We start from the raw sequence: 72,089 nt of genomic DNA on the forward strand, positions 1-72,089 counted from the left end.
CGTCACTGGAGTAGATCCATCATGAGCGTCTAACACATGCACACAAATGAATGCAGTACTGCGTCAAGGAAAAAAAAGGCTCATGCAGATTGATTGGCTCTTTTAAATGAGCGAGAGCGGCATTATGTTGATCGATTCTACGGATAATTGACTGATTCTAGTGTTGTTTGAAGTTGAGTAACAACTGCGCATCAGCGCTGCGAAGGGACACAGCCTGCAGGCATCTTAAGCTCTAAGGAAGACCAGGAAACTGAGACAGGAAGTTGATCAAGTGCAAAGGAGCCTGTCCTGAGCTGCTGCTCTGTTCTGACAGCTTTGGATTCTGTTAAAAGGGTTGAAACTGGGGCAAGATGTTCTAACAATTCACTTATTAAAAGCAATTACGAAGGGGGTAGTAAAAATAAATAGTAACACAAGCTATAAAATTGATATACTTTCATAATAAAATAAGATATTTGAAAGTATGAAGCTGTGCCTAAGATCCACTGTCCATATCAAGTAAAATACCTGTTTTTAGAGTCACTTGGCCTAAAAGTTAATTAGCATTTTTAAGGTTGAGAATTCAGCTAGAAAGGATGGCCTTCTCATCTAATATTCCTATACACCTTCGTCGGCAAGTCACCGTGCTCTTGAGTCTAGACCAATCAATGAATGAACTCGTTACTGAGGCATTAAAGGAAAAGCCATGGAGAAGTAGAAGTCCATTTCTGGAAGTGTTCCCACTTTGTGACACAGCAGTCCACAGCTGTTCAGAACTGACTGTTGACTGGGGGGGAAAAAAGATTTTAAAAAAAAGGAAATGAACTATAAATTCAAAATGAGTTTCCCATGGCAGATCATGGGGAAGATTACGAGACAGGAAAAGGTCTAAAAAACGCCCGATCACCTTTGAGTGAAGGACTCCCCCCCCCCCATGCTTCAGCCAGCTTTATTATGCCAAGAGGTGGCCACTCAGCAGAGGAAAGGACACTGATGCATAGAATGTAAAGCAACTTTTAATTATTCTTGGGAAAAGAGCACAAGCCCTTGGCTTGTTTACTACTTTACTGGAAACTGCTTATGATTGCTTTGTAATTATCTCCTTGATAATGTAAAATTTACCCCCCACCCCTTTCCGTTCACTCCTCTCCATAGAACACCGGTGCAGAAAGTGATCAAGCATTCATCATTTAGTCCAAATGTTTTAACTTTTACTTGGGGGAGGTGGAGGGAGGGCTAATAGATTATGGGTAATGAAGCAGCTCGAGCAGTAACACAAATAGGACTTGTAGTGAAAGACACAGGCTAAGGCACGCCTGTGTTGTGATAATCAGTCTCTCTTTTTGTCTCATGATAAGCCGAGAGCCTAACCTTCACCCAAAGAGCACATAATTTCCCCTCTGTGAGACTTAATGAGACATTAGCCATACTAACAAATGGTGGACGAGAAAGTGAAAGTGACTTTCCAGGTAAGGGCTGTTTGCCTGACCATAATCAGTCCCCAAACGCAGCTAAAGGGTGGAAACAACTCTGAGTCTCCGTCTCGACAGCTTGCTGTGGCTTTTATGACGGGCCTCCCAGGGCCCATTGAATGGCATATAATGTCTTAATATCCCTCAAATAGAACAGGTAATCTGCTTTTGTTGTCGCCTTGTCTGCTCTGGTTCAGACAGCGCAGTTTGTCTGTTTTAGCTTGTAATGTGTAAAGTGTACGATGCAACACAGCAGTCCGAAACTAATGCACGTCACATTGACATTATTCAAACCGGTACTTCAACATGTGCTTCGACTATGTCGACAGAGCAACTGCTATCATTTTCTACAAACTGCGGCTTTGCGATGCATTTCATCCACCTGTAACTCGTATCAATATGAGTCTAGCACTAATCAAACACTGGGTGATGAAGTAAAATCATTCTTGTAAGCAGCACTGAGTGGTTTGGAGGTATGGGACTATAGACGCAAGGGTGGATGGGTAAAGAAAGGAAGTGACGAGCTGGTGTGAGAATGGGCCACGTTCCCCCGCCGGGCCTCCCAGCTCAATTAGCTCAGCTCATCCCGGCTTTCTGCTGATGGGGGAAAAAGGAAAAAAAATCAGCAACACCACACTGTGCCATACAGTCCTCAGAGTCTAGCCTGTTAGTGAGTGAATGAGTGAGTCAGTGTGCACATTATGTGTCTGCTCATGCCTCACATGCAGATTTTTGCATTTGTGCATCCAGAGCGTGGTTATGTGTGGGCTGTCTCCTCTCCTCTTAGACTAGAGCCCCACAGTGCTCTCTGTATCAAACACCTGAACCAATTAGGCTACATTCGCTTAAAAGAAAATCAAAAAAAAATCCCTAAAGCAAAGTACAGTAATGTCATAAACAGTCACGCAAAACTTAAGCTGTAAGAGAAGTTTCTCTGGATGCAGAAAATGATGAACTGGAGGGAGACCAAGACTAAAAAGTCAGTGTTATGGATTAGAGAACTCGAAAGGTTATATTCCAACACTTTTCTGCCAGCATCTTGAGGCTAAAAAAAGAAACTTTCATGTCTATATTTTGACCTATCAAGTCTGTGCTAAAAAGTCAGGAAATAAATCAGCAACAACTGAAAAAAAAAATTGATTAAAGCTTTCTTTCTCCCGTGGCAAACCAACCGCTGGGTCATCCTGAGAACATTTTAGCACAGCGTTGTCCAAACTGTAAAGGTATAGTAGGTGGTCTGCATGCGAGATGAAACGCATTAATCATTGAGAGATGGCCTCTGGACGAGCTTTCAGGATGTCCTAAAGGAAGGGTGGGAGAAAAAAAAAGCAGGCCAAGGTCTGAAGGAGGGAGTTCATTGCTATATGACAGCATTTGGAGGCAAGGGCTGGGACCTTTTCAGAGATGTGATGCACATGCATGTCTCAAAGGCAAAGTGAGATGGAAAAGAGCACTCAGTGTTAGAGGAAAAAAAAGGAACTCAAATTGCTTGGCCAGCACAACTCAAGGCCAAAATCTATTTAATCATAGAATAAGGACAGTTTGGAAATAGAAAAAAAAGACAGTATAATATTCATGCCCTGCCGCTTCACTTGGTCACACACAGACACTTTGTGTTGTCAGGTAAATGTATTGTATGTCATAAACTCCTCTCATCCGGTCCTGTAACTCTTCCCTCAAAAAAAAAAAATATATATATATATATATGAATGCATGTATCACACATGCTCAGCGTGCCATAAAAATGTAGCTAAGAATGCTGCAGTGCACCAAGCCACTAGCTAAACAAACAAAGTAAATACGCCTGATAATGCCGACGATAACATCCGAGGCAAAATGAAAGGATGAAGGTCAGTAATTGGGAGAAGGTGGGGAGGAAGAAGCATGGCGTGGTTTGTTTTTCTCCTGGCAGGGGTCCATCTGGGCGCGTGCGGCAGGCTCTGGGGCGGTGTAGGAGCACGTCTGTGCAGAGGTTAAGAAAAGCAATTAATCGGCAGCAGAGATAATCAAAGGAACCTCCCCCTCCAGACACCTTGGTGGGGGAGAGGGAGAGCAGAGAAACGGAGAGACAGACAGAGGAGAGGAAGATGGGAAAATACTTGTTTACAGGCACTGCTGGTGCGATCAAAAGCGCAGGGGTTCAGCTCTGCCACCGGGGCCCTCCGTTTCAGGTGGAATTGATAACACTTCAGATGTACAATTCAATGTTTGTGAGAGTACTTTTACCTCCCGGTGAGAAGGCAAGGATTTTTCACAGTCTAAGCTGCATTTCCTTTCATCTCAGATTTTGCAAGGTATCAACAGATTGTCAATGGTGAGGAAGACATTTTTCCCACACATAATCAAAGAATGTAGTCTGCACTCACCCCGCTTAGACGTCAATTCAGACGGCGCGGCGCGAGAAAGCTACAAAACAAGATTAATATCACTGGAAACTAATATTTTGATTACATTAAATTAGCTGTGAACCTCAGAGAGACTAGAAGAGCATAAAAGTTGGGTTTTTTTCGCAGCTAACCAATTAACTGTACATATTATGCACTGGTGTAGTTAAAAGGCTTCTCCTGCTGCAAATAATTAGATGTTCTGCATGACAGATTTTATAGTTCCACCAGGAATCAAAGCTTGTTGCTCTCTCTGGTAGTTCACGTTTCTCTCTGGAAATGAAATGAAGTGTCACCTAGCGTAGATTTATGCCTCATAAATAACGACATAAGCTGGTCTGGTGTTTCTTTGCGACTTTAAGCACCAACTTCACTGTTAAATATTAACAAAATGACCACAGATCAACAACTACTGACAACAAGATAACACCCAATAGAGTTGCTGTTTAAGTAATTTAAAGTCCTCTAAATCGATGCCCCTTTTTAGCCTTAAAATATACCAACACTGTCACCAATACTGAAACGTACCCTATGATCATTTAGCAGTATACATCTTGGCAAAAAGGCTCTGGCAGACGGTTAGCAGGTCAGCAGTGAGTAAGGGGTGGCACTTTCACAGTCTTGATTAGATAATTATCCATCCATATCTTGGCAATATGTTGCAAGGGAACAACGCGCTTCTCATTACACCGCTGACAGGCCCTGCATCTGTGGGTTGCTATCAAAAGCAAGGTGTTCAGCAGGCACGCACTTGTTGATTAAAAAAGAAAAAAGAAAAGAAAAAGAAATAAGATGTGCCAATGTGAAAATTAGATATACCCCTTCAGGGTTGGTTGTGAGAGGTGGTAGGTACACGGAGCATATCACGGACTGAAAGCATGACAAACAATAAGTGAGTTCCTGGAATCTGGAACGGGTAATGAGGCTATTTAAAAATTTACCTTTAGCTCCCCTGCTTTTAGCCATTCTCGCTCTATTTGGAATAAGCGCTCCATCTCATATTGTTGTCAGTGACGCATTGCACTGTTAAAGGGACAAGAGGTCTCCACTGATCAGTGCAAATAAGCGTAGGCACTTGAGGACAATTTTGAGGTACTTGTACACTGATATATCCATTTTACAATGTTTTGGCATTCTAGTGCGCTGCCTTAATTCAACAGGCGTAATGAATAGCTCCATTTCAAGTTCACATATAAACATCAAACATATGTACAGCCTGGAAAACATAAGCTTTAGTTTTCTGTAGATACAAATAAAATATTTAAGTAGAGCACTGATTTTTAAGGGTGATGATGTTATCAACATACCAGCCCATATTTTTTTTAGACATCGTACTCAGATTTACACACATGCACTATGTTAGAGTTGTACAGTGTTTCATCTTTCAGCAATTTATTTTACCAGTCGGCACAGCGCCGTCAAATTCTCAGCAGTGATGCGTACCCTGTGCACCTGACACAATTTCTGAATTAAACCCATGTGTTGTTTCAAATGGGAACTTTTATATGAGCTCATCCATAATAACAAACATACCTATCATGATATATCTTTCTACAATATCAATATATCAGATGATTTTTAAAAAAAAGTAAAAACGACCATTGTATAGCTGTATAAAAATCAGCTCTTTTACACACGTGTGTAGTTCTACTTTTAATCATTTAGCCGCTAGCATTTCAGTCCCATGAAAGTTTTGATTGCGTGACTTTTACTACATTATTTTATAGTGTGTTGTTACTTTTACCTGAAGAAATAATCCATAAATTTCCGCTACCACCGTCACATTGCAATTGGTGAAAAATTTCACAAACTACCCTAAATAAATATGGCTTTTATCCCCTTCATGGTAGTTTCCTTGTTCAAGCCCTCATAACTTTGCCTTCCACAGCGAGGGGAAGTGCACCAGATAAGGAGGAGCCTCTCTTTTTTAATTTAACCACAGGACACAAGAGTTCACCATCACCACAGAATAAAGGCCTGAGATATCTGAGAAGAGAACAAATAAGTAGAAAAAAATCTGCACAGTGACAGAATACAAGATTTCTTTGCCATGCCCATACAAACAGCGCTCCGTGCTTGCCCTTTTCACCATATCTGGCCCCCTGCAACCTCCTTCTTTCATCTTTTTTTTAAAATACAGTGACAGAAAAGCCCAAATGCAAGCCAACAAGTCACTGGAACAGAACTTTCAAGGAATAATCCTGATGTAGTACGAGAACTGGAAGTGGTACATGACAGTAGGGGAGACTAGCTTGACTAGTTCTTGTACAGACAGTTGCAGACACTGGATTAACAATGAGGAAATCCTGGCTTAAAAAGGATTCCATCATTTGAAAAAGAGAGAGGCCAAGAGATGTGCAGGACTCCAGCCTGCAAATTTTCTTACCGATTAGTCATTTGAATAATAAAACTGAGAAAATTTGTGAAAGATACTTGGTTTCAATGCTATAAAAACAGAAAAGCTGGAACTGGAAAAAAAAAGCAAATAATGAATTGATTGATACCAAACAGCTGCCAATTACTATTCCATCGACTGACTAATGATGATGAGTTTGTTTCCGCTCTGAATGAGAGCTTTTATTAACCCAAGTGCCACATAGGCATCCTGACAGCTTACAATCAATTTTTCTTATACTTAGCTATGAACACTAAATATATTTGAAATTCTACCCTTTCCCCTGCCAAAAGTGGAGTACAATACTGTAAACTCAAAGAAAGGAACACATTCTCGCTCTCTGCTGAGTCTGTGATCTCTCAAAAGGCTCTCCAAATACAACCCTGTTTAAACAGTTTTTAATTCCTTCCTTGCTGTAAAGTGCCTCCACCCACAAAAAGCAAAACAGTGAAGCTACTGTCTCATTACACGGAAAAAAAGGGACTCACGTGGATCAAATACTGTACATAAGAGCGCACACAAAGGAGGTTTCATTTAACCAAGCCACTGAGTGAGTAGTAACGGAGCTTGAGCCTCGCTGTGATGAAACATGCTGTAGGCAGAAGCAGACACATAAAAAAAACGCATTAGTTCTTACTGCTTCTGAGCGCACGCTGTGTTACCTGCAGCTTTTTTGAAACGTCTTGAATGATAGAGTTCACCCTTTTGAGTCGGACTGCCAAGCGCTGGCACGCTTTTTGTCGAGACAAACTGAATACATTGCTTTTGAAGAGCGACGGAGCCTGGGAAGGGACCGGAGCCTGGAACTCCAAAAAGACATGCACAAAATGTGTGATGAAACTTTCAGCACCACGGACAGCAGCTCTCAAGAAGCCTGATGATTAAGAGGGGGAGGTGTTGGCGAGGGGGTTGTGGAGAGTGGGGAAAAAGAAGGCGATGGAGTGGAGGGAGAGGCAATAAGTTCATTTGATAATTAAGCGAAGACAGCATATTCCCCACCGCTTGCGTTTCAGCTATCCCCCATGTCTGCTCTTTTAAAAGTGGAAGCACTCACCCCAAAGAGCGCACGCACGCACACATACGCACACACTCCTGCGGCAAGACCCAGCTTTTCCACGGTTTTCCCCTGTCTCTGTGTCTTAGGCTGAATAATGCAGGGCCTTTACCCAGCGCTCAAGCATGAGTGGATAATCTGGCCACAAGGACAGGCTGTGTCAACATTTCCCTTTACTGCCTTATTTATTTATTTACCCACCCGCCCTAGGACTTGGGGAGGGCGAGAGAGGATATATGTGCATGGCTAACAACGTGGTGGCTGAGCAGATGACCTGCTTCCAGGAAGATACTTATTAAAGATTTTTCATGGGAAGCATACAGACTGTGCCAGGCTGATTTGGGAAAATATGTGAAAGCATTTGAGGAAGACCATTTTATGTTAACTCTTCATATAGGAACGGGAATGTAGGGCTAATAGTCCAACCTTTTCGCTGTGGATTAAAGCTTCAGTTGTGTTGTCTGTTAATCTAATATCAGCCAGTCTGAAAGGAGAAATATGCTCATTACAGATCTCCATAGTGTAGTGGTTTTCATATTGGCCTAACAAGCAAGACCCCTGGTTTGATCCCAGGAGGAGGCACAAATCCCCCAGGGGTTGCATGAGGCTGGGCATCCAGCGTAAAAATCTGCCAAATCAAATACTCAGCGCTACCCGCTGGATGTCAGATCAATTAAAAACAGAAAATGATGGAGACATTGTTTAACTCATCAACAATATATTTGCCAAATTAGATCTCGAACCATCGTCCGCTCAGCTGTGATGCTACTCTGCTACACATGCTGCCAGGCTGGGAAAATTATGAAATGATTTCTGAAATACCCCAGCACCTTTTCCAGTATTATAGCAGCTCTGCTTTGCAGAGGTTAACACTTTTCCCTTGTGTGCAAAAGATCCCCAGTTCAAGAGTGGGGAGCAGATGCACTGGGGGCACAAGTGTACACCTAGTCCGGATCCCAACCCTGGATAAAACGGGAGGGTCCTGTCAGGAAGGATGGCTGGTGTAAAAACAGCCAAAAGTACTGACTACATCTTGATTTTCTGTAAATATAAAGATTATATTAAAAAAATATAAGCATATACCAATGTACAGGCCACTACTGACCAATAGGATATGCAGACTGATACATGGGTTAGGCTTATATAGTGCTTTTCTACTCTGGTATCAGGAGGAGCTTGGGGTTCAGTATCTTGCCTAAGACAGGAACAGCCAGGGATCAAACCACCAACCATGTGTCTGGTAGATGACCTGCTCTACCTCCTAAGCCACACAGCAGAACCACCCACTCTAGAAAAACAAGAATCCATCCAAGTGAACTTAGATTTCTTATATTTTCAGACCAGATTTCCAAACCCCCAAAGACAGCAAATCTGAAGTGACGTGTAAAAGTAAAAACGATCGACTGAGCGACAGTGTTTGAAAGATGAACTGATTACAAAAAAAGACTTAAAAACTAATTTTCTGCTGATCAGTTCATCAACTGTTCGTTTTAGCAGGTGTAAGAAAAATAAACCTAGGTAATGGCCTTTTTTTCTCTCGATATTTTCAGCTGAACTACCTTCAGTCTGCAGTTTCAGCCTTGAACAACAGCGACGTAAAGTTCTAAACTTTCCAACCCTGAAGACTGATGCAAATGCAGCAGAAGTCTACAACGCTAAGTCAGTTCTCTGCTGTGGATTTCAGTGTCTTAAATTTGTAAATGCGCTTGCACTCGACTGATGTGCCGAAATCCACTTTGCAGCCGAGGCTTAATTGTTGCACATTTAAAATGCCATTCACAGTGACTTTGCACTTCTGAGTCATGTTTTTGGGGTGGCTTTTGTTTCTTGTGCCTAAATAACTGTTACAATATGACTCTCGGCACGGCCAATCAGGAGCTCAGGCTTTAAGAGCCTAATCCTCTTTAATTTGCGATTACTTGTAATTCAAAATGCTAGCCCACTAAACCACAGGAGATTGATTGTTTAAGTGTCCTCCTCTTCTGTATTGCAACCTGGATACTGATAACAGAAAAATAAATTCCCCGCGTATATATCCCGAGCTCTCACGGTGGCATTCAAGTAAATTACCATAAAAATCACTGTACAAATATTTTGGCATCAATCATTGAGCATAAACTGCTAAATAGCTGAGAGCCCTCTTAGCATTCATAGAGAATGATTTCATTGGCATTCTTGTGGCAGATGACTTTAGCCGCACGCATTCCTCCCTCAAATTAGAATGTGAGAATTAAGAGGGATTTCATATAGCACGATAAGTGTGTTTTTAAAAAGCAAAACTGATTGAGCTTGAGGGAAGAGGGAGGATGAATTAGGTAATTATCTCCAAACAGACACCAGTGCTTCTCTGCTGTGTGAGAAACAGGCCCGACACTCCAGGATCAAAGTGCTCAGCATCAGCAACAACAACAACACTCACTCCAATCTCAGTCTGCCTTACCTGATTTCCAGACCCACATGGCAACCCACGGGTCTCAGGTACACAGGTATCTTTAGTAAGAAGCCGGTGTCTTATGATCTCTGTTTGAAAAAGCTTCACTCATAACACCAAAAAGATCGTGTCTCTCAGATACTTCAAAGGAATAATGGCGTGTGTGTGTGTGTTTACCTCTAATTTATTGATAACATTCCCGGCATAAGATTTATTTTGTCTACTAGGTTCATCTATTATTGATTTTAAAGGCAGAATGTTTGAGTAACAGAAAGCTTAAGGGAAGTTGAGGAAAGTATTCGTGTGACCCTGCTGGCAAAACACAAAAACCCCAAGTTTGTGAAGTTGTACCTGCTCTCACCTCACGTGCTGAGTCAGTCATTAAAAACCAGCCCTTTAAACTCCCCCTTTAAACACTTACATATCTCTCTATATATATATTTGTGCCATTTTAAATCACAGCAGCGGAAACAACGACGCTGTTCTCTCCCGCGGAGAGGGACCTGTCCTACCTGCTCGTAGCACGTCTCCCAGGTGAGGTTCACGAGGCAGGAGGAGAACAGCTCATCTTCGGTCCGGCCATAGCCGTCCATGGTGTGCCCGCCGCGTCTGGTGAAGGAGTCAGCAAGACGGAGATTTTGTTCAAGTCTTCCCTCGACGACTGCTTCTTCCTATCTCCCTCTCTTTCTCTCTCTCTCTCTCTCTGTCCCGCTCTCTTCTCCGTCCGGCGCCGTGGATGCTATCAAACGAACAGCGGCGGTGTGCGCGCGGATGCTGCCGTTACCTCGGTCACGTGGCCGTCGTCTCCAAAAAACCAAAGTGGGATGTGTCGGGGTGCATCCCACCGCCTTCAGGTGTCAGGGTCATCGGTGGCTACCGACGAAAGCGATGAAAAATACTTTAAATAACAAGGCAGAGAAACGACTGGATGCCTGGAGTGTGGTCGTTAGCTGTTTCTCTTTCGGTCACGGTGAGCAAAATAAGAAAACTGCTTTTTGTTTTTACGTCTTTTTTTTTTTAAACAAAAATTCCTTTCCCAGCTAATGAAACCCGGGGCATTATGAAAACAGTGACATGAAAACGGTAAACATGCCGGTAGAAAAAACACTTTAGGGAAGTTTGAAGAATTAGAAAACTTTTAAATAGTTTTTATGTCCTCGTGAACACTTAATATGTATGCCAAAAAGCTAGCACCTGTACAAGGGTTTTTCCAGGATTTTTACAAATGGGGTACCAAGAATAAGGGTGGGGTGTATGGCATGTATAAGCAAAGTCATCTGATTTCAAAGGGCTATTTTTGTAGTAACTGACACAGAATCCTGTGTTATATTTAAAATACATTGCTAAATATAAAGTTTTACATATAAAACTTTCATGTGTCCACCTCCAGACCCCACAGGTTTATGTTTATATGATAGTTGCTATCTACCAGCAACCACATCTCATGAACCCCCTATCCGGTTGTTCAGTGATGACGCGACAAATCCTACTTCCGGGCCTAAAGTAGTCTGCGTTTAATTTGACCCCTTTACCACTGGATCCTGCTGTTACTTATATCGGTCAGGTGTGTTTCCCCTCTGTAAGGAGGAAAAACAACCGTGAAATACGAACTCTGTTTCAAAAAGACAGAATTTGTGTCCCAACAGCTGTCGCCTACTGGAATAACTTATACCAGGACCTGGAATGGGAGAAGATTTGGACCTTACCATCGAAATTTCTATTAAATAACAAAGTAAAGGAAATATCTTTTAAAGTTATTCATCGTTTTTACCCAACTAGGTCTTTTCTTGTACGTTATAAAAAGGACATTGATGTTAACTGTACATTTTGTAATTGTGTGAAGGAAGATATTTCTCATTTATTTTGGTCATGCTTATACACGAATCTTTTCTGGCAAGAATTTTGTGTTTTTGTTGTTTCCTTTATCTTTTCTGAGTTCTCTCTTTGTTACGAGAAAATATTGTTTGGTTTCTTTAAGTACCCCATGCACAGGGCAAACGAATTTTATTTGATTAATTTATTGATATTATTGGCTAAATTTCATATACATAAGTCGAAATTTTCTAACGCAAAACCATCCTTTCGGTGCTTTTTAAATGAAACCAAACAATATGTTAAAACCATACAACATTCTCAAAGTCAAAAAGCTGTCAAAACCATAAACCTATGTTCCCTGTTCAATATCATGTGATTCTATAATAGACTGTCTATTTTGCTTTTTTATACGAACCCCCTGACATTGTGTTTGCTATTTTGTATTTGTATATCTGTATTTTGTGCTTTGTCAATAAAACGTATTCCAAAAAAAAAAGTAGTCTGCGTTTAATATGGCTTTTGTGTTGTTAACATGTTTAATGTTATGTATTTTCTTCTATTTGATCTCAAAAAGCTCCTAAAACAGTCAGTGATCCCTGTTGACCTCCCTCGGCTTTTATTGCCGCTAATCATTTATTTAAGCTCAGTTTTTAAAACCTTAGGATGTAACTACAGCCCAGCCCATGCAGCAGTATATGAATGACTAACCTCGTATTGTGGATGGATTATCTCAGTTGTTCTCCTGGCTGAAGTTTGGTCCTTTTACAGCATCCTGCCATGCGATTACATTTGTTCCTGACCACAGAGAACACTCACGTTAACTTTTATCGAGTGGAAAAAAAGGTAGCTTGTTTATATTATGCTAACATAGCTGTGTCGCTAGCGGTCACGTAGCACATCATTTTAAACCAGCTAACCAAACTTCAGTAACCCTACAAACGTCACTGCTTTTTAGTTTTCTGTCTTCATTTATGTTGGAAGTGATAACAAAGCTGTACGTTTTAATTTGTTTCCAAAACCCTGCAGTCAGGACATGCTATATTGTATTTAGATAGAAGCTAGCGAGCTAACTTCCTGCTAACTTCTAACTCCGTTAAATGTCATAAATTCCGTTTTCATGGATGCCTGGATGTTAAACTCAATTGTTACACCTGGTAGAGCAGAACGCTGATCATTTTATTAAAGATGAAAGACTTTAGACAGTTTTTCAACTCTCAGTAATGCCATAGTGATCGTTGGATATATGGACCTGCAGCGGAGTTTAGGCCCAGACACGGCTAGTGACGTCAGACTGAACAACCGGATTCCTGACCATTACCAGTGAACAGCCGTGCAATTCATTGTATTTGTAATTTTATTTGACTGAAAATAAATGTAAATAATGAAAATAAATGCAGAAACTTGTCCACGTCTTGAAATACATTTAAGTGTAAAATACATAGTCACTCCTTGTTGTAACATTGGTATCACCACACTATAAATATCTTGTACATTTAAAAGTATTGATAACTTCTCTTCTCTCCCAGTTTAACTGAGCTGTCTGTGATTTAGTCTCTAATGGGTTTAACAATTTGTAGTCTTATACAGACAATTTGGAAACTTGTAAACACAAAAAGCACATGTGCTGACTATCAGATTTGATTAACTTTGGTAACTTTGTGCCACTCAGGTCAGCACAGTTGTGCAGTGGTTAGCGCTGCTGCCTAATAGCAAGAAGATACTGGGTTTGAATCCACTGTCTGACTGGGCCTTTTCTGTGTGGCGTTTGCATGTTCTCTTCAGATACACTGGCTTCCCCCCACAGTCTAAACATACAGTTAGTGGGATTAAGTTACCGGTAATTGGGGATTCTAAATTGGGTGAGTGATTGGCTGTCTCTGTGTTGGCTTGTCCAGTTACCTGACCTGTCCGGTGTGCACAAACTTACATCCATCCAGCCAGTTTAGGGATGGATGAAACCTTGGAGCACATTCCAGGCTGTGTGGCAGGGGTAGCATGAAGTCCAGTTTTTTGATGAATTTGTTTACTTCTTTCTTAAAATTAGAAGGACTTTTTTTTTTTTGACTGTAACATAGCCTACTGTACTAGCACAACTAGTCCCCCAAACCCAAAGATGAATGTCTGTGTGCAAAATGGATTTTTCTCAGTGTTTCATATACTTTAAATGTATCCAAAAATAGCAGACTTTTTTGCATAAAATATAGGGGGGTGATGTAGGCAGTGCATGAAAGAAACACGTAGAAGTCACTGTCGCCTTTGCTTCTTTTAAAACAGACTCAGTTCTGTCAAAAGGTGCACAAATATTGTAGGACATAATACACGAGTTCAGTACTTAGCCTTGGCCTACATGTATCCTGATCTCTATTTGGGATTTATCTTGACTAAAGATATTTCATCCCACAAAACACCAGCTTACATTCTGTCCAAAATATGTATCCAAAATGGGGCTTTTTCTTTTTCGATTCTGTGTTCTAACTAATGCTAAAATGTAAAAGGCATGCAAACTTTCAAACCCACAGTGCACCCACACAGGTGTTTGAGTGTACCGTGTGTCTCCTCAGATCTGTGTGGGCCTGTGTACTGAGTTGATTGACATCTCTCTCGCTCTCCTGTTAGTTTTCTTGTGCCTGTTAGTGTGAGGCAACCTCCACCTTTACTATTTGTCCTATATATTCACAAAGACTGCTGACAGCACATAGTTCCCATTTTCCGGCGTAGCTTGGCCTAGCTCCAGCCTTGGCAGAGGTTTAATCATTCGGAATAAGCCAAAACAACTGCAGAGGTAAAATGGGCCTTTACTGTAAACAAAAGTAAGTTCTTGCTGAAGCTTTCTGTCAACTCTTGAAAGCATCTGTACACCATATTTGTCTCACAGAACTTATGTACAAAATGTAACAGCACATGGCACCAGATGAACATATAACCGCAGATTAATTCATTTATTCCCAGATCATGAGATAATGAGTGCTTGAATTGCCTTGTAATCAAAATACACATGCAATTACTCCACATATTTAATAATTTGTCAACTTATACAAAAAATATGGCTAAACTACTTACATTTACATACATAATACACATACTTACAAAGCAAAAAATGTAATTTGACATTTTAAAGGAAAATTGTAGGTTTTTACTGAACATCTTAAGATTTATTAACTCACTGTAGTGTTTATACTGTCTTACTAAAGTTTAAAGTGAAATCATGACGTTGCTGCTGGTGTTACTACACCTCAAAATAGTTTATGTTCCTTTGAAAATCCTGGAGGGTTGACTCATAACTCCAGAGCCTCCATGGGGCTACACAATATATCTAGACAATGCAACAAGGGGGCAGTAAGTGTTCCTTTATGTAAACCTGCTAAACAACTCTAGACACATCACTTGTCTTTCATGACTAAGATTAGTGTAGGTGGATTGAGATATTAAAATTTCTGTTTTAAAAACCCTTTTTTTCTGCATTTCAATCTTCACAACCCTGCTCTCCATGTGTTCTTCAATGTGCTTTATCATTTTGTAAGTCACAGATAGAGGCGTCAGACTGAATCAAGCCCATTATGACTGATTAAAGGCCTCCCAATTAAAGTGAAATTACAGCTTTAGACTAAATTCCTAACTGCACATCAAACCATCAGAATAATTGTACAGCATTGTGGGAAAACAAGCCCTTAGAAGCCAAACCAGTACAACATTGTGCCACGGAATAAGTGTTACCCGCGTGCAGCCATGCTGAGCACGGACAATCTCTCATTTTGCTGCTAACAGGGCTCATTTGAAGAACTGTCTTTTAGCACACCATTTATTGTGATATGAGACCCATGCAGTCAGACGGGCCTTTCGAGCGTCAGTCTTCTTCGCCGGCCTCTTCGTTTGATCAAGATGCGTGATCTGCACCCTTTTGAAGTATGGTCAATTGGCACAGTGTTGCATATTCTCTTTCCTATGCAGAAATTGTCAAGAATTCACTGCGGCAGAGAGTGGGAGAAAGACAGCGAATGTTTGCTACAGTGACTGGCCGTAACCCAGCCTTCGCGTTTCATCTAGCTCATTGCCGTGAGGCTTGCGAGTGGTGTCAACATCGTACATTATGATAAAACACATTACAATCCTCTGTGTTCGGGAAAAAAAAACTTAAAATAAAGAATTTAGCAAGATTTTGATCTTTCCGTGACACTTGCGCTGAAGTCGGGGGTTGGAATGGGCGGGATTCTGGCAAACCAACTCGGTGTCTCGAAGGAAAGCAGTCTCTGATCTGGAGGCAAAGAAAAAGAATGATGCAAGCAAAACGAATGGCAGCTTGTTCTTTAGCCTTATCTGTCACCATCAGCCATAATCTGTCCTGTGCTGTAGATTAATTTAAAGATTATGGAGCCCTATACATTCGTATGGTGTGGTGGAGTGCCGCAACACGAGAGAAATCACAAATAGCATCCGGCTTCCCTCTGAGAGTGAGGCGCAGCTCGGTTTGTTCCTATACTTGTGCCTCGATCCTCTGTGTTCTTTCAACTTGTTTCTTCGTCTTGCCCAGTGACACATAAAAGCTTTTCACTGAATCAAATCAGCAGTCTGCGATAATTCAGTGTGACAATGTAACAATTGTGTTGGTGTGATCTTATGTGGGGATACTTCTATCATTCACACATCTCTCACAGAGGCTGCGGCAGCAAAACTGGGTGAAAGTTCAGGGCGGCAACCAGCGTTGTGGGGGAATAAATGAGGTTAAATTTTGTCGCCTCCCCCACTCCCTCTGCCCACAGGTGGCGGCTGCACGTTTCTGCACAGGTGCCTTCGGTAGTTGCGTGAGTGGTCCGAAACTGGCAGGCCATTTTTAAACATGCAGTCTACATGCCACGTCTCCCCTACATAACCAATCTATCAAGCCCTAACCCGGCGGTACGTGCATATACTCCCTGTATCACAGAGAAGGCTTGGAAAGCAACTGTCATAGATGGCGTGATTGAATTGTTCCCTTGCACTGTCACCAGAGGGGCTATTACTTCAAATTAGCATACAAATTCAAACCAGGACAGATGGATTTGTCACATTGCGGTCGCCATCTTCCTGGAAGATTGGCTGTGCTTGTGCTGCGCGATGGAGATAAGACACCTGTCTCGGTGCTGGTGGGGGGAAGGACCGGCGTGGGATGGGAGGACTGGGTGGGCGGATGGATTTCCTGAAACGCTGAGGTGTTCTGCAATAAACTTCCCTACCCACGGACTCAAATGATGATGAGGCACCATCCAGGACTCTGTGGGTGGTAGGAGATTGAGCTGTAGCAAGCTGGTGATTCACACTGTTTGGAAACACAGTGAACAATACCTGTCTGGAATTTGTTTGCGGTTGCTACTTTTTGGTGAGTTACTGTCAAAAAGCCACATAAATGTCCTCCGCCCACTCCACACACGACATCAGCACAAAGTGTAAGGATGGATGCGTAACAGCTGTGGGATTAAATGCAGAGACGACTCTCATGCGGTGCTCCGCAAGCCCTTGGCTTCAACTTTTAATAGCCAAACAAAGGATGAAGCGCATCCCAGCTCGGTCCAGATTTCACTGTTAATAATACAGAGACGCGTATTCATATGTATGAACATCCATCCCCGTGCAGACGCAAGAGTAAGAGCAAGAAAATAAGACCGCTTGCTCTCCTCGTGTAGCCTCACATCAGACACTAACAAAATACAACTTGGAGACGTAATGATTTTCATTTGTAATTATGGCAGGGTGAATCAATGGGAAGTATTGAGCATGAAAAACTGTTCTTACCCCAGGATCAATTCCATATAATTTCCAGATCAGCTCAAACTAATGGGTTTTCTATTGGCTTCACTTCGGAGAAAGACTAATCTCTCTGGTACCATTTTGTGGTTTCTGTGGATGTTTCCAAGCAAAAGGCCATCCACTTAAAAACTCGTCTCCCAAAAGTCCAAAATTATTGAAGCGCGCATGCTAATTTCCTGACTTAGCATATTACACAATCTGCAGGCTTAATTTAAAACTCCCTTAGTAGCAGGTCTACTATCTCTGCCTGCCTACATCCAGACACTACAGAGATTGTGAAAATGCTTACTGGTTCATTTTTTGCCTCTATCTTTAGTTGAGGCTTAAGTATATTTCCTTACAATTGATGTAAAGTTGAGATGCAGAAGAGACAAAAGGAAGGTTATGGTGATACGGTCGACAGTCCACCTGCAGGAGAAGAAAGGTGCAGAGAAGCGGTTAAATACATTGCGTTTGTTTGCACATTCACTCGTTCTGATAACGGATTAATTCTTTTAATCGAGTAAAAAGTATGGTGCCTTCTTTGCCCACAGTGTAATGTCCGTTTGCTTTGCTTACTCCATTGTGAAGTCTTAAAGACATCAGATTTCTTCTTAACACCCATTTGAAGTGTCTTAAAATGATGCATTGTTAATTACAGCCAGGTGGGAGCCAGCAGGAAGCTTCACCTCAGCTACTTTAAGTCGGGGGCGATCGTGGCTCAAGAGTTGGGAGTTCGCCTTGTAATCGGAAGGTTGCCGGTTCGAGCCCCGGCTCAGACAGTCTCGGTCGTTGTGTCCTTGGGCAAGACACTTCACCCGTTGCCTACTGGTGGTGGTCAGAGGGCCCGGTGGCGCCAGTGTCCGGCAGCCTCGCCTCTGTCAGTGCGCCCCAGGGTGGCTGTGGCTACAATGTAGCTTGCCATCACCAGTGTGTGAATGTGTGTGTGAATGGGTGGATGACTGGATATGTAAAGCGCTTTGGGGTCCTTAGGGACTAGAAAAGCGCTATATAAATACAGGCCATTTACCATTTACCATTGAACTGGATCCCTCAATTCCTGCCTTTCAGGCATATTCTAGTATGAATGATTGTAGTATTGTTCATATGTTAACTAAGAATCTATTAGCTTGTACCCGTGTCTGTGTGATGCACACAATCTTTATTTAGAATGGTTCCGTGTAAGTCGTCATCACTGCAGTATGCTGCTGCACAACATTCAAGTTTCTGTTAGATGTTATTCACAAACAGTGTTTCTTAACACGTCTGCTTGTTCTTGACTCGTGTAACTGTGGGATTTTAGATTTATGTATTCATATGTACACACTTCTACACACATTTCATATTACATCATTTATAATGTGTTTGCAGGCCACCACGTGCAATTCTTTCTTCCCTGGTTAAAGTTATCTATCTATGGATGCAGCTCGGTAACCAAGATTATAGTGTGACCAAGTAAGAGTCCACACACACCATATCAAGTAAATAAAGACAGTGACAGCTACGATGTTAAAATCCATCCATCTCTTACATGCTCTCTGTGGCAGGCTATATTAAGCTAACCTAAGTAAGCTAGTTCTGGTTACTCCCTTATTCACAAGGGACCATCACAGCAGGTGGCACCACATATTTGATTTGGCAGGTTTTTACACCAGATGCCCTTCCCAAGATCGTGTATCCCCTCCCTGGATTAAATTGTCTGTTAAGTGTATGTGTATACCACTGCACTACTGAGCCAGTGAAGCTGACTTAAGTGACATTTGAAATATCTTTCGGATTAAAATATACACAAGCACTCCCAATATAATTTGGGAGTGCTTCACTGGAAGCCAGTTTATAGATTAAAGGGTAAAACGAGGAGCTACGTGCTTTCACTCTCCAGCTCAGACAGCACTTTGATTATATGTTAAAAGGACAGAAACTTGTTTTGCACTAAACTGCCACCTGCAAAGCTGTGATGATGAGGCATCAAGGGTGGTACAGCAGAATCTTTTTCCCCTTTAGTCTTGTTCAAGAGTCCTGCTGTTCATACTCCTCGTGGTATTCATGCATCGCCAGCCACACAGAGCTTGTCTAGACTAAGCTGCTGACCCACAGAATGAGAGGGGAAAAGCTTCTCAAGAAAGTTTGTCAGAGCTCAACCAACTTCGTTTATAAGGAATCACTTCTAGTTTCTAAGTTTAATCTAGCAAGGCACACTTCTCCCAACCGCAAGGTTTACCTTCAACATTAGAGAGGCAGTGACACAAAGCAGTACAGCCAGAACAGGCTCCAGCGCAGCAGGGATTTCACACTGATCTTGCTCCGAAACATTTGCAATTAACATCCCCCTCTCCCCAACTGTTTCTGAAGCTATCAATATCCCAGTAAGAAGATTTAACTTCCCTCAAGAGCCGGGAAACGAGCTGGATTTGGCAAGTCAGGACGTGTGCGCACGTGAGGGTGAAGACAGAAAGTTTATGTACAGATTATCCTGTTATTTTAACGCAGACAGAGGAAGAAACATCTTATTACAAAAGCCATTTTATTAAGTTGAACAGATGACAGGAAATGTGACAGGAAATTATCTCCATGACAAGAGAACATTACATTTCACCTGCATCAAAATGCAGTATAAATTACATTTGATCATCATAACAAAGCAAAACAACAGCCAAGAATCCCAAGGTGGGATTTGTTATTTTGGGTGTTTTTTTTTTAAGAGGAATGTTGAAATTCACATGAAACAACATGCTTCAGGTGTAAATGACTAATGACTAAACTCCTGATAACCACTCATCATCTGTAGTCCTTTTTTCTTGTAGTGCTCTAGCCATGTTGGCTTAAAGAAAACAAAGTGGCCGTCGAAGGTCAATTCATCATTGATTTTAAAACCATTACGCATTCAATACACAGGAGCAAAAATAGAGTTCAGAACGATGAAAATAAAACAAATAAAATATACAGAAAACCTAAAAAGCGTCTTCATTTTGTACAGGCGGGCGAGGACGCGGCTCCTGCAGCGGCACATGCAAACCTTCTTAGTACTGAGTGTATTCCTTGGATGAGAGTTTTGCAATGATACGCTCCAACTGTCTCTTAGCTTCACACTGGGGGAAGTTACTCATCTCGTAGTACTGCGGGGCAATTTTCACCAGCCTAGAAAAGAAAGCAAGTAAACATTAGTCACAAAAATTGTCTTCGGTGTTTACTTGTGGGAGAGTGTCGTTCTTCCATATTCACACTCCGACTACTGGTGCGGGTTCGACAATTTGATCCTTAATTGGACGAGGTCACAGGGGGAGGAGGGAAACGTGCATACGAGGTTTGTTGCGGTTTTGCTGCTAGCGCAACGATGCTCATAAGTCGACGCTGGTATGACTGCAATCTTATTTTTATTAGATCCTTGTCATAATTGCTTTTGTCAGCCTTTTTATAACCATAAAAATCACAACATTTCAGTGGCTCCAGCTGGTCGCAAAGAACAAGATATCACAATTAGCTTTGGGAATGTGTGATAGGAGGCCTTTTTTTTAATCATTTGATAACATTTTTATGGAGCAAACAATTAGCTGATTGTGAAAATAATTGCTAGATTAACCGATAGTGGCTGTGTGCTGCAGTGACTCATAGCTGAAATGAAAACTTGAGAATTAAAAACATTTAAAGACTTTCACGTGTAGCAGGGTCATGTTTACGCACAACGTTAGTTCCTCATAACCATCAACGTGATTGCCTGTGCTGGTGAAGAGTCTTGGTAAACATTTAAAGTGCACCAATGTTACTGGCAGGAATTGTGATGTTTATGGCGGACACAATTTGCCTTTGAGAAGCAGGCCACAATTGGGATATGTTTGTGACCAGTAGTTTATCGTGCACCAGCACCACTCATTTGAGGCAGAAATGCACAAAGGTAGTGCAGGTTGATAAATTAAAGTGCCCCTTACTCAGAATGAAACTGCTGAAACTCACCACTCGGGTTTGATGTCTGTGCATGTGCGGATGTAATTCTTGGTGGTGAGCACAAACTCGTTGTAAAGCACCCACTCCGGTTTGTGGTCCAGCACGGTGGAGGGGTGCAGCTGTACGACTTGGTTGTCCTTCACGGTCAGGTAGTGGCCTGTGCGCTCCAGGTGAGCAATCTGTTCAAACCGCAGCAAGACGGAAAACCCCATGAAATCCAGAAAAAGTCAAAACAAGTACACACACACACACACATCTTTTACTGGTGTGTGTGTGTGCGTGTGTGTTAATCATGCAGTCCCATTACAATCTAAGAAGTAAATTATTAATGCTTTGATTAAAAAAAAAGTAGCAAGACATTTGAGGCTAATTCGTAGTGAGTGAGGTTTTTTTGTGTGTGCTGTGGTCGAGCTGCATTGGCGGCTGTGATTAACCAAGGCAATCAGTCTCAATAAAGGCCTTTCCAAACAAAGACATGATCTCAAACAGTGCGAACGCCTGAACACGAGCTGCAAATTTGTCTCTGAGATAAAGGTTAATGTTGACAAATATTTAAATATTAACGCCATAATTCAACTTGTCAGGTTGCTTGTTTCAGGTAGCCCTGAAAATGGCTTTTTGCAAAACTGCCATTTGTTTTCCTGAGCGAGAAACAAATTGATTTCATTTCTTGTTATGTGCTTAAAACAAGCAGCTCGCTGGTGCGTGTGCACGAGTGCGCGTGTGTTTGCTTGGGGTAGAAGAAGAAGAAGGAGAAGAAGAAGAAGAAGAAAAACAGGCAGCTCTCGGCTGCATTTGCAGTTTGTACAAATGTTTGGCACAAAAATACTTCAATGAGCATCAGATTAGCAGAGGAGCTGTATACAGACAGCGTTTGCTCAAATATGAAATGTCACAAAACAACAACAACAAATAAATAAATAAAGGAAAGCAAAATAATGACACTGGCAACACGATGAGAGACTAAACAGCACATCGAACCTTACAAAACTTAAGAAACAAAAAAGTCCCAGATTCACACTGACCTGCATGAAAAAGCCCGTGACCAGTGCTCGGCGGATGTTGATGTAGTAGTCTCTGCTGCTGAACTCAGTGCTCCTTCGCGGTAGGCTGAAGCGGTCCATGATCCTGGACAGCTGCTGCCGTACGTTATCTGCTGACATCAGCGAGCGGTAGTTGACAAAGTTGTCATAGCACCACTGAGTGGACTCGTGGTCTGTGTGGGAAGAGAGCAACTTAGGGTTAAGGAGCATTTAAAAAAGGAAAAAAATGAATCTAATCAGTGAAACGTGTGGGGAAACAGGCCGCTCACTCTGTTTAAAGGCATGGTAGACGTTGAGCAACGTTAGGTGGTCTCCGTCGATGTGGGCGAAGCGCATCTTGGCCTCGTCAGCCACCTTCTTGGCCTCCGTGGGTCGCACAAAGCACTGTGGGACTAAACAAGGTTGGTATAGGCCCCAACACAGCCGCCCATAGGGATAAGTTAAGCAAATCCCACAGAGAGGAACAAGGCCTCAGCTCAAGAGAGGCACAGAGCACTTCACAGGGCACACTGCATTGCCAAGTGATTACGGTGGAAAAAGGAAAGGAGGGTCCAAAGAGAAGGGAAGGAGGATGGGTTTCTCTGTCCTGATCTGCTACACTCTGGCTACAGCCAGTCAAAACAGTTCCTCCCACCCTACACCTGACAGTGATGTGGACTTCCCCCGGACTCTTTGTTCTGCCCTCTCCCCCTGCACGAACTCGCTCTGAATTGCTTAACGCCAAACCTGCTTGATTGTAGCTTTAATGGGTAAAAGCTGTGTTTATTGAGCCTCATGGTTGGTTGCTGTGGCGGCACCGCTCTCAGGTGTACTTTTGCTGCTTACTTTAATGAACTCAGCAAAAACCTGCCATCCTGAAACACCTGCTTTAAGTGCACACCACGTCCGAGCACCTAGTTAAATCCATTTCCCCGCTCTCAAAGACCCTCACGCTCCCTTCAAAGGCGTCAAGATTCATCTCAATGAGCAGCATTCTGCTTTGGCAAGCCCAAAGTGCAATTACTGCTGTAGCATGCTGGTGCTGCTCCAGCTACACCTATACATTTTGTACAGACATGTAGTTTTTTTTCCCCCCTCCCCTTCCTCGCAAATAACAGCTGACACCATTGACTTTATCAACTGCTTTTCCTGTACTGAAGTTCAGTAGGTACACATTACGCCAATACTAAGGAGACCTCAACTTCTGGACTGCTGATATTTTAATAACCGCACACAAAACCTGAAACCAGTCAGGGCTTTGGTATGCATCAAATAGACCCATTTAAATCCTTGTGTCACCACTACTAAACCAACAAGAAGGGTCAAAGAATGAATAAAGGGCTCTTAGAAGATAAAGAAGCTGCTCTGTAAATTTCCTTACAGCTCACTGGTCATTTGGGAGGAATGGCCAATGAGCACAGGAAATGGAAAGAGTAGCAGATCAGACCCAAGCAGCGGGGCCAGCCCTGAGTATTACCTGACAACATGGCAGTGATGGAGAGGATCTCATTGGAACAGTTGAATTCACAGCTGGCGATGACCATCTTGGCCAGCTGGGGGTCCAGGGGGAACTCTGCCATCATGGAGCCCAGCTCGGTCAGGTCACCGTCGTCGTTGAGCGCTGCCAGGTAGTTCAGCAACTCCAGGGCTCGCATCAGGGTCTCTGGAGCTGGAGGAGACAGAGCGGGAGAGATGGGCCATTAAAATGCTCCAAGCCCATGGGCAAAACACACACAGATGGCTGAAACAGACAATTTGCAGAACTGTCATTCTTTCATTGCAGCAACACTTGAGGAGGACAGTTTGGGACTCATTCACACACAATTATGTCAGAATTGATTAATACTGCCGTACTCCATGCTCACATTTAGAAGTGAGATAAGAGGTCAAGTTAACCGTTTAGCTAATTTAGCTAAATGTGCTAGTCGCAGCTTTGTGGGTTTCATATGACAGTGAGCTAAAACATCTGAGACACGGTTCCTGCCAAGAGAAGTCATTTGATCCTGGAGCTGCAACAGGAAGGAGGAGTGTGTGAAGGTTTCATTAATTTTATTAATGTACTGCTGCTATTTCACTGACTGCAAAAGTGTGGCGGCCACAGATTGTCTGATTTAATCAGACAATCTCATGGCAGCAACTTGATGCACTTAGGCACATAGAAACATACACTTGGTAAAGATGGACCACTGAACTTTAAATGAAACAACATAACAAGAGAAAAAAGGTGCAGAAGAGCATCTCTGAACACGCAAAACGCAAAGGAGATGGGCTGCAGCCACAGAAGTCTGGGCCCCACTCCTCTCAGCTAGGAAAGGAAACAGGCGCTACAGTACACAGGCTTATGAAAACTGAGCAACAGAAGATTGTCTGCTCTCATGAGCTTTAATTTCCGCTCCAACATTCAGATGGCAGGCTCAGAGTTTGGGATCGACAATGAAAGCACAGCTCCATCCTGCTTGAGCAATGTAAGATGATGAACACTGTAGGTATACTTCAAGCAGGATAACAAACCATGTCACAAAGCTAAAATCATACAAACAGGTTTCTTAAATACGACAGCCATGATTGGCCTCCACAGACACCTGATCGAAATCCACTAGAGCACCTTTGGGATGTTGGTGGAACAGGAGATTCACATTATGAATGCACAGCTGAAAAATCTGCAGCAACATTTTTTTATTTGTAAAAATAGTTGCTGGTAACATTAGTCTGAAATGATGCATTAACTAATGCAAATCTAGAATATAAAAACAAGTAAAATAAAATCCACTTGGCAATGGCCTGGCAGAAAGCGCCTAATCTGCAGATTCGATTATAGCAAACAATATTAATTAACATCCTATTTTGATTTGCACACCTAATAAATTAATCTACTTAATCAATGCCAACTGGACGAAAATATTCAGAGCAATTGAGGAGCAGTCTGACACGCTAGGGTTTCCTGTTTGTGTCTTCACGGTCAGATTAAATTTACAGCTGTTAATTTAAGTAGTACATAAAGAAAATCAATCACAATCAAGCTACTGCATTTCAAAACTTCACTCTTTAAATGTGGGGAAACAGCTGGGTCACGAGTTAAAATGTACTGACTAAAAGCGATTTCCTTATTCAAGGACTTACTAAGACCTGGAAAAGAGAAGCACAGTCCATGGAATCAGTCATAAATTAGATCAACCAGCACATTAAAAGAAGTTAAAAACCCAAAGAAAAGGAAGAAAAGGTAGCGTTTCCATCACCTGCTGCGCTCTGAAGTTTCACTATGTGACGGCCAGAATTACACCAGACGTAATCATGGCAGAGCTCATTTTTCATCCTCCGCTCAGGCAATCCTAAACAACTAATGCAATTACAGGGGAACTTTCTACTTAATGCTTCAACACAAAAGGCTTCCACTGTTTGGTTAAAAGATTTTTCCTCCAGATGCAATTATTGACCTTTGGCTCCCGAGAGCTGAAGCCTAATGACCAGTTGCATGTTAACTGAAAATTAGCTCAAGCGCGGGCTGCGGCGCTCGCTCTCTTTCGTTTCTCTCAAGTGCTTTCCCCCACCCCCAAAAAAAAAATTCAATTTCAAAAAGCAGGGAGGTGTTTTTTTATGATTAACAAATATTGATTTGGGGCATCAACGCTACTTTTTTCCCTTTCTATACACAAAGTGAGTGCCGGTCACATTACTTAGCAACAACAGTAGCTTGTGTGGGCCTGCACAAAAGGTGAAAATCTGATTTCCAAGTACCGCTAGCGTTAAGAACCCGAGTGGAAATTCAATCTATACCCAACGCGACTCATCAGAAAGTAAGTATTGACTGTCTCAACACACAAGAATCCGATATATTAACCAAGGGCCAAATCAATGAGGCGAAAGGCTAAAGGTACATTAAACCACATTGGCTTTGAAAGGTACTTCTTTGGAAATGTCACGAGGAAAATGAATCCCACCCAGCCAAGTCCTTGTGTAAATCGCTACGGATTTCTTTTTGGATTTTCCATTTGGTTGTCTGGCTCGCACTGTCGCTCCTGTGTTTAGCGAGCAGGAAGCGGGGTGGACAAAGGAAGAAATAACCTACGTACTTGAGCATTTCACGGTAAGGGGGGAGGATTAAGGTTCCAATTCACATTACAGACAAGCAAACACAAAAAACTACTTTGGGTTTGGAGGCTGATCATCACTGGGGAAAAGGCCTGGACTCAAATCCAATATGCGTGGAAATAATAAAAAATGTATGTCGACCTTGTATCCGAACAATAATTACAGTTGCCTCAGAAAGTTGCCAATTTGAAACGAACACCTTTAAGCCAAAAACATGATTAAAGGGGTTCAATGGCCAAAAAAACAAAGAAAAAAAACATTCTATCACGAGACTATTGTCTCACTGTATTTCCCGACTGCCCAGAGACACTACACTGACCTGTATTTTCTCCGAGGCAGGCCTCTGACACGGCATATCACAATTGATCCGCTGTAAATAGCCGTTATAAAACCCTCTCTGGGAACTCCTCAGACTTAAAGCAGACTTCATTTGTTGCACCCAACTAGCTGCAGCTTCCAGCCTGCTCAGGAGCTATTTAGGAGAAACCTTCTGCAGAGAGTGGCTCAAATCAATAAAAAGGTGATCCTCCCCCCTCTCTTTTGCCCGACTGTTCCCGGTTAGACTCGGCCGGTCCTCGTATGTTGATGTATACCCTTGCGTTTTTGCGAGAAACGTGGGAGTGGTGGTGGTGGAGGTCAGTCACGTTTCTCTGGAGGAATATAAAGGGAAGGCAATAGCCAAGGTGATAGCACTGCTATTGATGTAACCAATTTCATTCTCAAAATGGCGTTTGCCACAGTGGACGGGGAGAGATGGGTTTAATCTCAGAGGTGAGATGAAAACTATATTATGGTGAGAAAAAGGGTGGAGGGAAGAGGAGGTGGTTAAGGAGAGGGAAAGGAGGGGTGGTCTCCTCCAGAAGACGTGGGAACACACACACACACACACACACACACACACACACACACTCTCTCTCTCTCCTGGTGAATGCCATAACTTAGCACCTCGAGGGAGAAGAGGTCTGTGTTTTGGCACAGATCGAGCAGGATTCGGATATAATTCAAGCAACAGTGACAGGCGGTGCATAAACTAAGTGATCAGCCAGAATACTAACTGCACACATCAGTCATTTCTCAGTCTGAACAGCAATAATAGAAATTTAGAGCGGATTCCTCATAAAAACTGCAAGATACTAGTGTGTAGTCCATGTCTATCACAACACATATCCTCAGATCTCCAAACAATCACTATGTTTTATTTGATGTCTGCCAAGATCCCTTCTTTGCTTTGTTGTTTTTCCCAAGTGACGCTGCCAACCCAGATTTGATATCGTACATCAAAGCAACTGCAGCTCGACTAAATGTTGCTCGATTTCATAACAGTTTGTAAGTGTATTCATCCTGATTCAGAGAGCGCTAATCAAATTCAAGATCTCAATATTCTTTGATTCTTTGGTTAACTGACACCTGTGGTCGCTGTCAGCTGCAAAGTAATATAAATCTACATGAAATCGAACAATAAAGAAGAGCTATTGTGCTAAACCATGCAAACAGAAGGAGGTAGGCTTAAAGGGGAGCTGAAACTGCTTGTTTCAGACTGTGGATGGACATAGCCCACCGTGAGATAAACAAGGATCATTTCAAACTTTAATCATGCAAAGCTACTTAAGAAAAAAATAACATGGTGTTGGAATTGTTTTAAAAAGCAGAAGCATAAGTGATGTATCCGTTTGCGTTTAGGAATGGTTCCGATATTTGTTTTGGATCCAATATGAAGCCGATCATACCCGGAGGTTTTAGAGTAACATTTGTGTTACACTAACCTGGTGGGTCCATGAAGTCGAAATGCACCAGGTCATCAATGCCCAGTTTCTTGAGCTGCAGCACCACAGAGCCCAGATTAGACCTCAGGATTTCTGGATACGTGTTGTCCTGTGCCAGTAAAGAGGTACAAAAGAAGCCCGAGGAACAATTCAAAATGAATTCGTCAGGCCTGCTTATTATCTACTCATGCATCACTCATATGTCAACTTGAACAGAGACCGGGGGCATTCAAAGGGCTATTTAACTTGTTTAAAAAAATTCCCTTTGCCACTCGGCGTGATGTGAAAGAATTAGCTTGTTAAAGTGGAGAACTGGGCCCCCACGGGTCCATTTGTCACAAGGTGGCCGTGTCATTAACGGGGGTTATGAGGAAGGGTGGAAAAAAGGTGCGTTTTAGCACCGGGCTCCTGGAATGATAATTCGCTTGAACTGGGAATCGAGGAGTTCTAAGAGCAAATATTGCATAATAGAAAGCTTTTCCAGCTAGAAGGCTGCTCTGGGGGAATACAAAGTGCTTGTGGCACTGCAGAATGTGAGATATGAGAATCAATCATGTGTTTACAACTTGTACAATTTTAATGGTTTTCAAACTGCTTTGCTTCTTACCTGCATTTCTGTCTTGTAAGCTTTCTCTGTGTAAAGCCGGAAACACTTTCCCGGGCGTGTACGTCCGGCACGGCCTGCCCTCTGCTGGGCTGAGGCCTTGCTGATGGCTGTGACCAAAAGGGATTCCACTCGGATTCGTGGGTTATACACCTGAGAGGGAAACGAGGTCAATGAGTCATTTCATCTGAATAAAAACTAGGGTAGAGTAAAAAAAAAAAAAAAAAAAAAAAGCTAGTATTTTTTATTCATTTTTTTTAAACCCACCTACAATCTACTATATATACAAGCAGCAAACAAAAAGAAAACGTACAATACACACGCGCGCACAATCCACCTTGGAGCATATATAATCTCTTTTTGTGCCATGTGTATGACTTGGCTCTAGGCTGGTGAAATGTCAGAGGAATAAATAACAGGCTTTTCCATCTTTGCCGCTGTCAGGTGTGCACTGCTGTGTTTATCTGGGGATTCTCAGGCAACAGAAGCAGATGATCGCGGCAGATAAAGAGTGGTGGGAGAAGATGTGGGGTGGGGGTGGGGGGGGGGGGGGGATGGTGGCAGGGAGAAAAGGGAAGCTAACCTTTTGCTTGGCAAATCCGGGATCAATTACAAACACCACCCCATCGATGGTCAGGGACGTCTCGGCGATGTTTGTTGACACGACGACCTGTGAAAACGAGAAGACGCGAGTTAAGAAATGATCCGCCCGGGGACTTTGAAGGGACTGATGAGACCCGAGACTGGTCTGCTACAATTTGATACATAAAACTGCATGAAAATAGTTTGAGCAAACCATTAAGATGCATAAAAAACATAGCATAAATACAAAAACATCATTATACCTATCAGAAAGAAGTTCCTCTGGTAAGAAAGGTTCAGATAACCTCATACAAAGTGCTGAGAAATCAGTGATCCTTAAACATTAGAGAGAAAAACAAACGTGGATATCAGCGTCTGCTCTGATGTGAGCCAGCTCAACGAGTCTGCAGAGATCAATGTTTGCAGGCTGCCGAGCGAGCCCAACAAAGCGACACCACAACAGTTTCTGCAATCTAGTGCTATCAACAGATTTGTGCACAGTGCTGGCTTGGTGCTCGGTGTCTCATCGAATAAAAATTACTCGAGTTTTGTGTGCACGCGTGTGTGTGTGTGGCTGGAGTCTCTATCTCCGGCATGTCGCTGGGTTTGTTGGGATGTCAGCTTCCCTCTTTTGGAAAGCTTTTCAAACCCACAGAGCAGTCTTAATTTAATGGGTTCTGTTAGGTGGCCTGCTTTTTAAAACATGGTGTGCAACAGTGGTTAGCACTTTCATCAAAAACATCTTTTTCCTCCCCTCTAATTGAGGGCTGCTGCAAATCTCTCATGTGAACCGAAAACGCGTCTCTTGATATGTGCGACACCGCTGTCTGCAGACATGCCAACTTACCCCTCAACGCTGCAATGCCGGCTCCTTCAAAGCCACACTTGCAACACAACCAGAGGCAAATAACACTGAAAATATCTCACATTTAATTTAGTTCTAAATATTCTGGAAGACTGTGTCAATCAAAGTTTTGCTACACAATATATGTACACCAATCAGGCGTACCATTATAACCAACTGCCTAACATTGTGTTAGTCTCCCATCAAAGCCACACACGTGCCCATTATTCCTGCTTCAAACATCAACTTTGAGCACAAAATATTCACTTCCTCCCTGATATATCCCACCCACTAACAGGTGCCACGATGAAGAGATAATCAGGGTTATTCACTGCAGTCATAATGTTATCCCCGATCATTGCAAGAGCTGTAAGAAAATAGTAGTTACTTATATCGCTTAATAAAAAAAGCAACTGAATAAATCTGCAGAATTATTTTCATTCCAGGCATTCAGGAGTTATGAGCTGATGGATTAAAAATAGTTTAAGGAAGAGAAAAAACGGGAAAGGAAATAAGAATATAAGTGAAAATTAGCTGCTTGGTTTATGAGATGATGAATGATCCCAAACAGCAAAGATGTCAATGACAAATGACAGCTGAATCGAAGCAAATAAAAAAGATGTGCATTGAATGAGTCACATGAAACTATGGGTCTCTCACTGTCAGCATAAACACAAACAGAGGGAAAGTAGCAGGCAGGCAGATCTACAGCTACACTCACGCAAACCTTGACCGCTGCCAGGCTCAGTTCTGCTTATATAACGCTGGAAACTGACCGGACACAGAAACCTTTTTAACTCATCAAGGCGGTGGGGGCAGTGTCACAGCCCACTCTGCTGGCAGCTGCCAGTTTAAAATTTGAGGGTTTCTGGGGTGAAAAAAAATAAAATAAAGATGCCTCCACACTTAGCCCCCGCCTTCTGGCCAGCTCAACATTTACCAGGTCAGGAACAAGCTGCAGGCTGACCTGAGGAGCAATTTGGTGGTAGCTGTCCGCGCTTCTTGGTTAGTCTTCATAATAAAATGCCAAGCACAAAACCAAACAGGTCTCTGTGGTCTTTGCTGATACAGGTCCACAGAACCAATTTTGCACACTTGACACACTTCCTTTGTAGCTGTGCCTCTTCAGCTGTCTTCAAGCTGTGAGCCTTGGAGACTTTTAAATCCCACCTTTTAAGCGAGGATTTTACTTCAGCCACAGAATGCCTGACTATTTAGTTATTAATGCCAGAGAGGGCTTCTTTTTTCCCTCTTTCAGCCCTTGACCTCGAGTAATTCACCTGTCGAAACCACATTCCCCTTAGCATTCAAGCCCGCAAATAGAGAGATGGCAAATGCTGGTATGAAACTGATCACATGGCACTATCTGCCAAATGGCTGGCTTTTATACAAGGAGTTCCTGGCTATTTTAATTTCGATTTAAATGAAAGTACTAGAGGCTTTATAAATAACAGGCCAAACGGTTCAAAAGCTAAAAGTACAATCATGGCCTACTGCCACAGCAATAGGCTGCGAATCTGTGGTAGTAATATAAAACCACTGTCAAAGATTAAAATGTTTATTCCCAGTGTTTCTCACACACTTTGCAAACAACTTCCTGAAACTAAGTCTGCAAAAAAAATATCAAAGTTTCAGGTAATTTCGGAGGTTTGAAACAAAGAAGACAGAATGAAAAAGGCTTTTCATGTCATTACAATAGAGTATGCTCATATTAATAAAAATCCCCCTGACTCAAACCTTCAGACTGCTCTAAATGCTCAGTTTAAACTTGGGATGAGCCTCGCTCCAGACCAAGATGCTATTCTTCAAGAACCCAAAGCCACGACTAGACCTTAATTCATTACCGCTTCGATTTTACTCTGCACAACTTTGCTCATATTTGCCGTAAGATTACTTTGAATATGCGCCGCCTTTTCCTTTTCCTTCAAGGTAATCAATGTGTGTGCATTGTAATTTATCCCGCATGATGCTTCTCAGCCAATTAAAAGATTTATTCAGAGCGCGTGTGAAAAAGGAAAACTAAGTGAGGAGACACAAGCTGTAAGAGCAGTAAGTCCGGGAATCAGAGAGAAAATAGATTTTAGTTTACATGGAAAATGTAGTTGATGAAAAAAAAGAAGGGGAAACCTGAACTGCTTTTTTTTTTTTTTTTTTTATGAACACAAACCTTATTTTACTTGAAATAAGAAAAGAACATTTATTATTTTATTGTGAAAATGAATAATAAACATTACTGAAATAATGCTGAATTTAACTTCCTTTTACTTGACAGCCAACTGTTGACTGTATATTAATACTTTATGATATTGCAGAGCTTTGTGTGAGGAAATGTTCTCTAACTAGACCTCATTAAATTTTAATTGAACACCCCTGATCTACAGAAACAAGGGTATGGTCATCTCGTGGCACAGAATGGAGATGAAAACGCTCGTAAGAGGTCAACTGTAACAAGGCTGTTTACAGACAGCTGGAGTGAGAATGGCTCCGAACAAAACTGTTCACGTGAAGTCAAAGAAATGGAGGGTGTAGCATACGGCCAAGAAGTGTAGTGAAAAATATTCTGCATAGTTAACAAGACAATATAACCACATAATAAAGAGCGTAATAATAATACCCCATCCAGGTCAGTAATGGCTCATCCTTTCCTTGTGCTAACTACGTTGGGCATTTCTTGCATTTTATCACAGTGGAAAACAAACAAAGTGAAACATACTTGAGTCAATGCATGTAGTGGAAACGTCTTCTTAAAAGGTCTCTAAGCTACTGGAGACAGGTTTTATGTAAATGTAAAAGAAGGATACCTTTTCCTTTTAGGTATATATAAAAAAATACAATCCCAGGCTCTGAACTACAAAGCAAAGAATCACAAGGTACCTAAAAACGATCCCAACGACAGGTAATAGCTTGAAGGGCTGTTGGTGACCTAAAGTTTGAAAACAGCCACATGACTGGGAGACCAATTACCCGCAGCAGCAGTCTGGGATTAAAGTAGCCGGCCAAAAAAAGGGACGAGATCAGGCGATCGGACAGATATGTCAGCGGCCAACATCTCAGCGAGCAATGAAAGGCATGGAAAGCTTCAAAGTCCAGTTAAAAAAAAAAGAAAGCCTAGTGAAGGTTGCCACCCTCCTGCGTGTTGGGATGCAGTCAGTTGCTCTAGCAGATGCCTCACATGACACCCTCTCACATTTCATGATCATATGGGTGAGACCTCATCTTTCACATCCCCTGCTGAGGAACGCGTGCTTGTTGACAAATAAAGCCTTCCCCTGACCGAGGGAAGCAGAACGTGCAGAGTCGCTGCACCCACACTCAAAGCTCATTGAAACAGAATAGAAAAGTGACATTTGGAGGAAATATTTCAAACGTGACAATGCTAAAAAACAATCCTAACACTCATCATAGCACACTTATTAGAGACAATCTGTGAGATGCTGGAAAGCAAAGCGAGATTATGGTCTTTATTGGCAATTATTCAATTTCTGACTTGATTTTAAATGATAAAACTGCTCAGAATGGAAGATCAGTGGCTTTCCTGGAGAAATAGAGCAATGACGAGCTAGTGCTTTATGTTAATTGAGGGGTGCCTAATGCAGTCGTTAGCATGCATAGTGGCAGATGTGGCGAACCTTAATTCTTCTTCACTACTTTCTCTTGGGCTGGCTTAGATGACATCTCTGCATTTTTCACTTGATGAGTCGCTCAGTCAGTCACTGAGGAGAAGCACATTTACTTCAAGCGTGGCAACTTTAGATGCCACCTCCACCAATTCAACAGGCACGTGACAAATGGGGGGTGGGGGGGGGGGGGGACAAACTGCTGCTCTGAAGCTCAAAGTGCTCGCCGGCTCAACAGTGAGGACCAGCAAATTCACTTTATTTCATGTATGAACTGAACACATGGGTATCGTGAAGACATCGACGAAATTTATCCACCAAGAGAAGAGCAAGGTAACAACATCACTGTTATTTAAGTGGTGCAGTCCCAGTGGGGTGAGCTCTAGCACATCAGACAAATGTCCATATACAACCGCAACCAAACGGGGGCCACTGCCAGAGCAAAGTAATATTAAAAGGCTTCCCCTAAGCAACACTGGCCATACTTCACATCAACATCCCCTTGAACAGCAAAAGAAAATACTGGCAATGATATCTGAACTTGTGAAAAAGATCTTATCCAATACTGGGCCACTTAAGCCTCTGCAGCACACATGCAGCTCATTTAAACAGAAAGCCTGAAGAAATTTCAAGGCTCAGGACAGTAATTGGAGGAGGGATTTGTGCCCAAATGTATGATCTACACCACGAGGGGAGGACCTCTGTGTGGGCCTTGCTGGAAGTTAGGCTTGGGCAGTGCGCTGGTACATCAGGGTATTATACATCCCAACAGTATGATTTTCGATAGTGTTTAAAATAAATATCACAGCTTTTCCTCTTTCTGTTAAAATAACACAGATGTTTGGAAGTGAACAAAAACACAAAGCAAAAAGAAGGAAGTATGTGCTCGTGAAGAGCCAGTTGAAATTACAACTGTTTCCCTCCACAGACAGGTGGCTAAAGAGCGTAACTCTTTAAAATGCCAGTTTGACAACACCACTGGTGGATTGTGTCTATTCAGCCCACTTTGTCTGTGCCTGCAGCAGCAGAGTCACAGGACCGTTTGACAAGTATCTAAGGAAAGAGGCAGTTAGCTACTAATCTAATCTAACTCATCTAAACGTGACAAAACACTGCTGTTAAATGCTGCAGAGCTAGCACTAGCAGCTTTCTTTCTACAAGTCATAGTGTCTACAGTATTAACCTGCACTGGACGTGGCTATGCAGTGCTCCAGCTGTATATAGTAACCACTGTTACATAGTATGGCATTCACGTATTATATTCCCCAAAGTCCTGTGCCTCCATAAGAAACAAAACAATATAGATGAAGAATTTAAAGGACTTTTTTTCTAATTTCTTGTTGATTTTAAAACATTTATAAAGTACTGGAATCAGTGTATACAACATAGTCACAGGAAGAAAAAATAATAACCGGGCCACCAGTTATGCATTTCCATTTTTCTTTTTCAGAACTGCTACAAATAAGTGTTTTACACACTCCTCTATAAATCATCTACAGCAGTTTAATTTAGGATCATTTTTTAAATGAGACACATTGAATAAATTGCTTATATGTGGTCGTTTTTCCTGAAGGAAACGTATATCACACCTGGTTAGTTCGAGGATTGTTGGAAAGTTAAAAATCTGTCCTTTTTGTAACGAAAACATGTATCTGCAATTTCTTAGGTTTCTCTTTTTTGTAAGGAAACATGTCATGTAATAAACTGCTCTTCGCCGGAGTGTAATGGCAGTTTTTTTCTTGGTTTTATTCATTATTAAACATAAATACCATCATATGCCATAAACCCTGGCAAAATGTCAGTAAGTTAGGGAAAAAAAAAGATACCACACAAGCCTATAAGAAATACAAACTTGATGGCCGACCTGCTTAATGTGACATATTTAACTTTGACAGCCCATAAATATTTTCGCTGCTCATATGTCAGCCTGATCTGCCTCAATTAGAGGGGTTGTAGCAATGAGTCATTCATCAACACCGTCCCCTATCAGATGTTGGGATGAGTGTTTACTCATTTGCTGGCAGCTATGAGATTCGGATATTCTGTCAGATCCCTAGCCAACAGTGTGACGGTGCAGGTGGTGCTGCTGCTGCTGCTGTGGTTATGAGCCCCTGTGAATAGAAACTGTCACACAAAAGAGAGGAACTCTTTCGTGTCTGTATCAATAGAAGGATCATCCACTCCTCTGCGATCAAGTGACTGAAGGAAGATTGTACGATGTACGGCAAGAAGAGTCCTGTTTTCGGTCATCCCATATAAAGTGCATCTTTTACACGGTTTTATAAAGCAGAGGTCTGAGGCATGGTTTTTTTTCCCCCCAGTACCAGCAGGCTCTGTGTAAATGTAGAGGAAAGATAAAAACGACTGAGAATGCAGTACTTTCCTCAGGCTCGGAGGGCATGAGTAATACCCCAGTTATAATTTAGAGCAGAGAATTGCATGCTGACAAAAGCAGCATATGTTGTGTGAGTCAGTTCTGTGCTAAAGCTGAGAAAGGGAAAAAAGTTTCAGTCCCTTCCTTCCTTCCAGCTCTCTCACTTTACCCACCTTATTCCCCATCTGGCCTTTCTACACCAACCACACTCAATTTCTCTTCACTTAGCCTCCACCCCTCCCGCCCATCTCCCCGTTTCTACCTCCCCCTCTGTGTGTTTTTATAGCAACAGGGCAGCTATACCTTTCTTCCGATGGCGCCATTTGGTTTATTGGGCGGGGGTGGCTCAAAGATCCTCTGCTGCTGCTGTGGAGGCAGCGTCGAGTACAGCGGGATGATTTTGATATCTCCGACTTCGGGCCCCAGGTCGTCAACCTCCCTCTTAATTCGCTTGCAGGCTTCGTCGATTTCCTGAAAGATTGGGAGCACGACAATTAATCCAGGTGCTGCTTGTGTATGCAAACGCCAAAAGAAATAAATAAATTGAGCCGGATGCGAACAACACCTGGATAAACAATGGCGGTGAATCCGGATGACAGAGGGAAGGCAAGAGGAGGAGGAGGAGGAGGCAGCGGCGGCCGGGGGAAAGCGTGATTCCCTGCTACAGTACATTTGTTCTAACTATCGCTCCATCTCACGGAGGAAATTAAACCTGGACTGCAGTATGCTTTGCTGAGCTCCCTGTGGCTCTGTTGTCAAATGCAGCAATCATGGAAAACATGGACGCGCATGCTCTGAAGGCACACGCACAGAGCCAGACAGACTCAAACAGGGTTCATTATTCCACAGTGCAGTATTGTAGAGGGGGAATGTGATATGAGACTGCAGCGCTGATGCATAACCAGCGGCAAATCATGGCAGATCAGTTTAGTGAAGCTGAACGTTCCAGAGCCGGTGGGCTGGCAGACAGACAGCAGGCCTGAGTTGCACTAGGAATGAGGAAAGCACCATAGTGAACACTGGGTTAGGGCCTGTTCTCCAAAGAATATGACAACATCATTTTAAATCTACTAAATATGCTTAAATATTCCAGAGCCCTGGAATATGATTATCACTATCACTCTTCCCACAGATATACTTTCATGTCTTTAACATCTCTGAAAGTTTTAAGAAGTTTCTTGCATGGCCCCAAAGAACATTTCTGAATAGCTCCCACCGTTGAGAACCATTCTCTTACTTCCTTTAACACCAATCGTTTAATCTCATGAAGCCGCAGTATTATTAGTGCTACGGGTGTCACTTTACTGCTGATGCTGTTGCACCACCTGCAGGCCCGTGGGAGCAATGCAGCAGCGGAGGCACTGACGAGCATGCCCTTTGATTCCAAACTTATTCTAGTGGCGCTCACAGAGATAAAAATGGGCCACATCAGAGGTCTCTACACACCCTTTTCATCCCCAAGTCCGTAAATAAAATATGCATTCTGAACTTCTCGGGGATTTTTCATCCTCCTTTAAAACATACTGTGCTTTTGTTGAGTTTAAGCGTGACTAAAACTGACTTCATTTGGCCCCGCCGTGTGAAGCCACACTCGCCTTGATATGAGAAAAGACCACTGTGAAGCCCCTCCCTCCCTGTTTTTCTTCTGGACTGCGAATGTGTTACTAGCTCTGTTTGTCCCCTTGTTCATCGCATTAAGTCAAACCCCGCTGATGGCCATGTGCTTCTTAATCAACACAGTGACAAGTGGAAAACGGTAAATCTGAATGGATTGGTAAAATTAGCCTCAGTATTAATAGCCTATCAAGCCTCTGGAAGCAGCAGCTGCCATGGAGGGGAAAAAAAGTGGACCTCTTTGCCAAAATGCTGGAAGCAAGCTGGCTGTCTAGTCCCTTAGGGACATGGAGACAAAGTATGTGTGTTCGTGTCCCCCTGCGTGTGTCTGTACACACACAGGGGCACTTGGCCAGTGTCGGGAACCTGTCCACCAGCTCTCCCTGTGACCCCAGAAGCAACAATCTAATAACCGACACATTTAGGAACTCCTCTTGACTAGCAAACAACCCCCGCCGCCAATCATGTTTTGATGTTAGCTGCTGAGGGGGAAGCTTAAATATTAGGACTTATCTTTGCTCGACAGCTGTGATAAGTTTCGACTTTCTTGTTTGGAGTTGGTGCTTCAGTTCTATTTGTTTATGGAAGCTAAATATCTCAGAGAAGAAAAATAAACTGCGGAAGAGAGAGGATGGGAGTTGTGTGCATTTCCTCTCCGTCTGTTATAAATTAAACAGTCAGATAAAAAGAGTCTATGGCTTTGCTGTGGATCTGCCTCCCAATCATTAGTCTACATCAAAGTTGCTGGGAGACTGAAGAGGTTAAGAAGCGCTTGAGGGGCGTGCTGCTGCACCCTTTGAACAACCATCTCTGCCAGACCTAACACACATTAACTTCTTTAACCCAATTAGGGGAGGGTGATAATGAACTCACCATGGGAGTGCGGTCAGTAATACCTTAGCTTGACACAGCGTGTGGGTGTGTGGGGGGCTGGACTTTAAATCAACAAATTACATCTAAACTTAAAAAACAAAGGAGAAAAAAAAAAAAAAAAGCACTGCCTCTCAATATCCCAGACCTTTCTTCTCATTCATCGGAGCAGCTGGGATGCCACTAAATCTAAAAATCAATTAGCGCTCCTCAAAGGAGACCACTTCAAACACCATGCCACCCCAATGACTTTATCCTGTTTGTAACAAGCTGCATATTGATCCTGCTTTGACAAATGAAACCGACGTAGGTGTACTACAACAGCCAAGTAGGTGTCGACTGACAAATAATTACTGCTAATAAACACCTCACTGTCCCATGGAAATGAGAAACCCACAACAACCAAACTAGTACGTTGCAGGAAAGATGGGGACGCGTCATTGTAAACTTACATCCTCCTTTACATCCACCACTAATCACATGATCTCAGCACCATTTTGTCAAAATGCTGAGAGGATATTCACACCAGCACGGCCGCTGCTGGATCTGTCAGGCTTCTCCTGTCTAGTGATCAGGAGATTGAAACATTTGTTGCTGCTTTTCTGTGTGTGTGTGTCTGCGTGTGTGTGTGTGTTCACCCAGCTGTGACCAAATTCATCACTTTGGGCATGGACCCTGCCCTCCATTACACATCAGTGGACAACATTTGCAGGGAGGGGAAAAAAAAAATAATAAATGACTTAATTTTTGAGATTTGTGGAAAGGGCAGAATCTGGGTCACTTCTCGCTTTTCTTTTTTTTGGTTTTATTTTTTCCTCCTCCCTCCAGCCGCTGTACAAATCCTGGAGGTTTCCAAAAACGCATCTATCAATCTGAGAATTATTAATTTCCTGTGCAGAGAGTACGCGCCTGTGTGTGCGTGTGAGTGCGCTCCAAACTGTTTATGCGAGCGACTGATCTATGTAATTAGATTAATATGATTAATTAATATGCAGATGCTTAACTTAAAGATGAAATTGATTTAATGGTTTCAATTTCTATGAAGCACAGATAGCACACAGTCACGAGTTCCAGCTGCTTAAACCTTTTATTTCATAGCAGATTAACCATATTTGTGTTTAGGACTGTTAGTCTGAAAATTAAATGAATAAATAAATAAACTGGGATTGGCCATATGACATAAAATTATAAATTAATAAACTCAGTTCTACTGTTTAGAACATGACACCAGTAACATCTGGAGAATCTGCAAGGCAGTTTACCTCTTGTCCAGTGAGGAAGAGCAAAGCGTCCCCCTCATCCTCCTCACACATGTGGATCTGCATCACGGTGCGGATGGCCGCCTCCAGATAGTCCCGCTCTGGCTCCGGTGTGTAGAAAATCTCCACGGGGTGCGTGCGTCCCGGGATGGTTAGCAGTGGGCAGTTGTCAAAGTACACCTGGAACTTACCGGCGTCGAGTGTGGCGCTCATGACGATGACCTGAACCGAGAAGGACACGGGAAATCGAGAGAGCGACGTGTTAACGCGTCTGTGAGGCTCAACGTGCTCGTGAAAGCAGTTAAAGAAAACGTAAAGACAGCAGAGTGTACATCACCATGGCAGCGAGCACTCGAATGAGGAATCATTTAACATTTTAAATAGCTTGATGATGATTGGAGGATGAGGACATATATTAAGTAGACACACGTGTGAGCAATTAAAGGATAGATGAGGACGGGATGGATAACGCTGTGAATTTAGGTTGAAGCACAAACTCAAGATGGCGTCTATAATGTGGTACTTGGCATTACAATCCAAGTCAGTGACCTACACAGAGCTATGACAGTCCTTGTTCCTGATGTTGGATACACAATGTTCTCTCCAGATCCATTAGATAGAGTGCATTAGGATTCTGATGGGAAACGCGTCTCCCATTTTCAATCTCAAACATTTTCAGGGGCCAGCGTCTCTGCATTTCGCTTTACGCTCTGCGAGACATCATAATTGCTCTTAATCAAGGCAAATTAAACTTTCAAATTCGGTAGGCGATAGGGATGAAGGAGATAGAGGGGTGTGGGTGGATGATCATTCCCAATAACCTAGACCTCATTTAACAGTCTGCGAACAACAATCTAACCTTTGATTCCACGCTGACAAACAACCAGTCATTATCCATCTGCTTTATGAGAATTATGCCTGGCACGCTCTACCCTATAAAACTCCTGCCTGCTTCTGTGCTCCCATCCACACCGACACGTTTGCTGTTCTGCTACTGGTTAGCTGGTGTAAAAACAGCCCTACGTCTCTGAGAGGCAATCTCCACCGTTGCTGCAGTGCAGAACACATTTCTGCATTTCTGAAGCTAACAGGATTGTTTCCTCCCCCCGTTCCCTCAGCAGATACACAGCTGTCAGGCATGAGGACACTGTCAACAAATGTGACAAAAGAGACGAGTGACAGAAGAGGGACATAAACACCGGCTGCGAGCGAATGTATCCTTAGGGCAAGTATTATGTACGTCTCCAGCAGCGTTTTAGAAACCGTAAGAGGAACACATTTTTGCAAATAATGCAAAACAACGATTGACAGATAAAACCAGAACATGTGGAAGCTCGCTCCTTAAAATCAATGTATCAGCTGCCCAAAAGCACTGCAGTAACTAATGATGAAATTAAGGCAATAGGAACAAAAACATTGAGTGAACTGAGTGTATTTCTGAAAGCTGTTTTTTTACCTTTAGGTCAGGCCTCTGGCGGACCACCTCCTTGAGGACCCCCATGAGGATGTCTGTAGCTAATGTGCGTTCGTGGGCCTCGTCCAGAATGATGACACCATAGCGCTCCAGCAGGGGATCGTTCATGGCCTCCCGCAGCAGCATTCCATCTGTCATGTACCTGGGAGAACAGCATCCATGCAGTAAACACGGTTTGTGAAGCCTGATCATATATTCACCCTCTATCATTACGTAAAACCGCATTATCTGAATAAAACCTGCTTCAAATAGAAGCAAGTGGGGATCCCAAAGGGACATCCTCCCCTTTGAAAGTGCTCTGGGCAGAACTGTGTTAATACATTATACCTGACTACTTTATTACAGCTTATTTATTTACTCGGGCTACTGAATGAAACTGCAACCAGCAAACTGCTATTGTTATTCTTGCCAGTTTTCTGCAATTATCAGTTTCAATACAGCTGTAGGCTTTAATTTGAAAAACATCCTTCTTACTTGAGGACGGTCTTGGCAGAGCTGCAGTCCTCAAACCTGATGGAGTAGCCCACCTCCTGGCCCAGCATGACATCCATCTCATCTGCAACCCTCTGGGCAACGCTCATGGCCGCTACCCTCCTGGGCTGGGTGCAGGCTACGGCTCTCTTTGGTCCCGGCAATGACCGGACCATGTCTACGCACCACTGGGGGATCTGGAACACAGCGGACAAGTCGGCTTTTGTTTGAACCAAAGAGTGTTTATAGATGTGCGAGAAACAAGAGCAGGACTGCAGGTCAGATAAAAGCAGGGCGCTGGATGTGAAGGTCAAATGCAGATGTCTGATTAAAACCACAGAGAGCAATACTGCGTTCATTAATACAACCTGCTGGGTCCTGCAAAGCCTTTACTGATTAAAGTCAAAACATTTACTGCAGCTATGCTGCTAAAAACAAAAGGAGCTACATAAGATATTTTTTAGAGTCATCCATTCTCTCCCAGTTCACTGTCTTCTTCAGCAGGAACTGACTTGCTATCCGCAACATCAAGCTTGCCGAGGCTGCAAAGCAGAACAAGGACCGCTGTCGCACAAGTATAAGATGCTGGAGTTCATGTGCAGGACAAGAAACTCACTTAAGACGCAGCAGAATCATTCAATAGTCACAGAGTACATTGCAAATAAAAGATCTGCAGTGAGCTATAGTGTTACAGCAGCTAGTACTGCAGCCTCACAGCAAGAGGGTTCCTTCAAACGGCAGCCAAGGCCTTTCTGTGTGGGTTCTCTGGGTACTCCAGCTTCCTCCCACAGTTCAAAGGTATGCATGTTAGCTTCAACTGTTGGATTTGTGACAGACTGGCAACCGGTTCAGGATGCATCTTGCCTTCTGCCTTATGACAGTTGTGATGGCCTCCACTTCCTCTGCAACCTTGAGCTGGACAATCATGTCCACACATACCCACTAACAATGATTTAATTGAATGATTTATCACTATTAAAGTGATAAGATGACAATCATTTAGCGCACATTAAAAACAACTTTTACTTTGGTGGTCCTTTACTATGGTTGCATCTATATGAGACCGCTTTTCTGCTAGGTTTTAAAATTCACAGTGACTGTGAGGAACACATATTTTATACCATTGCCAAAGCAGAAAGCACTGACAAGATTACACGTTTTCATTTTAACAAGTGTTTGGAAGATACTTTATATTCACCTCAGGAGGAGGCCACAGCTCAGCCAGTGATTTACTCTAATTTTCTCTCATGTTAGTATAAAAAACAGACAACCCAGCTCTTTCAAGAACTTAAAATAAACTTAACAACCGCAAACTGGGAATCAGCTCAGCAACGGAACTGTTTAAAATGCATCATCTGTTCATTCCACCCTGTTTTTAAAGATATAATTATACCAATTTTAGTCGCAGAATTTCTAGCTTTCATTTAATGTGACACAGTTTCATCAAAAGATTAAAAAATATATATATATATTGGAGGAGGCTAATGGAAAATTATAGAAATAAAACTGCTGCATATTTTGCTTTTCTACCTGTGTAGTCTTTCCAGAGCCTGTCTCTCCCACCAGCACAAAAGACTGGTTCCGCATCAGGATCTCAGTGAAGCGCTCTCTGTACTCCCACACGGGAAGCTGCAGCCGCTTGTTGAGGATCTCATAGTAGCGTGGCGTGTGGGGCAGGTTAGTGAAGGGGTTGATCTGCTGCTGTATACCGGGTTGCTTAAGGAAGCCGGCGATGCCTGCAGCTGGGTTCGTAGGCACCCCGGACGGCTTCACATCTCTGTCCTTGTCACGGTCTCGATCGCGGTCCCGCGACCTCTCGTCACGGTCTCTGTCACGCCTGTGAGGGCGAGATGCATGAGTTTAAGATTTCATGAAGCACTGCCACACGAACCAACAGATTTTTTTGCGACACAACAACACATCATTAAACAAAGATACGCACATAATTAGACACAAGAGGCCCAACTCGGGACAAACATTGCTCAAATGTTAGGCCACGTCAAGAGCTTTTCTTTAAAAAAAAAAAAAATCCCATGAAAAGGTTACTGCACATTCTTATTCACGGTGGCTTACCCACTGCAAAAAGCAATCTAATCAAGTGTAGCATGCAAAGGTCACAGATAAACTAATCATCCACGGTATTTTTGCTTCTTTTGCAAAAGGATATATTAAATGCCTTAAGATCACACGAGAACCATAAACACTGTCGCATCAGCTGCAAAAAGCTTTGAGGTGTCATAACTAGACATTATTAGACAGTGATGCTGGGTACACACACAGGCCAGATGCATCAGATGCTGTGCTTATATAACACGTGACACATTAGTACCTCTGATACACAAGGTGGTGCCCAGTATGGCAGGGCAGCCTTAAACGCTCAGCTGCGAATTTAATCAAATATGTAATACAAATGCAACTAAATTTTAACTACTAAAAACTTCTCAGCTCTACACAACTCTAGAGATTCACTGACAACGAGGCCAAACATGACTGTCAGAAGAGGGGGTGGCAAGACTTTTTGTGTGTGCTAGTAAGCATCTCTTAGCATTCACGTCCTTGACTGTGGGAGTGCTGCAATATACACGCATAGCTCCTTCATGTTCATTTACACTTATTTACGTTAGTAATGGCACTGAACTTCTTATAGGTCACATAACGGGTTGTTTTATCTCAACGCCTCCTGCCGTGTGTTTGTTTTATTTCTCTGTCGCCTAAGGTCAAACGCGATGGGAGATGCACAGCAATGACCCTGAGGCTGAATCTGCAAGAGTCCTCCTCAACTTGCTCCAGGCCCGGCAGGTGCCTATCCACACTGCGGACCCTTGCAGACAAGGTACCAAAGCAGCCCGGGGTATGACAGCGACTGTCAGGGGTCTTCTTTTGTACGCTGACCCAGCCAGCATGGTGTCCCGTGTACAACTCATAAGAAACTTTCCTTGTGCGATTTTTACTAAGCGCTGCACGCCATACCAGCCGAGAACTCAACATCACCTGCTGAGTTTGTGTGACGAAAATTTTGACCTTAGCACTAAAGAAACACTTAGCACCGGTTAGCATGGGACGTTAGCCACGTGCAGAAAGGACCAGGCCGATGGCTGAACGACTGTGTGCTAAGTGCTTTGGTGGAGAACCATTGCTAAATTTCACCTCCATATGTGACCCCATCAGTAGAATAACTGAACACTTTGTTACCTGCTGGAGTTAAATTGTTAGCTGACCGTGTTTAGCATACGTGCTAGCATAGCTAGTTAGCGTCAGAGCAACAACAATCAGGCTGCAGAGGTTTAAAAACGGCTTAACGCTAAAATATGAGGACTACCGTCACATACCCATCGGAGGACCTCTTTTTACTCGACGAATGATCGTCACCCAGATCTAAACGATGTCGCTTAGACATCTCCCACTGGTATCAGTCCAAACAGCGGCTAATTATTCCATTCAGATTCTGCCCAAACCGTTACACACCGGCAAAATGGCGACCGGAAGCTCTTACCTCATCATCATTATCCTTGACAAAAATGACTCGAAAGCCGCGATTTTACTGTGAGACCCGCTAAGCACGCTGTAAAAAGAAAAAACCCAAACAAAATCGTCCCGACTTTACTGACTCGTGCGCATAATGCGGTCCATGAAGGTTATCGCGGTGCCCGCAGATACAGTGCAGCGGGTTTGGGATGTGGGGGAGGATGCAGGAGGTCCGCTGCTTCTCTCGAGGAGAGTCGGGATGATGTGCCCGCCAAACAACATCATACGCACACATACAGACACGGGCACTACTTCAGGCTCGCCCCCTTCAGTTCAGAGCTTTGTGTCAACAAAAGATCAAATCATCTGGAAATATTTTTAATGTGCATACATTTAAAAAATCTATATGAACACATCAGAATGCAAACATTTGTTCTGGGGAGTAAAACTGGTGGGGACCCTTAAAGCCTCTGCGGGGACTCAAGGCTGTATTTTAACCTTTAAATTTACATATTTGTATCTACTTAATATTTTTCACATAACCAGAGCAGAGCTGCCGGTTCACATGCCACTGCAAAGTTGCTTTTCTACGTGCCTAATAAACTTCAAAAGCCTCTGTTTGTGCATGTTCATATATTCTGTTATTTTCAGTTAACTTAAGGCAAACACTGACTTCACAAATAACAAATAACACATGCAAAACAATTTGCAGTTTGATTTAAGTAATGAGCTTATATCCATCGGTTAATTTCAATTTTATTTATATAGCGCCAAATCACAACAACAGTCACCTCAAGCCACTTTTTATTGTAAGTTAAAGACAATAAAAACAAAGTAAACAAGCACTTGGCGGCAGCGGGAAGGAAAAACTCCCTTTTAACAGGAAGAACCCTCCAGCAGGACCAGGCTCAGGGAAGGGCAGCCATCTGCCCTGACTAGTTGGAGGTGAGGGGAAGGAGACAGGACAAACGACTCAATGTGGAAGAGTTCCAGAAGTTAATAATAACTAATGACTAAATTTAGAGTGGTGTATAAACACATCTAGATTGAAAAGAGGTGAGTGGATCAATTCATTCATCCATCCACCCTTCACAGGTCGCCGGTCCGTCGCAGGGTCCTCGTATCCATTTAAAGCCCTCTTAATTAACACTCTTTGAAAACCCTTTTTTGGCTGCCTCCATCAGGATATGTATTGTCATGCACTCAGTTTTTCATTAATGGGTGCATTAGCCTAATTATTATCTTCAGTTTCATACACATGTACCACTTGTCTAAAACTAACCCAATAAGTTTGAGGGCTCTTATCAATAATTCATGCTGTATGTGTGTGTCTGTGTGAATTAAGCAGACAACTGTGGAAAATACTCGCAGGCTCTGTTAGAATGACTTCAAAATCCCTCTTTCAGTCTCTGCAGTTATAAAGTGATGAATAATCCGTCGCAGAAGACAATCATCGCTTTTGACACAGGTAATTACTCAGCCTGGACTTTGCTAACAAGCTGTATAATAGCAGATGGTTCATTGCTTATAGCTGATGGATTGATGGTGATGGTTAAAGAGAAGTCAACGCTACAGCTATAAAGTAATATTGGTATAAAAGTTAAGGATAATTTAAAATACTGGGCAATTTTCTACCTTGCTGTCTGCCTCTCTTTCACAGGCTATTAAATATCAGTGCAATTGTGTATGAAATAGCTCTGGCAAACATATCTGGCAGTGAGAGCATGGATGGGGGGCAAATCAACATAGCCAGGCAGTATCTTAAATCTGTCTAGGATAGAACATATGGAGAAAGGATGGCCAGCGCCAGGGATCACAGGGGTCATGAGGTCCTCATCAGCCTTTGTTTTAAGTGAATGCTAACATATCTCGCTTCAATCCAAATCAAATCCAGGACTTTTGTTGAAACTTTCCTTTATATCACCTAAAGTAACATTTCAGAACCTGAAGCACAGAATGACCACAAAGAGACTCAAAGCTAAAGCAGCTACAAAGAGGTGGATGCACAACTGTACTACAAAAGAAATACACAGTGGGAAGCCCAACCTGAAGAGACAGTGCAGCTAAAAAGAGACAGAAAATGACAACAAAAGACTACAAAGTTATGCAAAGCCAGCACAAAGAGATGGCAAATTATCACAGACACACAAAACAAAACTACAGAGAGATGCAAAATGACATTGTAGTTGTTTTATGATTCCTTTTTTTAGTTTGAGAGAGGGGCACAGTGAATTAGCCTGAGTAATTTGTAGTATAAGTAATAATTCTGTAATATTTAAGTTAACTTGAACTTGCTGTGCTACTTAGGTTATGTATTTCCATCTTATCAGCGTGTATCCATGTTAGCTACACATACTTCAAAGCAGTTTGTGGCTTTGCATAATAAACCAATACCGTATTAACAAGAAGTTTTAACAAGCCTTGTGGCAACCAATGAAATATCATAAGGATCAGGCGTTTTGAAATACTGAACAACGGTAAATTCAGTGTGCTTAGCACGTAGGCAGCTGGCGTTGCAGGGAAATATGCTAATCATTTCCCAAACGTTCAGAATGCTGTATATAGAATTAGCTTAACTGCGAAAGTCACTTATTTAGGCAATTACAAACTGAAAAAATGATTCGGGTTTTGATGTCTACAAATGAGCAGGAATCTATGTAAGCACGCTGCAGGTTGTGGGAATGAGGAGGATGTAACGAAGTAGTGAGGATGCATGACGGAGAAGTGGAGTGGGAAAACAAGTCCAGCTCATTCGAAAGTGAAAAGTTAAGACAAACTTGAAGGAAGCTGCTGGTTGTTCCGTCTTTTTTAAACCACAGGGCTTACAATACAGAAGGAGCTGTTATATCATTGTCATGCAGGACTCGGTGAAGAGACTCTTAGGTCTATGCAGGCTTTGTACACCTCGATTTGGGCAGGCTATCTCATTCTTCCTGGAAGATGCTGTCAAGCTTCATCACACTGGATGCCATTTTGTATGGAGGATTAAGTCTGGGCTTTAAGGACAGTCAGACGCTTGTCCTGATGCCAAGGACAAGTGTCTTGGCTTCACGACTCCAACCCAGTGTTGTCTTGGCTGCAAGCTTTGGCAGCATTCACTCTCCCTTCAGCGTAGACTGGCCCCCCCTTGTCCCCGCTGCTGAGAAGCACCCCCTTACCCCCCCCCCCCCCCCCCTCCCCTCAGTAGAATGACAACTATGTCTGGCAAATATTAGGCATTGCTCCTCATTTCACTTTTAAAATGGCCACACTGTGGTAAACTCCAAGCAGACTATCAGAAGTCCTTCATGCAAGTTTCCTTCTTTCGGTCTAGCTTCATAAAAACCTGACTGATGGAGTGCTGCTGCGATGGTTCTCCTTCTGGCACATTCTGCCATCTCTGCAGGGGCCCTTCTTGCTTGGTTACTCAGTTTGGCCAGATGGTCATATCCCAGGATTCTTGGTGGATCCAAACCTCCCCAGTTTTGCGATTAATGAGGCCATTGTGCTCCAGGGAGTGTAAAGCTTTAAAAACAGTCCTATAGCCTTGTTTCTGATTTGGCTGCTGTAGTGAGCGTACCCTGTCAGTCCACTATTTAACTCTGCTGTTAATATGTGTCTATGTCCATTTACTGTGGAGGAAGCTATAAAACCTTGTGAGAGGAACCCAACAGAAGTCGATGAGTCACTTCTGACCAATGACAGCGATACAGAGGTGAGTTGTTTAATATATCCTTAACTTTTATGTTGTTTTTGAGTGTTAAGAGGCTTGAGATAAGGAAGCAAAAATAATCAATACAGCATTATTTTTCTCTCTCTTTTAAATGTACTAAAAAAATGACCCACTGTACCATTAAATATGAAAATGTTTCCGCATTAGCAGTATCCTGTAATTACCAAAGTTCTATGAAATCTGAGCATAATTGAAGACTACCTCGCTCTCATCCAGAAAAAGTTCAGTCCAATTCCCCTGTTGGTTAGGGACAGTGACATCTGCAGCTGGTGCCCCATCACTGTTATCACATCAGCAGGTCCTGTCAGCTCTTATCACACTGGCCCACCATCTCCTATCTTAATAGAGATCTGACTGTATGGTGTGACTACGTGCTGACCCTCCGTGTGGCCTTTTTGCTTATCGGCTGTCCACAAGTTCTCGTGCCTCCAACATTCAGAGTTTGCTTTCCTTGCTTCCCAGCAGGGTCCCGGGAGCCATGTTGTTGTTAGTGTTGTCAGTTTCAGTCTTTCCACTAAGACATTTGGAAACTGAATACATTGCAGGTTGCAAAGAACTTTCAGGAGTTGGGCAGACAGTACTTTGTGATGAAACTTCTCTATTACTATGACTGATGCCATTTTTGGTAATTGGTACTGGCCTTTGCCTGGGCTCTAAGGTCAGAAGTTCAGATGGCAGCATAAGGCTTGAAGGAATGCCTAAGTTGTCTTGCGAGGATGTATCTTTATTTTTCTTTATTATATAGGTTTATATATTTTATATTTCATCTTACATATTCAATAAACTCTGTTAGCCTCCTTTTTATGTTGCAGCTTAAGCGCTGGGTGATAATGACCTTCATAGGTACAAGGGTCCAGCCTGCTCAAGTTAGCTTAGCTTTAGACTTTATTTTAATATATGGTCACTTGACTGTATGTTTGGGGTTGTTGTCCTGCTGCAGAATACATTTGGGGCCAATAAACAATCATTTATATTTCTGAAAGCATTCTTTGTTTACAGCATTTTTTCCACACCTACCTAAAACTTTTGCACAGTACCGTACACTGCTCAGATAAATTACAGGAACACTGGATATCTATACTGATGCAGACTGGTTAATGTGTTAGAAATGCAGGGATGCCACATCGTTTGATGGAAAGGAAAATGATCAACCTGCAAAGACAGCCCAAAAATCAAAATGAAGCAGGAGGTTAGTCTGTTTTCCTGGAATGTCATTGCAGAGCATTGCATACTCTCACCTCATCACGCCTGCACTGTTGTGCAACAGGAGGAACCCAGGACCCACTGCACCAGCGTAGAGTGACAATGGCTCCAAGAATTTCATCATTCTACTGCCTAGTCTGTAGTGAACTGTACATCCCTCCATGGATATGCGTCCCGAGACCATCACTGACCCACCACCAAACTTGTCATGTCGGACACTGCACTAACATCTGGCAGGACAAACCAGATGTCAGGAAGTAAGTCCACTGTCAGAGGCCATAAGAAGATCATTTGTGACCTTCACTAATGTTGTTTCTGTACTGCGATGAATTCTGAATCCCGACTATAAGTCTTCAAATAAACCTTTCCTCTGCAGATGATCAACCAGCTGTTTTACAACTAATCTTTCAAGCACTACATCTCTTCTTTTTGGCATCATATAGCTTAAACAGTAGCAAAAACCAGGGCTGTGACCCATCGGGATTACATGCACATATGCTGACATCATTATATCAAACTTTGGCAATATTTAATGTGGGCATCATAATAAGAATTCAGCCAGTATAGCTGTAACACAGATGGTAAAGAAAAGGATAAACAGTCCACTTTAACAAATACAAAATAAACACACTCATTGCAGCAACAGCTTATATAAAAGGGGCAATTATGCAGAGTGCATCGTTGATACTTTAGAAACTCCATCCTAACAAGTACAGAAAAGATGACTGACACATGTATCTTGTGTTTCTTCTTCTTCTATTGTCTCAGATATTAACAGCCTTGTCAGCAACAGAGCAGAAAGTCCTCAAATTGCAGCACCCCGAGAGCAAACCTGCATGGCTCTGTGAACTCTAGTGTCTCAAAGGGACTACATGATATAAAACTCAGGTAAGCGTAAAAAAGCAAGGTGAGTGAATGGTGAATGGATCGTAAGGGCGCTGATCATTACTGGTAGGGGGCACCTGGTTGGTATAGTAATTAACCCTGCTGAATGGTTGGCCTGGAAACTGCTGACTTCAAACGCCCCCATCCCTCGAAGTTGCAGAAGACCCACAGATGATGGGGTGTCAAAATCTCCTACATCCACCTGGCACCCTGCTCACACTTATTAGAGCCAGTGAGCACTGCTGTGACCTGGCCAGTGTCTCCCACTTTTCATGCTCCAGAGTGCGATAAATGGGCGGCCAGGGAACAGAACAAAGCGAGTTAATACTGACAAGCCTATATATAATATATACAATACTACACAAGGCATTTGAACATCTTAAACATGTAAGGGTATCAGATGAGCACAAAGAGACAGAAATCACAGAATGGCCATACGCACACAGAGGAATTATTCTTGTCTTGATATCTTTTAACACAAATATACAGATGCAAACGCACACCTACGTGATTTCAGCACATTTTTTACTCGCAATACAGTGAGGGATGTCGCTGTCAAAGATAAGGGGCTAAGATTACTTTTTGGCATGGGCTACTTCTGTAGCCTCATTTTTATCTGTCGTGGTGATGATTGGCTACAACAGCTCTCAGCAATTTTCTTTTGCTCTCTGGGGGGGGGGGCTTAATCTTTCAGCTTGGTGACAAGACCAAACACCCACCAATGAAATTCTGACGGGTAACAGTTAAAGAGGCAGCGTCTCTGCTGAATCCTAAGCAAGTATAAACTCATATTATAACATCATACAAGGTTAATCTTAGTGATAAGTATTTTATCTTCAATAGCAGATCCCGACACTTAACTCATCTTCACTGAGAAAACATTTTGGAGTATTTCTGGCATAACATGGTTAATGCAGGATTTCTGGAGGATGTACTGACCTCAGTGTTTGGTAGATTACTGTAAAACAAAAAAATCAAGTATTAAACAGTTTCTTTATATAAAGCTAGGAAATGGGAAATAGGTGCAGCGATGAAACATTTGCAAACATACATAGAAAAGAAGCGTATAAAGCATAAATAGAGTTTGTAGAATCTAATGAGCTTCAAAATCACAATCTTTGACAATCTTTAGTCTTCAACACAGCCTGAACTCTCTGAGATAAGCTTTCTTGTCATGTCTTTTAGTAATATTCAGGAATAGTTCCTGAGGGTTCCTGGAGGACATTCAAAGCTCTTCTTTGGACGTTGGTTACGTTTTGTTCTGTTCTCTGTGAAGATGATCCCACACCGCTCCAATAATGTTGAGGTAGGAACTCTTGGGAGGCCAATCCATGACTGAAAGTGTTCAATTGTGTGTTTTTACTATCCAGTTATGCTTCTACTGGACTTAGCAACATGTTTGTCATGCTGATTTTATGGCATGGTGAATCAAAAAAAACCTATGCTCCTTTTCTGCACTCATAATTCCATCCGTTTTGACAAGACTTGGATTCAGCTAAAGAAAGGGGAACAAATGGCAGGTGCTGGTCACAAAATGCTTGAACATACAATTCAAAATTGGTTCTTTGTTGTTTGACCGTTCTCGCCCCTTTCCACTTCACCCTCAACACAGAGACCTGCCATCTTCAGAAGTTTCCTGATGACTCTGCGATGGTTGAATGCACCAGCTAGGGTGATGAGATGGAGTAGCGGGCTGTGGTGGACTCCTTTGTCTCATGGTGCGAGCAGAATCATCAGCAGCTCAGCGTGACAAAGACCAAGGAATTGATTGTGGACTTTAGGAGGACCAGGAAACCAGCGACCCCTGCTTTAATCCAAGGGGTCGATGTGGACATAGTGGAGGACTATAAATACCTCAGAGTACACACTGACAATAAAGTGGACTGGGTTAAAAACACCACTGCACTCTACAGGAAGGGCCAAAGTCGTCTGTATTTTCTGAGGCGGCTGAGATCTTTTAACATCTGTGAGTACTCGTGATTTTCTATGAGGCCAACAGACTCAGTAAACTTACTGTATGTGCAAGGCCAGTAATGTCATGGGAATGGAGTTGGACTCTCTAAAGGTGGTGTTGGAGAGGTGGATATTCTTTTAATTCTCTAATGGACCTTATTTTTGATTAGTGGCCCATAATTTATACCAGTATAGACATATAGTAAACAAATGTATGGCAGATGTATGGGCCTGGTTTCTGATAATACTTCAGAATCTTGTTTTAAGTTCATGGTTAGAAATATGACAAAACCTCCCCCAAAAAACACGCAACATGGAGTCAGCCCACAAGAGCACCCGATGTGGCTCATTCTTCCACAGTCACCCGCCTCTCCCAACACATTACTTCTTCTCTAACATATGCAAAGCTGACTAATTTCCTTAAGCGATTCACACGCTTGCACACAATCAAAAACTGGTCAATGACTTTATGAGGAAAGGAATCGCAAGCTGGTATCATCTTGCAAACTGATTAGTTCAGTTTCCATCTGGTTTATAAACTTAAACCTGCTGCAGTGTGCCAAATCAGCTGCCTGGCATGGGGCCGACGCTGGGTGCGCACCACGGCTTCCTAGCTTGAATTCTTTCCCTCTCCTCGCCTCTATTTTGTGTCAGAGATTAAAAATAGCAAGTGGCCTTCTGCAGAATAAGCAGTTCATAGATTCTGGCTTTGACGCTGCGTTTGCCTGGAGAGGCCAGCTGTCACCTGCATGCAGGCAGAGTAGGCCTCGCCACTGATTCTCTATAGACACTGGGCTCTGGACTTTGGCTGTAAGACAAAACGGGTGTGTTTGCGCATCCACTTTATATTGCAAGACAACTTCTGGTGTTTATAACTTTGTTTATGTTGAAGATAAACAATCACACTGAGCAAAATGTGCATGTGGTTGACGATGTTGATTTTAGAAAGGCATGCAGCAAATAAATTCCTGACATACAAGCATCCACTTTTGACCTATAGCTAATGCCAGTATCAATATTTTTAGTTTAATTGATTTTTTTCATACGTTTTCTCGCTTTTATCCAGAGAAACTGTGAAATTATCATTATAAATAATTGCTAAATGTTTCTTCATCACACTGTCTTTGAACACGTAAGGCTCTAAATAGAGAATCAAGTTAAGCACTTCAAATCTGTCACTCAGTAAAGGACTGAAGCTGCTCCATTTAGAATTAATGAGACACCAACCTTGTGAACACTTCGTTGGAACAAATTTCATTTTCTGGTCCAGAACATCACTATCAAACCTTAATGTGTGTGTGTGTGGAAGCTCAAACAGCTATTACACCAGGTTCACAAAGTCAGCCTCCGTCGGCTGAAGTTTTGATCAGATAAAATTTCTGCCTGGGTGGTTTCTAGCTTAAGAGCTGCTACAAACATCCAACTTTAAATCCCACAAGACCACTGGTTCGCAACCTTTCGCTTATATATCAAAAGCCCTGTCAGATAAGCTGAAGTACTCCTTTGACACAGCCCATCACGTTCCAAACATTTCAATTGATGGTAAGCCAGATGTTCTTTGTAAGTCTTAACAAAATAAGTGAATATTGTAGTAGTCATATTCTTGTACAGGAGCTGGTTGGGTCTACTTTGTGTTTGTGCTACTAACACTTGGTAGAAGCTGGATGTTCATCAATCACGGCACAAAAATGTACTTTTCACCACCTACTATTTTCATTCTGTAGAGCCAGAAGGCTTGGTATCATGTTTGCAGAAAGCCTGCATTTATGACTTTAGGCTAACTAGTTCAACTATTTTAATGGTTTGGGTCTCGCTGTTTACCGCCCACATAAAATAAACATTTTTCTTTCTTTTTAAAATAATAAGTTCTACTTTTGATGTGTGTGTGTGTGTCTGCAGGATATAAAGGACCAATAAAGATACGGTCATGTGGAAAAACCAAGTACACCCTTGCTACTTCCACTGGCATTGTCAGGGAAATAGCAGCCAGGTGCTGCTAATTAAATGCACTTGAATAGCTGATCATCAGCAGGTGTGAGCACCTCTATAAAAGGAGAAGTTTGGACAGTTTGCTGCTCTGGCGTTGTTGTGTGTTGACATAATGCCACCATCGTCCCAGGAAAGAACAACCCAGCAAATTCAGTTGAAAGGCAAACCGGCAATTCTCAGAAAAGCTGCAAAAACCTAAGATCTACAACGTAGACTCTACGGGCCTCAGTTAGGTTAAATGTTAAAGTTCAGAACAATACAATTACAAAAAGCTGAAGTATGGCTTGTTTGTAAGAAGTGCCTGGAGAAAGCTTCTTCTTTCTCAGAAGAGAATCGTAGCAGGGCTTAGGTTTGTAAAGTTGCATGACAACAAACCACAAGACTTTTGGAACAATTTCCTTTGGAAAAATGAGACCAAAGTAGAGATTTCCATATTTCCATAATGCACTGCAACACATTCAGTGGAAACCAAACAGTATATCAGCACAAACACCTCATACCAACTTTCAAGCATGGCGGTGGAGGGACGACGATTTAGCGATTTTGTTTTGGAGCCACAGGACCTGAAGACCTTTGAGTCATTGAGTCAACCATGAACGCCGCATACCAAAATATTCTCAGTCAAATATGAGGCCATCTGTCTGAAAGCTAAAGCTTGGTCTGAATTTCTGCTGTGCGTGAAAGTCTACAACAGAATAAATGATGAGACTGTGAGACACTCATAAAATCATATAAAAAATAGTTATGTAACGTTATTACTGCTAAATGTGGCTCTAGAAGCTACTCAATTATGAGGTGTACGTATTTATAAGAGTGCACAGATTCCTATGAAAACTTTCTTTTTCACATGACTGAAAGTCTGTATTAGCTTAATCTGTGAAAAGAAAAGTGACAACCACCAATGCTGCAGGTTTATACATTTATAAATATCAGCGAGTTCCACATATAAGGCACATGTAGTGTAGTTCAAAAATCAACTGTTAAATATGGAAAAATAAAAATGGACTCATTAATAAGATTCACCCATAATGCTGAACAGACATCAATAGAATCTCCGGTATTAAGATTAAATAATTCACAATTATGTGCACATTCATTACAAGTTTTGGTATGAAAATTTGAACTCATCTAAGAGTGACAAAAAATGCAGCATTCAGTTTATTAACATCCCTTAGGAAGAAGAAAGCAAACAAGTGGGATTATCTTATCGCAGGGGAAAGGAAATATGGGGCATAGGAACGCATGTTGCCATATTTGTTATTTTCCTAGCTACAGTGGGGCAAAAAAGTATTTAGTCAGCCACCGATTGTGCAAGTTCCCCCACCTAAAATGATGACAGAGGTCAGTAATTTGCACCAGAGGTACACTTCAACTGTGAGAGACAGAATGTGAAAAAAAAATCCATGAATCCACATGGTAGGATTTGTAAAGAATTTATTCGTAAATCAGGGTGGAAAATAAGTATTTGGTCAATAACAAAAATACAACTCAATACTTTGTAACATAACCTTTGTTGGCAATAACAGAGGTCAAACGTTTACTATAGGTCTTTACCAGGTTTGCACACACAGTAGCTGGTATTTTGGCCCATTCCTCCATGCAGATCTTCTCGAGAGCAGTGATGTTTTGGGGCTGTCGCCGAGCAACACGGACTTTCAACTCCCGCCACAGATTTTCTATGGGGTTGAGGTCTGGAGACTGGCTAGGCCACTCCAGGACTTTCAAATGCTTCTTACGGAGCCACTCCTTTGTTGCCCGGGCGGTGTGTTTTGGATCATTGTCATGTTGGAAGACCCAGCCTCGTTTCATCTTCAAAGTTCTCACTGATGGAAGGAGGTTTTGGCTCAAAATCTCACGATACATGGCCCCATTCATTCTGTCCTTAACACGGATCAGTCATCCTGTCCCCTTGGCAGAAAAACAGCCCCATAGCATGATGTTTCCACCCCCATGCTTCACAGTAGGTATGGTGTTCTTGGGATGCAACTCAGTATTCTTCTTCCTCCAAACACGACGAGTTGAGTTTATACCAAAAAGTTCTACTTTGGTTTCATCTGACCACATGACATTCTCCCAATCCTCTGCTGTATCATCCATGTGCTCTCTGGCAAACTTCAGACGGGCCTGGACATGCACTGGCTTCAGCAGCGGAACACGTCTGGCACTGCGGGATTTGATTCCCTGCCGTTGTAGTGTGTTACTGATGGTGACCTTTGTTACTTTGGTCCCAGCTCTCTGCAGGTCATTCACCAGGTCCCCCCGTGTGGTTCTGGGATCTTTGCTCACCGTTCTCATGATCATTTTGACCCCACGGGATGAGATCTTGCGTGGAGCCCCAGATCGAGGGAGATTATCAGTGGTCTTGTATGTCTTCCATTTTCTGATGATTGCTCCCACAGTTGATTTTTTCACACCAAGCTGCTTGCCTATTGTAGATTCACTCTTCCAAGACTGGTGCAGGTCTACAATACTTTTCCTGGTGTCCTTCGAAAGCTCTTTGGTCTTGGCCATGGCGGAGTTTGGAGTCTGACTGTTTGAGGCTGTGGACAGGTGTCTTTTATACAGATGATGAGTTCAAACAGGTGCCATTCATACAGGTAACGAGTGGGGGACAGAAAAGCTTCTTACAGAAGACGTTACAGGTCTGTGAGAGCCAGAGATTTCCCTTGTTTGAGGTGACCAAATACTTATTTTCCACCCTGATTTACGAATAAATTCTTTACAAATCCTACCATGTGGATTCATGGATTTTTTTTCACATTCTGTCTCTCACAGTTGAAGTGTACTTCTGGTGCAAATTACTGACCTCTGTCATCATTTTAAGTGGGGGAACTTGCACAATCGGTGGCTGACTAAATACTTTTTTGCCCCACTGTAAATTCTTCCTGCAGGGCATGAAGTTTGCAACTCCATCGATTTGAAGATTTTCTGTTCCTGTGCAGCAACAAGCTTGTCTGGATACAAAGTGCACTTCGAGCTTTGTCAGTGGTGGCTGAAAAAGTGCTTTCTCTCTCTTTTATTGACTAAAGCGGTGGAGAAGACAGCTCGTGAGCACTGGCTGTGTTGTGGGAATGCAACAGTGGATGATTAATGCAATCATCAATAACGACGACAAGGACGAGGATTTAAATAAGCTTCTCGGTTGGATCATGCCAAGTTGTCACTATGACAGGAGTCACTCTGTGCAGAGGGACACTGAACGTCCCACTCTCTTGTACTCGACACCTCTGCAGCCTGGCTCTCTGGAGCTGACACAGAGGCTTCTTCATGTTCAGGTACATTATCGGACTCACTGTTCTGGGATTCACAGGGCCGCTGACCCACCTCCGAATGACTGACAGAAGCTTGTTTAATTGAAAGCCACTGAAGGTCTGATTCAGTTTGTGGGACATCCAGCGCCAGAGCTGCTTCCTCTCCTTCCTCCACTGTGGAACCCAGCTCTTCATCATCATCAACTCCTTCTATCTCATGCCCTGCCTCTTCCACAGGGCTCCGCCCCTCCTCCAGCTCTACGCCTGCATCTTCTGTAAGGGTCACCAGCTCCCCCCCCCTTCTGTCAATCCCATTCGTCTCCACCCTGTCAAGAGTCTCCAGGCTGCTGTGCAGTGCAGGTGCGTCTTCCCTGCTGACACCATCTGTGCCAAGGTCAGCGCCAGCGGTGTGGCACTCCCAAGATGATTCATGTGAACTTCTGTCGTCTAAAAGAACTGGGAAAAGGAAGATGAGATGACTGGTCATTTTAATCGCTCACTTGATCTGAAGCTGGAGCCAAAAAAGTTTTTTAAAGAAAAAGAAAAAAGGAAAACTTTCTAATGAGTAGCTAGAGACAATAATTATTGTCATAACTGATAACAGTAATAAAAAAAACCAACCCAAAAACCACACACACGAAACGATATAACAAAAATTGCATTAGACAAGAGTTTAAAATGCATGAAAAAACCGAAACAGCAGCCACAAATGAAAAAGCCCGTATTGATTCTGCTAGAAAAACAATGTAGAAACTTATTTCAATTACTTATGTGACTGAAGTGCTTCCATGGCAACAGGCTAAATATAGCAGCGGTGCCCCAGACAAGGGGACGCAAGACAAGTGTGACGCCCTGCATCTCAGCAATAGCAACAGCTTAGTTCTGCTTCTTCGCCAAAATATGCTCTCACTTTGGGGATTACTGACCCATATTTGTGGATGTGCAGGCAAAAAGGTTAAAGACTGCACACATAGAGTCCCCCCACCCCCACGCACACACAGACACGCAAAAACACGCAAGAAGAAAGCAACATTACTTGAAGTGGCATCCATATTTATAGTCCTCCCACCCTGATCCCCCCACCCTCTTTCAAAGAGAACATGGCAGAAGTTTCTGAATGTCAGTGGGCGAGAATTTGCCTCACATTTCCAAAATGCCATGGCATTTGGGCATCTTGCACCAATGAGGAGCAGGGAGAAGTGGAGGCGGGAAGGGAAAGGACTTGGGTTAAACACGGAAGGTAGAAAGGAGTGTTTAGCATGCAATGCCTAATTGCAGTGTTTACGCCATTAGCGGTAGGAGTTCTTATCATTGGCTGGAGAAGCCAGTCACTCGCAATTACACACTCACCTTTGGGTGGATGCACTCTGGACTGCATGTTTGGCTGAGACGTGACACGTGTAGGACGGAGCTCTGGCTGAAGGTTCTCATTTAGTGTGATACTGTCTCTTGTCCCTGTAACATCAGCGCCAAGGAGAAAACGCTCCCAGTTACTCTCTGGTCCAAATGAGAACAACAAACAAGTGATATGTAGAGGGTTTTTTGGAGGGTGGAGGAGTGTTAGATTGGATGGAGCACATGTACGATGGTGCATGCAAACACAGGCGCACGTATGCATTGCAGTGCTCACAGGAAGAGGCTCCAGCTCCCTCTCATCTGTCTTCATTAGTGATGGCTGCACGCCTCTTAGGCTGACACCATATGCTACTCAAAAGAGACTGTGCACTATAAACCAGACGTCACGAGTATACACACAAAACTATATGCACAGACACTCGGCTGGAAGTTAGCAGCCTCTGCCGTCGCACGTAGCCTGTGAACAGGCGAACCTTTGCGTGTGTCTCCGACCGTTCAAGTGTGCGACAAGAAAACAAACAGGAGAACGAGAAAATGGATGACTGGAAGACACAATGCATGAGAATCATGAATGGTGAACGGACACCATATTGTTATGAAAACAGTCCATATTGTTATGGATGCTCAATGTTTACACTGACATGGGAACAGCGAGCGAGGGAGAGACTGTTAGAATTCGTCGTACCAGCTGGGTAAATCAAAAGAAGCAAAAACAAAAAAGTCATGTTGTCTAGAAAGTTCCTCTAATTATTTAACTGTGAGACTGTGTTTAGCCATTAATATGCTGTTAGGCTGTTAAACTGCATTCCTTTTGGTTACTTCAATAGGCCACTACTAAGATATTTAAAAATAATAAACTGTCATAAAACAAAACCAAGATCAATTTTATGATTGTTTTTGACTAAAAACAGCCCGATTAGCCAAATATCTGCTAAATAAAGCATAAAAAATCAATACAATATTTCCACAAATCATTTGTGATTATTCTCTTGCAAACTGCAACAACCCAGTACAACACAGACTGATGATCTGTGGAGGCTTTTATATTTTCACCCAGATACACTTTGAGCTTGATCTGGTCTATTTTTGGCACTAATAACAACTGCTGTGTGAAAAAGACTTGACCCACGAGTCAGAAAACTGAGCCTGATGATGTTTTATGGCAAGTATTGTCAAATCTAATCCCACACGTAACATCAGATCCATATAAGGTGGTGCAGCAGCTGAGTCTAAGCAAACAGACCAACCCTGAGCCACTGCCATCATTCAAGGCCAAAGATATGCAGATATGGGCCATTTTGGGCAGACATAAAAGTGCCATTTAGGAAGATGCTAGAATGCTGAGCAATATATCGACATCACATAGGTAAGACTGGCCAGTAGTGTGTGAAACTGCATCTAAACTTGCAATTGTGTTAGGACAGTTTAGATTTATTTTTAGGAGAACAGTCGAGGAAAACTTCACCAGACTGCCTTTTGAAGCCAGTAATAAAGCGATGCTGGTTACTGGATATGCAGACGAAGACCCAGACTGAGCACAGCAGCTGTGTCTCCATGAGGCGTGCAGAACTCAGAGATAGGAGGCACCAGTGGTTTGCTTTGAACCCTTACTGACAGCTGCCTGTATCATCATCTAACCACCTCTACACCTCTTTGAAACACATCTAACAAACACGCAAATATATATGTGTGTTTATGCGCATAAAAAAGGACTATTCCATATTATGTGACACCAGATCATACTGGATATTAAAGACTATATCACAAACGGGAGAAGTGTACATAGCTGTCAGCTAGTCACAGGAGCTTACACTATGCAGTGCTGTCTAGCTCGACATTGACAGGAAATGCCTTCCTCTTAACTGGAAAAAGTCTGTCAGTTGACCTAAACAGGGTGCATTCTGTATCCACCCTGTCTTTTCAATCTCTGATGCACTCTGACAGGTTTTCACTCGCAGTGTTACATTTCAGCTCACACTCATTCAGCACAGGAGGTGGGGGCGCTGAACTGGAGGACTGGGGTGGGGGAAGCTATCAATCACAACTTTATCTGACTCACCGCATCGATGTCACTGTTATTGTTTTTGGCTCTCTCTCATCCGTAGACAATGTAGTCACCTCTAGTGTTTTCCGGGACTCAGGTAGGCAGCCAAGGCCCTCCATCCTATCCCGTTTGCCTTTAATATCAATCAGCCCAACTTCATCTCGCATCAAGGCCACAGACGCTCACATCTCTCTCTATATCTCTGTCTCCCTAACTGTGGTGGACAGCGTGGTCGTCAGGCACTCTGGGCCCTCGTCTACAAATTCCCTAATAACGGCACATTCCCCTAAATGTGTTTGTAATGTGGGCAATCATTTTCAGTAATGGATGCTTGTCAGTTTTATGGCGGAGAGAATGACGGTCTCATGACAGGGCACCTCCATCCAGCCGCAGCCCCTCCACCGTTCAGTCTGCTTCATAGACGGCACAACATCTCCCTCCAGTGGAGATAAAGGGGAACTGCTTTCTAAGTGAGCAAGCACGGTCCCCTTCTTTCAGGCCGCAAATGTTTTTCGATTATGTTTGGTAAATAGTTTTATATTTTTGGACTGGTTTTGCTCTACTGAGAGTCGGACGTCTTTACAGGACAGGAAAAGTCACCAGCTGTGTCTTTGAGGAAAATCTGACAGCCGATACAGCATTTTTTATACTTCAATTTTAAATACAAATATAGGATCAAGGGTTAAAAAGTGGTTCAAAAATTCACTTTCTGATAAAATAATAAGAACTTTGACTTTACACTCTCATATACCAAAACTGTATATGAGAAACTGTCTTCAACAAGGCTCTCATCTGTATTATGAGAGCCTCGAATCCTTCTACTACTACTACTACTCAACAGTACTGTGCTGCCCTTAAAAGAAGCCCAACTGCATCACTCAAAGAAAGCGCTTTTTTTTTTTTTTTTAGTTTCTCTTGTGAGTAAAATTTAAGACAGGTCCACTGGACCGAGAGCATCAGTGTGTGGCACTCCGTCGGCCTGATTCAGTCAGCGGTATCATGAACAGACACATGAGCTGGTGGTCAATGGAGTCAACACATTGTAAACGGTGGGCATGAGGTGACATGTTTTCTGGGCGTCTGCCCAGATTTGTCCTGGCATGACATAGTGGAGGGCATGGATGAACTAAGCGGGGCAGAAGGAATACATACTCCCAATTCCCACAGATACGTGGTAGGTCAAGCCTGAGACGCAGCCAGAGAGGAGAGAAAGGCACAGTGTTATGAACAGAAAAGCTCATTAATGAAAAAGACAGGAGAGGAAATGAATTTAAACCAGCAGGCCAGCTAGAACGATCCCAGCAAAGATCTCCGGGTCATTTAAACAACCTTTAAATGCATCAGATGGACAACACTGAGACAATTATTAAATGATTTTAACTTAAATTGAAAATCATATTTATTATATGGATGCACTCCAATACTGTATCCATGATTTTAGGAGATTTTACATAGACTTTTAAAATAAAAGAGGTCCTAATTTATTTAAATCAAACTAACTTTAAAGTCATCGTTATATTATCTTTTTCTTGTTGTTAATGGAATATCTATGTAGTAGATGATGACTATGATAGTAACAGAAGATTATTAAAAGCTGTTTTAGCTGATTAGCTTAAAGTTTAAGTAGTCGCGTGTCTGGAGCTTCAGCCTGTGTGGATTTAAACAGACAGAAAAAACAAGTCAACTTTCCAGTTTTTCAGTTTTCTTGTTCTTAGACGTGAAAGATATTCCATGAGGAAAAATCCCCAAAAAAATTAAATAAAAATGAAGTACAACAGTGTGCACTTCTCTTCAAAGAACAGAGCAAACTGGCTCTAACCAGAGCAGAAAGAGAAGTGGGAGGCCCAGTGCACAACTGAGCAAGAAGACATCAGAGTCTCGAGTTTGAGAAACAGATGCCTCGCAGGTCCTCAGCTGGCAGCTTCATTAAATGTTACAAGCATAACACCAGTCTCATTGTCAAGAGTGAAAAGGCGATGCCGGGATGCTGGTCTTCAAGGCAGAGCAGAGCAAAGACAAAGCTATCTGACACCAGCCAACGTCTGATCTTTTGCTTATCTTAATGTTTTATTGGCTACACACACACACACACATTTATGTTTTCTAATGATGTGGGAAAGATTACATGTTCTCAGCGGTAGTCTTCAAACGATACATTAATATGATTCATTAGTTTTACTCATCATATGTGATCATTTTTCCAAAAGCACAAAAGTGTCTCAAAATAAACATTGCTGAACTACTTTTAGTTTTTAATGGATTCATAAAAGGTTTGATGGTGGAACAGCTTAGGTGTTCAAAGACCCACCTGGAAGACTCCATAATCCTGAAACCTCCAAGGTCTTCAGCTTCCTTTCCAAATCTGCAACTCTATTTCCCAAGATCCTGCAGGCCAGGTGAGAAGAAGGGTCAGTGTGTGTGTGTGCGCACACTTATGTCATATTCCAGTGTTTGCTTTATAGGAGGAGAATTCTTGTAACAGCTAGACAAACAATGTAACTGTGTTAGGGGGTTAAAGGTGAAATATTACCATTATGATGCCATCAGCAGCAAAGCAGGAACTCTTAATACCTGTTGCTGTGTCTCTGGTGCTGGATGACCAAATTCTTCTCATGGATCGTCTCCAGGAGAGCAGTGGCGAGAGACTTGAGGTCGGCGATTGACTGAGGCGTGGCTGGTAGACTGCAGCCCTGCTCTTCCAGAAGCATCTCTTGAACTAAAAAGGAGGGAAAGGGGGAAAAAATCAAGATGGGAAGAGAAAGGGACAGAGAGCCACAAATGGAGGGAAGAGAAATGCCAATAATCCCCCAATAAAACTTACACAAAAGTTAAAAATAGGTAACAAAGAAAGCAGGGTGATATAACAAGAGACAGGGAACACAGCATGATAAGAGTAAGACAGAGATGGAGAGTTAGAAACAGATGTCTTCTAGGTGACACTCTCCTAACTTTAACTCCAGAGCCCACTGTGCTGCTTCTGCCAGCAACTGTCAGTCATCATGGCAGGCTCATTTCCCTGCCAGTGGTGCTCTTTACCACTCAGAATACAATTAGTAACCCAGCTGGTGTCCGGCAGTGGCTCGGAGGATCGGCAAAAAGAGAAGTTATTAAATAATCCATTGAGACACGGGTAGAAACAAAGGAAGTGGTTGTTATACTGAAGACACGCCATCAGTTGTAGAGTTTATTTGGCCTGAGAACATTCGCATTAGTGCCTTTCTGCAGTTTCCAGATCAGCTAATACTACATCTATTTATGTCTGAGTTTAAAGAACTCAAAGTGAGCTGAACAGGTTGTGTTTTCACCTTGTTTGGCTGAGAGGACTCCAGTAAGAGGACTGTTATTTGATTTCCCATATGTGCTGGAGTTTTTCCTCCTCTCCAGGGCTGTCTGCAGGGACAGAAAAACAAGAGAATAAAGCTCACCCTGCTGATTCACACGAACATTTTAGTAAAAAGCCACTTCCTTTGCATTAAGAACGTTCACAAAACCATACACATGTAAAGAAATTACATGCACTGAGTCAGGCAATGTCTGTGTCACATTTTAACTGCAGCATTCAATCTGTACCTTGTACTTCATGATGTTTGACTTCAGCAGGTTCACCTCCTCTTGCAGTTGATTTAAACGGTCATGTAAATACCTACAGGAACATTGATTAGAAAGACACCTAGCAAAGTCAAAACACACATGACAGACAGAGGAGTTCCACATTACATGTATAATCGCTGTGCACTGTGAGCAGGAGGCAGTGTCAAAAAGAGCATTTGGTAACGTGAATGACTCTTGTTTATGTTTGTCTTGCTGTTTGTCATTTAGCTCACCCTCTGCCATGTAGAACACAGAAGTCACAACATAAAAAATGCATTCATATGGAAATGAAACCAAGCATTCTCTTCATCCATGCTTTTTTGATCTTTCGTTAGCTAACGTCCACCCCGATTAAACATGACTACCACATAAGACGTGGGTAAAAACACTGAAGCGCATGTACAGTAAGGAAGAACATGTCCAGTACTGCTTAGTTAAGCAACAAGAAATGGCCATCTAAATAAAGAGAGAAACAAGTTTATATTATTTAAAAAAAAAGGAGGTCAGTCAGTTCATTCAGTTTCCCCAAGTGCCATCTCAAAATCTATCAACTGTCTTTCATGACAATTGCCTCCAGACAGGAAGACCAAGAGAAAAGTTTATCAGGATTACAGCCTCACAAGTCAATCATTGGCACTTCAGATTAGAGCCCTCAAGTTTGATAGGAACCAAACACATCTCAGCAGGAGCTGTTTGGAGGACACTGTGCAAATCACACCTTTATCATCTAAGAAACAAGAAATGGACATGCACGTGTCTCTCATTGTTAGTTATGGCGAAGATGGTGTGATACTGTGAGGACATCTGCTAGTGACACTGATGATGATTTACTCAGAATTCATCCTGCAGCAATTTCTGACTTCTATTATTATTGCACAATAGGGGAACATTAAAGCCCCCCTCTCAAAAAAAGGATGGTGTTCAGAATCAGGAACACCTGGCATCCACGGACATCCAAACCTAACCACCGTTGAAAAGGCTTTTGGATGAGATGCACCACAGAGTAAGGAAGAACAGCCAGGAGGTGCTCAGTGTGTGAGAACTCCTTCAAGACTGCTGAAAAAGGTGATGATGAAAGGTAGCTGAGAAAATGCCAGGAGTTTATGAAGTTAATACTGAAGTCAAAGATGTCTACTTTCAAGATTTAACATACCTTTTAGTTGGTTTACACTAATTACGTTTATTAGGTAAATTCGAAGTTTGGTATTAAATAGTTTTGATGTTTTAGAAGATAGTATTGGGACTGAAAAATGTATTTTAAAAAGTGTCAAATGATGACACTTCTGTCTGGCACATCTCTAACTCACTTGTTTTCCATGCACAGGGCGTCCACATCAATGATACGAGCCTCGTGGTTCCCCAAAATATGATTCAGCTCCATATTTAGTCGCTCCGCCTTCTCTCTGAACACAGTGCGTTCAGCCTTCACGTCCTGGAGCTCGTCTGTCAGTGCTTTCATGTTGTTCTCCATCTCCTCCATCTAGAAAAAGGCATACAGGCAGAACTGTTTGTGAGGGAAGCCACGGAAACGTTCACGTGATGGATATTTCAAAGCTTTTGCTCATTAAAGTAGAGTTTGCTGAGGCTGCATTCACTGTTTTTAGCATTCAGCAACTCAGGAGCTCCCCTGCTGTTTTAAAGTGAGCAGCTTCCACTCTAGTAGATAACAGTTAAGTGGCTCCACTGCGGGTTTCAAAGAGGAGGAAGTATTGTTTATCAGTCTAATACATTTACTGTGTTTAATGTGCAGAGAGGATTCTGCCAATAATAAAATGTTCTACTCTGAAATTAAATTCAAAGCACATGGACAGTAATGCGCCGAGTGTATTTCCAAGCAAAAAGTGTGATTCACTATGGAAAGTTTTAAACAAAATGAATGAATTACTGAGCTTACGTCTACTGAGGAAATCTATAATAAATGTCTGTCACGAGGCCCTGACTAGAAACGAACAGTTCCAGAAACGTCAGGTTTCTTTAGAAACTTAATAATTAGATAAATCAGTCTTATTAATATGTAGTTAAAAATGATACAAGTCACTACATTGTTCTCTACATAAACTGTAGGACAACTTAACCTTTGAATGAGTGTAATGAACACTTGACCTTTGACTCCTGACCTTGAGCCGAGGTCATGAAGTAGATACACCAATGGAATAGATTTAAAATTCCTACATTGCTTCATCCTCGAGTTATCAAATTCAATAACTTGCATGTCAACATCGACCCATCAGGGTTACGACAATACCCAATCAACCAAGACTATGAAAAGCAGAAAAGAACACTCTAAAGCCTCTACAGTAGTTACAATCTGCACCAGTTACTGGTTTTCAATAGAAACTGTCACTACTGAATCACTTACTACTGGACTCAATTGCCATTTACACTCACCCTGTTCATCCTACATCCATTTACTTAATGACACACACATTTTCAAACCCTGAATGGACAAAAGATTCAAACCTAGATCATTGTTGTGAAGTGACAGGGATAACTAGAGCTGTGCCATATCATGTCATCAGCAACAACACCGGCATAAAGTTTTATGTGATAAAAAAAAAAAAGACATAAGACCAAGTATATGTTGGAGCGATTTAGTGCCTAAAAAGGGAGCTACTTCAATAATCTCCAACTAAGCACAAGGCTTTGTAAGATATGCAACAAAAAAGTTCCTGCTAAATGTGGAAACTACAAACATGTTTCACTATTCCATCAATCGTCAGTGTCACTGGAGCACTCCCTATGACAGCAAAAGTGAACAGTGGATGGAAATTACTGATGGAGTTATATGTCAGAAAACAGGACTTTAAGCATATGGTTAAACAGCTCAAACCAAGCTCCACCACCCCACATAGAAAATGCTTTTATTTGTATTATTTGACAGTACTGTGCAACTGCTAATATGTTACAAAGCGATCTTAGGACTTTAACAATAATTAACATCCTAGGTAGTGATTTAGACTTTTTTTTTTTTAAAAACAGTCTTTCTTTTGGATTAAATTTGTAAATGACATGTCCCTGGACGGAGTTCCCTCCTTTTCCTTAATCCTGTAGCAACATCCTAATGAATATTCCACAAAAGAAGAAATGGACCTGAAAATGAAGGATTAATTGCCAACCATATCAAAGTGCTTTAAGGTAAGAAATACGTCCACCTGTAGCCCAGCTCTCTCTAGCTTGCAAACCAGATCCTCACGCTCATGGGCGGGGAAGTGACGCACCCCGACCTCTTCATCCCCCAGCCTCTGTCGAGTAATGGTCATCCTCAGGAGCTGCAGAAAAGAGAAGTTCAACTTTTTACTTCTCTTAAATAGTTAATCTCCATGTACGTTTGTGCGAGTACCCCTGGTTACTTCACCTTGTTATCCCCCTGGGCCTCTGCAAGCCTCTGAGTGAGCTCCTTCACCTCCTCGGCAAGCTGTTTTGTTCGTTCCCTTGAGTCCCTCAGCAGCTGAGCCAGGTTCACCTGCAGAGCAGGAGGAGGAGAAGAGTGAATGCACAACAGCTTGTGCCAGGCCAGACAAGGTTCAAATACCCCAGGAAATCACATTTAATCAGCATCAAACATTTTCCTTCTTCAACTCAAGAAAAAAAAATGCCTATCTTAACATCCACAAAATTTCAGAGATAAAACCAAAGCCAGTCCACAATCCTGTTCTAATGAAAGAGACAATTATTTAGTGCCATCTAGTGTACACATTAGTATTTTCATTTTTCATTTCACTGGTGTTTTGTTACTATTTCATTGTATTTTGTAGTGCTATTCAACCAGCAACTGTTCAGTGTCACCATGTCCCTGAAAGCACAATAAGACAGAGTCATGCAGGGCCCTATGTTACAAAGCAAGTTCAGCAGAACATCTTTCTGTTATCTGGATTCACTTAACCTAACACTGGCAGTCAGAATAAGCAGTCACACAAAGCTGGCTATCAAGGCACTAAGTTAATCCAAGGAATCCCCTGCGCGTTCACATGAAAGGGTTGGCATTGGCAACATTTAGAAATAGCAAATATGGATAGGTTTACTGGCATCAGAGTAGGTCATCTTGCATAGGAAAATAAAACTATACTGTTGGAAAAATACGAAGAGGTTAAAAACATAATACAGACTAAAACCAACACAAGTGCCTCAGATAACACAGCAGCATGGCAGGAAAAGCACTGTACAGCAGTTTAGTGTTGAATGAATGTGTGAGCACTTTCAGAGCTTTGGGCAGTAAGACAGGAAAAGGCTTACAATATTAATAAGGTTTAGGCTATTTGAAGATGCAAACTCTCTATATTAACAAACTTGTCAATATCACGACTCTATCATTAAGTTTAGAGGGTTCAAGGTTCTTTATTTGTCACATGCATAGTTATACAAGTATAACACACAGTGAAATGTAGCCTGACACGTAGCCTGACACGCTCCTCGACTGTAGAGGAAGAACATATATATATACACATATATATATATATATACACATATATATATATATATATATATATATATATATATATATATATATATATATATATATATATATATATATATATATATATATATATATATATATATATATACATACACACATATATATATATATATATATATACACACATATATATATATACATATATATATATATATATATATATATATATATATATATATATTCGTTCGTACGAATATAACGAATATATATATATATATATATATATATATATATATATATATATATACACATATATATATATATATATATATATATATATATATATATATATAGACGGGTCCTTCAGTATCTGCGCTGCTCTAGTCCGGCATCTCCTGGTGTAGGTGTCCTGAAGCGGGGGGAGAGCAATCCTGCAGCAGCGTTCTGCTGTACGGATCACTCTCTGGAGAGCTTTTTGGTCCTTCACACAGCTGTTCCCAAACCACGATGTCATGTTCTGTGTGAGGATGCTCTCCACAGCGCCTGTATAGAAAATCCTGAGGATCTTTAGAGAGACCCTGAACTTCCTCAGTTGTCGTAGGTGATACAGGCGCTGCCTAGCCTTTTTGGTCTGGACCTGAATGTGGGCAGCCCATGTCAGGTCTGAGGAGATGTGGACACCAAGATACTTGAAGGACTGCACCCTCTCCACTGGAGCTCCATTGATGATAATGGGCTTGTAGTCTCTGTGCTGACCCCTTCTGAAGTCCACCACCAGCTCCTTGGTCTTGCTGACGTTCAGCTGGAGGTGGTTGTCCTGGCACCATGATGCCAGATTCTTCACTTCATCCATGTAGGCCGCCTCATCGTTGTTGGAGATGGCACCCAACACCACTGTGTCGTCAGCAAACTTCACAATGGTGTTGGAGCCATGGGTGGCCACACCCATGGCAGTTTCACTTTTTATTTTCTCAGCTACAGATCTAGTGGTGGTGGTGGAAGTGAAGCTAACAGAAAACAAATCATGGAACAAAGTTGCATCTAAGAATCCAGATTTATCACGGATGTTGATCAAGGAAAGACAAAGACTTCAGATGGCACTAAAAAAAAAAAAAAAAAAAAAAACTTTCGACGCTCCTATTCTGTCCTTCTGTCCCGTGCACAGAGGTCCCATGGATAGTGCCACTATTTTCCAGAAAACTGAGTGGTCAGTAGGTGAGGATTTCATGCCTGCTGATCTCTAATCTGGGAAACATCCTGCTCCATAGCAGGTTAGGTTCACAGCACATGTTACGATGGCGATGTACACTGATAAGGAGTGAGCCACCTTTGCAGTACAGAAAAGTCAGGTTTAACCAGGAAGTTACCTGGAAAAGACAAAATCCTGCTTCATAGTGCAGGCCTCAGGACTTGTAGAAGACACACCCACCCTAGAACAACAATAGTCTGGTATTCTCACCTACTTAAGTACATGCAATAGGGAGAGAGAGAGGAGTCTGATTAACCTACACCCTGATACATCCTGCAGCACAAAAGAAATGGCCTCTGTATGCCAGCACGAAGAATTTCAAATAAACAACCAAGCTGTGAATTTAACATAAGTTTTGGATTACCTGTTTAGGATTTTTTAATAGACATTACCTCATTTAACTGTACCTATTAGCATATGTATTAATAAAATTAAAACTTACTTGATTGCGTTTTTCAGGTGGCAAAGAGGGGTCACCATCCTGAAACATGAAAAAAAAACACTTCTATCATCAGCTGCAATAATACAGCAAATACTATAAACTGTGGCAGCGTGCAAAAGGAAAACTGAATATCTACGTTTAGCTGCTGCCAAAAAATTTAAAATATTTTCTTTTTTTGGGGTGGGCTTGAATAGAGAAACTCTATCAGAATTACACAAAAAAATCGATATTCCTTCAAGAAATCTAGAAAATACATAAAGACAAAATCAGATCAGGATCTGCAACATTAAGCAAAGTAATGATCCTGTTAACATGACAAAAAATACCACAAGCGTGAAAATGAATTTCAACATCTTGGAGCGGACTGTCGATTCATTTTGCTCATGGCTGTAAAATACTTCATGCTAAAGGGTGGTCACAAAAAAGTACCACCTTGAAGGCTGAACCACTCACAATGAGTTCCCTGTACTTCTTCTTGAGTCCCTGGTGGCGTTCTCTCAGCTGGTTGGCCATCAGCTTGTACTGGTCTCTTTCCTGCTGACAGGTGTCCAGCTCTTTGGACAGGATGAGGAGGGCTTCCTTCTTACTCTCCAACTTCCGCTTACACACCAAGAACTTAAGCAAACAATGCACGAGCCATGGTGCTATGAGATATATTACTGTTGACTGAATTGGCAGTCATGTTTATTTCAGGGACCACAGCTGGACATGTAACATCTG

General features: G+C 42.3%; 2 protein-coding genes across 4 annotated transcripts in view; both read right to left on the minus strand.

Moving 5' to 3' along the window:
- Positions 1-19,986: 19,986 nt before the first annotated feature.
- Positions 19,987-45,264, minus strand: dhx15 (DEAH (Asp-Glu-Ala-His) box helicase 15). Its single transcript, XM_085349643.1, has 14 exons — positions 45,145-45,264; positions 43,346-43,652; positions 41,819-42,012; positions 41,327-41,486; positions 39,874-40,092; positions 36,431-36,598; positions 29,294-29,380; positions 28,714-28,863; positions 28,107-28,215; positions 23,732-23,923; positions 22,545-22,667; positions 22,258-22,448; positions 21,242-21,411; positions 19,987-20,428 (listed from the first exon to the last, which is right to left on the minus strand). The coding sequence occupies exons 1-14, from the start codon at positions 45,210-45,212 to the stop codon at positions 20,311-20,313; spliced, it is 2,256 nt and encodes a 751-aa protein (XP_085205769.1). The 5' UTR covers positions 45,213-45,264; the 3' UTR covers positions 19,987-20,310.
- A 12,905-nt stretch (positions 45,265-58,169) lies between these two features.
- The window catches only part of ccdc149a (coiled-coil domain containing 149a), a 14,792-nt gene continuing 872 nt past the window's right edge, over positions 58,170-72,089 (minus strand). The window contains exons 2-13 of one of the 3 annotated variants that reach the window (XM_085350971.1): positions 71,823-71,984; positions 71,370-71,408; positions 68,620-68,727; positions 68,417-68,533; positions 66,572-66,744; positions 65,244-65,316; positions 64,979-65,063; positions 64,245-64,389; positions 63,982-64,058; positions 62,826-62,858; positions 59,624-59,728; positions 58,170-58,729 (exon numbers count right to left, since the gene is read on the minus strand). In XM_085350971.1, coding sequence (XP_085207097.1) covers positions 58,170-58,729; positions 59,624-59,728; positions 62,826-62,858; positions 63,982-64,058; positions 64,245-64,389; positions 64,979-65,063; positions 65,244-65,316; positions 66,572-66,744; positions 68,417-68,533; positions 68,620-68,727; positions 71,370-71,408; positions 71,823-71,984 — 1,677 coding nt within the window. Of the gene's footprint in view, positions 58,730-59,623; positions 59,771-62,825; positions 62,859-63,981; positions 64,059-64,244; positions 64,390-64,978; positions 65,064-65,243; positions 65,317-66,571; positions 66,745-68,416; positions 68,534-68,619; positions 68,728-71,369; positions 71,409-71,822; positions 71,985-72,089 lie in introns of all 3 variants that reach the window. The other 2 variants (XM_085350972.1, XM_085350970.1) reach the window with 2 other exon arrangements.

The sequence above is a fragment of the Diplotaxodon limnothrissa genome, linkage group LG3 (assembly GCF_057381915.1).
Source record: "Diplotaxodon limnothrissa isolate DT_005_m linkage group LG3, D_limnothrissa_male_GT1.1, whole genome shotgun sequence".
NCBI lineage: Eukaryota > Metazoa > Chordata > Actinopteri > Cichliformes > Cichlidae > Diplotaxodon > Diplotaxodon limnothrissa.

What these genes read in the sequence shown, in the direction of transcription:
- dhx15 (XM_085349643.1), bottom strand. Translation starts at nt 45,212, where the DNA reads ATGTCTAAGCGACATCGTTTAGATCTGGGTGACGATCATTCGTCGAGT. An exon ending in GCTCTGGAAAGACTACACAG is followed by an intron (nt 42,013 to 43,345) that starts GTAGAAAAGCAA and finishes GCTGTGTTCCAG; the next exon opens with ATCCCCCAGTGGTGCGTAGA. An exon ending in GCCAGAGGCCTGACCTAAAG is followed by an intron (nt 40,093 to 41,326) that starts GTAAAAAAACAG and finishes TTCTCGGTTCAG; the next exon opens with GTCATCGTCATGAGCGCCAC.